Source organism: Oryzias latipes, chromosome 12 (genome assembly GCF_053564925.1).
Source record: "Oryzias latipes strain Hd-rR chromosome 12, Olatipes_Hd-rR_3.1".
NCBI classification, from domain to species: domain Eukaryota; kingdom Metazoa; phylum Chordata; class Actinopteri; order Beloniformes; family Adrianichthyidae; genus Oryzias; species Oryzias latipes.
Genome location: NC_136248.1, coordinates 22,329,837 through 22,393,549, shown reverse-complemented (window position 1 = coordinate 22,393,549; position 63,713 = coordinate 22,329,837). Strand labels below are relative to the sequence as shown.

The 63,713-nt window shown below is 38.5% G+C and overlaps 5 protein-coding genes across 16 annotated transcripts in view; 1 reads left to right on the top strand and 4 right to left on the bottom strand.

Moving 5' to 3' along the window:
- Positions 1-9,283: 9,283 nt before the first annotated feature.
- btc (betacellulin, epidermal growth factor family member) lies at positions 9,284-18,868 on the bottom strand. The gene is made up of 5 exons (XM_004074738.5): positions 18,588-18,868; positions 18,021-18,128; positions 14,665-14,782; positions 14,259-14,405; positions 9,284-11,159 (listed from the first exon to the last, which is right to left on the bottom strand). Exons 1-5 carry the CDS (start codon positions 18,625-18,627, stop codon positions 11,021-11,023), a joined length of 552 nt encoding a protein of 183 aa, XP_004074786.1. The 5' UTR covers positions 18,628-18,868; the 3' UTR covers positions 9,284-11,020.
- A 1,260-nt stretch (positions 18,869-20,128) lies between these two features.
- gng10 (guanine nucleotide binding protein (G protein), gamma 10) lies at positions 20,129-21,641 on the bottom strand. The gene is made up of 3 exons (XM_004074739.5): positions 21,267-21,641; positions 20,713-20,840; positions 20,129-20,628 (listed from the first exon to the last, which is right to left on the bottom strand). The coding sequence occupies exons 1-2, from the start codon at positions 21,345-21,347 to the stop codon at positions 20,715-20,717; spliced, it is 207 nt and encodes a 68-aa protein (XP_004074787.1). The 5' UTR covers positions 21,348-21,641; the 3' UTR covers positions 20,129-20,628; positions 20,713-20,714.
- Positions 21,642-24,766: 3,125 nt separating this feature from the next.
- On the bottom strand, positions 24,767-29,184 carry LOC101170606 (inactive phospholipid phosphatase 7). 2 transcript variants are annotated; one of them, XM_004074876.5, is made up of 3 exons: positions 28,500-29,184; positions 27,667-28,395; positions 24,767-26,065 (listed from the first exon to the last, which is right to left on the bottom strand). In XM_004074876.5, the coding sequence occupies exons 2-3, from the start codon at positions 28,142-28,144 to the stop codon at positions 25,677-25,679; spliced, it is 867 nt and encodes a 288-aa protein (XP_004074924.1). In that variant the 5' UTR covers positions 28,145-28,395; positions 28,500-29,184; the 3' UTR covers positions 24,767-25,676. The 2 variants fall into 2 exon arrangements, with proteins under 2 accessions (XP_004074924.1, XP_011480023.1); XM_011481721.4 differs by having other exon boundaries at positions 28,523-29,184.
- fam78ab (family with sequence similarity 78 member Ab) lies at positions 27,839-39,272 on the top strand. Of its 2 annotated transcripts, none has more exons than XM_078956336.1 (3): positions 27,839-27,962; positions 30,844-31,147; positions 35,556-39,272. In XM_078956336.1, the coding sequence occupies exons 2-3, from the start codon at positions 30,885-30,887 to the stop codon at positions 36,079-36,081; spliced, it is 789 nt and encodes a 262-aa protein (XP_078812462.1). In that variant the 5' UTR covers positions 27,839-27,962; positions 30,844-30,884; the 3' UTR covers positions 36,082-39,272. The 2 variants fall into 2 exon arrangements, with proteins under 2 accessions (XP_078812462.1, XP_004074788.2); XM_004074740.4 differs by lacking the exon at positions 27,839-27,962 and adding an exon at positions 29,241-30,343.
- A 15,579-nt stretch (positions 39,273-54,851) lies between these two features.
- Positions 54,852-63,713, bottom strand: part of nup214 (nucleoporin 214) — a 24,372-nt gene continuing 15,510 nt past the window's right edge. For 5 of the 10 annotated variants that reach the window (XM_078956334.1, XM_078956335.1, XM_011481723.4 and 2 more), the window contains exons 29-37: positions 63,208-63,713; positions 62,218-62,285; positions 61,956-62,133; positions 61,052-61,204; positions 59,176-59,350; positions 57,526-57,671; positions 57,265-57,298; positions 56,673-56,708; positions 54,852-55,317 (exon numbers count right to left, since the gene is read on the bottom strand). The exon at positions 63,208-63,713 is cut by the window's right edge and continues 982 nt beyond it. In XM_078956334.1, the coding sequence (XP_078812460.1) occupies positions 56,675-56,708; positions 57,265-57,298; positions 57,526-57,671; positions 59,176-59,350; positions 61,052-61,204; positions 61,956-62,133; positions 62,218-62,285; positions 63,208-63,713 (1,294 nt within the window). In that variant the 3' untranslated portion in view covers positions 54,852-55,317; positions 56,673-56,674. The remainder of the gene's footprint in view (positions 55,318-56,672; positions 56,709-57,264; positions 57,299-57,525; positions 57,672-59,175; positions 59,351-61,051; positions 61,205-61,955; positions 62,134-62,217; positions 62,286-63,207) is intronic. The other 5 variants (XM_078956333.1, XM_011481725.4, XM_011481722.4 and 2 more) reach the window with 1 other exon arrangement.

Sequence of the window (63,713 nt, the reverse complement as noted above, 5' to 3'; positions counted from 1 at the left end):
GTTGCAGCATGATGTAACTGCGCATTAGTGCAAACTGAACAACAAATATGTGTAGGTTTGATTTATCACTGTGGGCTTGAATCAATCCTCAAATGATGGGTGAAAACGTACCCGCAGAGGGAGGAAATCCTCAGTAAAGCACAGAAACACATGACAATCGAGGGCATTCTGCTGTTTGGTTAGCTCACAGTGGTTGTTTGATCTGACGTCCATGCTTGGATGCCCCTGTTGAGAAGAGCGAGATGGGGCTCCGACTGAGCTTTAACTTTGTTTCCGGCAAGTCACGGAGGACTAAAAGTAGTTTTACACCAAGTTGGAGTTAAATGTAAAAGTATTATAGTCAAATATGGAACTCCATTTAAAGTTAATCTAAATATGTAATGTTTGTAGACGCAGCACCCAATATCCATCCCAGCCTGATAAGAAATCCAGCGTCATGTATGAAGTTTAACCAGTCCCAGTAAATGAATGTAAAGGAAATTTGATTCACTATCAGTGACGTCAACAGAGACAAGATGAGCTTTTTATTTGTATAGGATCAAAGTCGAGGAAGAAAAAAAAATCACCCAGGTAATGCCTTTTTAAACTAAACATTTGCTTTTTGCTTCAGTGCTACACGTCCCCCATGAAAATCAACATTTTCAGCAGCACGGAGGGGAAAATCCCTCTGAACTTCACGTCAGGGAAAAATCTCCAGACTATCTATGAGCTGCCCCAACATCAGACACCTACCCTTCCTCTAATAGTTTCCTGATCCTCCAACATTTGAAGGTTATCTTCTGATAACAGCTGGATACATTTAAAGAAGGGGGGGTTATGGATGTCGCACCTTCCTTGAATCCTGACTTTTCTAAGGGGTGTGAGGGGCCTTTTTTGACAGACATTTTGGTCATTTTTATCAAAAATATATAGCATTTATCAGTTGTTTTTTAGAGTTCACAAATACTTAAAACTGACTTCAGCAAAAAATAATGTGATAATTAATGTGATAGGTCAAAGCTAAATATTCTTCTGACCTGAAAAAAAGAGAGTTGTGTCAAATATTTTTTCATTCAAACCAGATGAACAAATGCAGGTTTTTTATGATTGGACTTCTAAAACAATACTTGCAAATTAGTTGGCATTTAATGGGTGAAAATTATTAAGATGTCATGTCAACTGTGTGTGGCACAAGACGATAGCTGTTCTCAGTCATTCGGAAGGAAATCTGGAACAATTTCAAACAAATTAACATGCTTTGGCCGTACAAAACGAAACAATGAACTATCAACAGATTGGGATGAAAATAATTACCCGAAATTCAACTCAAGACTTTTGGTGGAATACGAAAAAGAATGTTCACAAATCTGATCAGGAAACCTGAGTAAAAGCATAAAGTTTGCCTTTTTTGTCAGTTTTTTTTTTTTTTAAATGAAGCATGAAAAATCTCAAATAAGTCATAAAGGCTGAATGAGATAAGATAATTGAATATCTTAGAGGGAACCAGAGCTGGTTGTCTTTTTTAATTTGATTTTATTAAAGTCATAGAAACTCTGAAACGTTTAAGTTTTCTGCAGAGGTTTGGTGAAAAATGAAATTACATAGGTAAAATGTTGATTTTTTTTTTTTTGTGAAAGCACAAAAAATGTTAAAGTAAAAAGAATTACAATTTTTGTTTAGGAAATCCATCAAAACAATGCAAGAGTTTAATTGTTATAAACTCTTATATTCAAAGTATGCAACAGGACTGTGAGGTAAAAAATGGAAAAAAAAGGAAAGTTGTGGTTCTACAGTCATTTTTTTATCTGTCAAGCACAAGACAAATAATACAACAGTCCTGCAAGGCTGACCTGAAATGAAATCTTGCTAAAGTCCAAGATCGTCAACATTATTTTACCTTGAGCAACAAAGTGACTGTAAAAACAAATCAACATCAAACTCATCTGAACTCATCCCCATTTGGGGGTCATATGTTTCTTCCTGAATAAACACGAAAGGTTTGGACTAATGCAATATTTTCAATTCAGGCAAACTGAGCATCGGAGTCACACCTTTGGTGAACAGCTCACCCAGACAAAAAAAAGTATTTCTCATCAGAAAATTCTCCATGCTTTTATGTATGTTTATGTATGTATCTTTTATATATGTATGTTTCTTTTTGTTCTGTCTGTCTTTTCTAAACGGGATGCTTCTTCTTTTTACGCCTTTTTGGGTGTTTTTGCATTAGCACCTCATTTTTTCCACTTTCAGTCTGTGGCTTTAGAGGTGTATCAGTAAGTAAAGCACTTTTGTCTTTTTTACCTTCTCTAAAACCAGCTTTTTGAAATAGTGGGGTATTTTTGGAGCTTTGTAAATGGTTAAGGATGTTGTTCGAACCACAGACCGCATGTTTTCTGATTGGAAAGAGCTACTAAAGGGAAGAAGAGCTGTCATGACAACCAAAACCTGAAGCAGCAAAACAACCAGCAACTTTTTCCTAAACATGGTCTGCTAGCTAAAACATAGCTTGGAAAATACAGAAGGGGAGCAAAAATCCTGAAGAGTGTTCTTTATTTTCATGACTATGAAAATTGTAGTCACACTAAAGGCATCAAAACTGTGAATTAACTCATGTGGAATTATATACATAACAAAAAAGTGTGAAACAACTGAAAATATGTCATATTGTAGGTTCTTCAAAGTAGCCACCTTTTGCTTTGATTATTGTTTTGCACACTTTTGGCATTATCTTGATGAGCTTCAAGAAGTTGTCACCTGAAATAGTCTTCCAACAGTCTTGAAGGAGTTCCCAGAGATGTTTAGCACTTGTTGGCCCTTTTGCCTTCACTCTGCGGTCCAGCTCACCCCAAACCATCTCCATTGGGTTTGTATTTGTATTTATTTATTTAAGGGACAATGCAAACAACAAACAGTGTAGAATACTCTAAAAGTAACGAGACACTGTAAGTATGCAGGATTGTAGCCTGGGCTAATTTCCATCCCATCAGGTCCGGTAAAGGCCAGGTCATGAACCCCATCACTCTCCTTCTTGGTCAAATAGCCCTTCCACAGCCTGGAGGTGTGTCTGGGGTCATTGTCCTGTTAAAAAAAAATGATGGTCCAACTAAACGCAAACATGATGGAATAGCATGCCGCTGCAAGATGCTGTGTGGCCATGCTGGTTTAGTTTGAATAAATCCCCAACAGTGTCACCAGCAAAGCACCCCCACACCATCGCACTTCCTCCTCCATGCTTCACGGTGGGAACCAGGCATGTAGAGTCCATCCATTCACCTTTTCTGCATCACACAAAGACACGGTGGTTGGAACCAAAAATCTCAAATTTGGACTCATCAGACCAAAGCCCAGATTTCCACTGGTCTAATGTCCATTCCTTGTGTTCTTTAGCCCAAACAAGTCTCTTCTGCTTTTTGCCTTTCTTTAGCAGTGGTTTCCTAGCAGATATTCTACCATGAAGGCCTGATTCATACAGTCTCCTTTTAACAGTTGTAGAAATGTGTCTGCTGCTAGAACTCTGTTTACCATTGACCTGCTCTCTAATCTGAGCTGCTGTTAATCTGCCATTTCTGAGGCTGGTGACTCGGATGAACTTATCCTCTGCAGCAGAGGTGACTCTTGGTCTTCCTTTCCTGGGGCGGTCCGCATGTGAGCCAGTTTCTTTGTAGCGCTTGATGGTTTTTGTTACTGCACTTGGGAACACTTTCAAAGTTTTCCCAATTTGAAAACTGTAAGCAAGTGAGAGTGATGCCCACTCCTTTTTCTGTACTTAGCTGCTTTTTTCTTGCCACATTACAAGTTGTAACAGTCTACTCAGTAGGACTATCAGCTGTGTATCCACCTAATTTCTGCACGATGAATCTATGTCCTTACATTTACATAAAGTTTTCTTTGTTTTTGTTTTTAATCGATGCATTTCATTATTTCTGCAATGAGTTTGATGTATCTGTGTGATTTTGTTGTGTTGTGTGCAATCAATGCTTGAAATAAACCAATAAATCAAATCAAACCTAACCAAACATAACCAAATCAATTGAACCTAATCTATTTAGATTAAATGACAGAAAATTGGACCAAATTGAATCAAATCAAGTTAAGCATACTGCACTTAAACAGACTACTTTTGCTCAGGGAAAAACCAAAGATGATATCCTTTCCAACCATTGCAGGGAAGGGCTGTTCAACTCTGATCCTTGAGATCGATCACTCTGCGCTACAGTTCTCTCTGCACTCTTTTCTGCTTATTTGCTGACTCAGGTGTCTTCTCACTCTGACTGATTGAACGCACCTGTTTCAGGTTTCAGTGAGAAGTGCTGGAAGAACTCGAAAATCCACAGAGAAGCAGATCAAGGACTAGGAATAGACTGAGGACCAGCCCTGCTCCAGAGGCTGATTTGAGCTACTGCCCTTAAATTAATAGTTATGCACAAATTTTACTCAGTTATCAGTGAAACAAATTCCTTATAGGTCAGTTTTGGGTGTTTGTGAATAATAAAATGATATCAGACAATATCTTATCTGTGAAAGACTAAGTGTCTTTAAAATTTTTCACGAAACTTTGACGAATACTCATTCGAAACCAAAACAATTGAAATGGAAAAAGGCTTTCTTGGAACTTTTTTTAGTTTAGGAAAATCTTGAATGATTAAAAGTGTCTCTTCAGGTTCACACAATGTTAATCAAGTGTCTGAAAACGCTACTTCAACTTCAAACCCTTCTACATTAGTAGTACACAACCAGGAAGTTTTAAAGGGTACTGTGTTCTGCTGACCTCCAGTGGAACTTGGACAAACTACAAACCCTGAAGGACCTGAACTGACTCGGGTTTTATTTGATGTGGTGTCACCACACAGCTGTTGGAGCCCACGGCCTGCTCAGAAGCAAGCAGTGAACAGATGTGAGCGGCCAGAGTTCAAACTGAATAAAATTACATTTCACCGATACCTTTCAGATAGAGTTTCTCTCTTTCTTATCAGTCATATTCGTGCAGTCACGCCCTTCATATAGAAACTTGCACAGTTGTCATTTTATTGAAGAGAGCTGAGAACACAGAGGCCGTCTGAAATGAGGTCAATAAGAAAGGTCTGAAGGTATAATTAAGATGAATAATTACAAAAGGGGTTTATTCGAACATATCTCTGGTGTATCAGAAGTCTCATGACCACTATTGTAAAAGTAAAATATGTCCAACACAAGAGGCCTTCAGCTCTCATCTGTTTGCTCGGCTGTTTAAAAAAAAGACGAAGAAAAAAGAATCAGAAAACAGTTGAAAAATATTTGTTGATGGGGTTAGTAAAAAAAAAATGAATAAATAAGAAATTACACTAATAACAACAATATACAAAAAAGTGTTTTGTTAGATAAAATTACTTAAATGATGAGGAATTTTTATGCACAACTTTATGATTAATTTAGATTTTTATTAAACGGATAAAAATATGTTTTTTATTCTAAAAGGGTTTGTCAGAAAAAAAGAAATTCGTAATTCTTCAAAACTCAAAGGTGTAAATTTGAAGGTAAAAACGTGTTGATGAAATATGTGAGAACTGTACTATGCAAATAAAAGATAAGATAAAGAAAATTTTCAAAAAAGGAAAAAAATAAAATAATTTAAAGAAATGTATTTTTATAATTTAAAGGTGGAAGAAATACACCTTTTTAAAGCGACTTTGCATCTTTGTGATGGAAGTTGACTTTTGAATTTTTACTTTATTTGAACAAAGATGCCAAATCAAATGTTCTTTTTAGACAGAAATAAAAGGAATAAAACTGTTTATGGAAGCTAAAGAGGACTCATTTGTGTGCATTGATTGATGTATTGTTTCCAAATGTAATATTTCTATTCCTGTTTGTAACATTTTTGGACCGGACGGAATAGAAAAGGAAAGAAGAAGAGATAGGGATGTGTGTGTGTGTGTGGGGGGGAATTATAGAACAAGTTGCTGGATGGCTATAATCATAATGGTTTGATTCAGATGTAATACAAGTGTAGAAGGGGCGGGGCCCTGTTCACACACACTCAAATTTTGCCAAAATACCTGTTGGCTCCAAAAATGTTTACATGTCAACATGTACACAATACAACAAATGTTCACACACGTTCACACAAGCATTTTCAGATTCATTACTATTAAATAGTAAATATTATCAAAATGTTTTTATATATACAGGTATTTTCCTGTATATATATATATATATACTATCACACTTTTTATTAAAACGTTTGTTTTTTTAATCACATCTTTTTTTTTTCAAATTAATTTTTTTTATCTATTTATATTCTCTTTTAAAAACCAAAGCAGTTAAAAGTTTGCAATATGCAAATCATTTATACAAAGTTAGTTGAGAGGCTCATTAACGTAGAAGAACACAAACATTTGAATTCAGTTTCAGGATCAAGACGAGACGCCGTGTTGGTATCAACAGTTCAGATGTCGGAAAAGTCTTTTGTGTCAGCAGGATCAAGTCCAGAATAATTATCTGTGATCACAGTGTCGCACTGGTGTTTGTTTCCGTACTCTACATACCGCAGCTGGTGTTGTTGTTCCGTGGAAACACAACCCTGTAAATTAAATTACCTTAATTTGAGCATGCCTGCTTGTTTGCTTTCATCATGACATTTCAGTTGTTTGGTTTCTACCCATCACAGGACACTGATCTGTGATTCTTGGAACGTTGGAATCTTATAAATACTCCGTAAAAGGCACGAGGGGTTGTCTAATATGGAAGCGATTATGTAGCATAAATAAAAAGCAAAGTCAAAACCAGAAATGCTTTTTCATTTTCAAAATGAAGCTGCATATTTTGACTCAAAAATATAATGAAAAAGCAATACTTCAAAATGCTTTTTCATTTTCTTCCTCAACACAGCTTATTCTGTCACTTAATTAAAATTAAAATGAAAATGGTATTTGACATTTCATTTTCAAGACGTCCATGGTAAATGTGTAGCATAATTCATTTAGAAATGTCTAATTTGACCATTAAAATGGATTAATAGAAATGCTTTTTAATTTTCAAAATGAAGCTGCATTTTTTGACTCAAAATTAAAAAGAAAAAGCAATATTTCAAAATGCTTTTTCATTTTATACTTCAACACAGCTTATTCTGTCACTTAATTAAAATGATAAATAAAATGGTATTTGACATTTCATTTTCAAAAAGGTCCCTGGTAAATGTGTACCAAAATTCATTTAGAAATGTCTCATTTGACAATTAAAATGGATTAACAGAAATGCTTTTTAATTTTCAAAATGTAGCTGCATTTTTTGACTCAAAATTAAAAAGAAAAAGCAATATTTCAAAATGCTTTTTCATTTTATACTTGAAACCGCTCATTCTGTGTCATAATTCAAACGAAAATGCAAAGAGGGGATTGCATTTGCATTTTAACATCCACCCCGCGCAAGTTGTCACAATATTCAATTCGAAAAAGCATTAGCAGAGGGGAGGCGGGGCGATGACGTCACTGCTCTCTCTGTGTGTCCGGCTGCTGACTGACGCACACACGCGCACCAGGAGCAGACTGTGTTAGCGGCAGAGACGAGGGTTTTGTGATGGTTGTGAACTTCTGATGAGTTTCCACAGCTTCTCAGGACTAAGTAGCTGCATGTCCGCCTTCTGCGGTCCTCCTCCTGACGCACCGCGGACAAGCTTTGTTCTTCGGACCGCCAGCTGCCTTCGCATAGCGGAGCGCGAAGCTCCCGATGATCGCTGAAGGCGGAAATGCTGCTACGATCTGAGAAACCATCATATGAATTTGTGTTTCCAGTGGTGTCCAGAACAAAATAAAGCCTGATGTAATTCACAGATATTTACACCTTGATCAGCAGCTTCGCGGTGAATTTGCTGTTTGATGACAGCTGGAGCTCCATCAACAGACAGCAGATTTCTCCATGCTAAACGTTGCCGGTTGGACCAAAAACACTCACTTAGCGCGAAGCTGCAGGAGACTATCTTCATAATGTGCTTTTATTACAGTAATGCTAATATTTTACGGCCTGCTCTGCTCGATTATATGTTTTTAAATCCGTGCGGTCAGACGACGCTAAAGTTGGCTTACGATTCACAGCTTCTGATTCGCGAGGGAGCTGAAGGAACATTCTGCTGCATTTTTCACATTAAGATCACCTAAAACCGGGTCCTGTTCAAAAACCACTGGACCTGTCCTGCTCAAACCTGGATTCCTGGATCTTAATAAATCAAACAGCAAATAGAATATCCTTGCATATTTATCATCTGCTTTACACAATTTAGCGGAGACAAATAAGAGAAAGCTGCAAAAATATAAAATATTCTCATTGATAAACATTGTGACTGCAACACTGCTCAAATAGGGGTTCTCCTCTAGGAAAATATACATCACTCTAAAGAAAAAGTACACTACAGACAGAAAGTCTGGCAACACTGCACACAGAGAGAGCAGTGACGTCATCGCCCCGCCTCCCCTCTGCTAATGCTTTTTCGAATTGAATATTGTGACAACTTGCGCGGGGTGGATGTTAAAATGCAAATGCAATCCCCTCTTTGCATTTTCATTTGAATTATGACACAGAATGAGCGGTTTCAAGTATAAAATGAAAAAGCATTTTGAAATATTGCTTTTTCTTTTCAATTTTGAGTCAAAAAATGCAGCTACATTTTGAAAATTAAAAAGCATTTCTGTTAATCCATTTTAATTGTCAAATGAGACATTTCTAAATGAATTTTGGTACACATTTACCAGGGACCTTTTTGAAAATGAAATGTCAAATACCATTGTATTTATCATTTTAATTAAGTGACAGAATAAGCTGTGTTGAAGTATAAAATGAAAAAGCATTTTGAAATATTGCTTTTTCTTTTTAATTTTGAGTCAAAAAATGCAGCTTCATTTTGAAAATTAAAAAGCATTTCTATTAATCCATTTTAATGGTCAAATTAGACATTTCTAAATGAATTATGCTACACATTTACCATGGAACGTCTTGAAAATGAAATGTCAAATACCATTTTCATTTTAATTTTAATTAAGTGACAGAATAAGCTGTGTTGAGGAAGAAAATGAAAAAGCATTTTGAAGTATTGCTTTTTCATTATATTTTTGAGTCAAAATATGCAGCTTCATTTTGAAAATGAAAAAGCATTTCTGGTTTTGACTTTGCTTTTTATTTATGCTACATAATCGCTTCCATAGTCTAACGATCTAGAGTATTTGTCTTTTACAGAAGCACGTTTATGGAACGGTAAATAAAAGTTCAGAAGTACAACAGAAGGGACCCAAACTCAACCCTGACATGAAAAGAGACTACATGATCAGACACAAGATACTTGTTAAGAAAGTTGTGAAAGTTTATTGCTCCACTTTAAAAAAAAAGTGTGTCAAAGGTTAATATTTCATCTAAAACATGTTAGCCAGTCCTAAGACTCAGCAGACCATGACAAACAAACTCTTCAGAAAGACTCAAATCAGCTTAAAGGAAATGCTCAATGTGGTAGTTTCGATGAATCGCCAAAAGATTGAAAATTGTTTTTCAAGAAAAAAGCTTATCCTTACATAAAATAAATAGGAGGCAAAAGTAGTTTTTGTTTTTACCTTAAATGCATCTAATTTAAGCTGGTGAACGCATTAAAGTGCTTCAAATTAAGAAAAAACATTTTTAAAAGTAAGCTAAATTCAATTATTTGTAATTAGGCAAACCTAATGAACAAAGTAGATGACACAGTTTAAATGGCCTATATCATGCAAAATCAACCTTTTGAGCTTTTAAGTGTATTATAATGTCCATTCCTCACAAAAGACAACCCCAAAGTGGTATTTTGCTCTATTCATGCAGCTCTGAGCATTCCTCTGAAAACCTGCGCTCTGAGCACCAACCTCTCCCAATCCACGAAAATGAGCAGGTTCTGACATTTCTATGTATGAAAGTGAGGAAGAGCCCCTTCCAGGAAATGTCTGTGCTGCCAACACCACCACCACCAGGCTACCACACACACACCGGCTAAACGCTTTCACTTTATATGCGCATTATGCACATCAGTCTTTGCGAAAGTTTGGATGTTGTTTATTTTCATAAACGAAACGCAGACTCAAGGTTGAAATGGGCGGCCCACAAGAAGCGAAAGGTGGTGCCTCAGAAATCGAGTTGTTTTATCGCCTTAAGAAAAGCAGGATATAGGCCCTTAAAATGAAAAATTAATGAATGACACAAACAGCAAGAGCAGACTGAACTGACTGAAGGTCACTGCATCTGGAAAAATTCTCACACAGTGGGCTACTTTCAGCCCTCACACACAGACTCAGCTGTCCGGACTCTGTAGTCCGGTCCTTGCTCTGCTCCAAATATACAGATCAAACCAGCCTCCAGCACAAGCTTTTCTTGTCCTTTCTTAACCCTGCAGTTCATTTTAAACGTTACGATTCGTTGGAGAACGCTTTGCACTGCTGATGAAACATTTGTAACAATAGCCTTGCCTCTGAAAGGAAGATTAAACAGTGATGTGTGTTAATTTGGATGAACTGTAACACTATGAAATGAGACCAAAGTAAAACCAGCGCTTAAAGTGAAAAAAGAAGATTACACAGATTGTGCAAACACATCTGATGGTTCATAAAAATCCTTTCCTGTGAGTAAAGATGGAGTTTAGCATTTCCAAACAGTTCCTTTGCTCATAAATGTGTCTCCCACACAACAACCAGGCTGACTGTTATCAAGAGCTGCCAGCTGGTGCCTCAGCGGTTTCCAACATAGCAACAACTTTTTTGGTGCCATCCGGCCAGAAGTGCTTAGTGACGAGCCGAGTGCATCTGTTGCCCTGCAGCATTTGCGAAGACCTTTTGCCAGCGAACAAAAAAGCTCAACAGGCTTCTCCAGTTTATCGAAAATCTTTTTTTTCTGAGAGAGTTTTGAAGACTTCAGGAGATTTATTTTTTTAGATTCAGTAGTCTCCAAGTGTTCTTTCGTTTAGGTCTACGTGTCCAAGGACGTCCTGTAACAACCTGCTGTCGTGGTGAAACAAAAGCCAGCTGCAGCTCCACTTTATACGACTGAAGTCCCACAGTCATCACACAGAGTTGATATTCGTTGTTTCTATAGAGTCTGTTGCATTGGCCGCGCTCGCTTTGATCATTTTCAGCTTTTCTGTCTCCTTCTTTGGTTCTTCTGTCCTTCTCCTTCTCCGCCACCACAATTTGAATCTGCGACTGAAACAGAAACAGACATGGCACATGTGGAGGCCTAAATTAAAAATGTTCCTTACAACATCACAGTTGATGTGCTAACTTTGTAGCAGGCCAAATCCATAAAAGTTAGAAAACATCCTTAGTCACTTGCCAAAGTTGGATGAAGTCATTCTTTATGAGGATTTTTAAAGGAACACATAACTCTCTGGATGTTAAAAAACAAATAATTTACATCCTTTGGCATTTGAAGTATTTTAACACATTTTACCTTGAATGCACTACCTTGTTATCAGTTTAAAGACCTAATCCAGTGAAAATCTTGATTTGGGTGTTTTTAACATGTTCTTGTGGCATTTTTCTGAAGACAGAGAATGAAAATCTAGCTCAAAATTACATTTCTGAGTATTTCTTTACTTAAATCATTGTGAATCAGGGGCAGACACACAAATGATATAGGAAACGTGTTTGTAGCAGTGACCTAAAATCAACAATCAGCAGGCCATGAGCTCCCTGCTCCGCTCCATTTCAATGCATCCACTAATAGACGAGTACATCCATTCATGTCTTTGGTTTTAATTGTCCGAGCTAAAATCTGGCTTAAAACTGTACGGCTGGACACCTGTAATATTTCTCAGCATTTTTGTTGCACCGGTAATCCTCACTTGGGGTTGCAAGGGGCTGTAAACTAGCGGGAGAGAGTGTACACAACGGGAACATGGGAAATGAACACATGCTTACTCCCCCCCAACAGTCTCGCCCACAACTCAGAGGAGAATTTTTCTGATGAACTCCTGCCGCTCTGGAGAAACTATGTCCTAGAAACTGACATTTTTTTTGGATTTTGCTAAAAAACAGCATGATCAAAACACCACTGGGAAAGTTTTTTAAATGGATCAAAGGATTATTGGAGTCGGACTTTAAAATCTGCAAAGGAGTCCTGATGAGTCCTGATAAACTACAGGTATTTTACTAACAAGAGAACCATAAAAGTCGCTGCACTTCCAAGCAGTGCTGTACTTAGTTTGGGGTCAACAGTTAAATATAATTTATAGACAAACAGACCATTCATTTCTTGCACAACACCTCTCCACTGTACCACTTGAAGACCTTATAAAAAAAATATGGTCCACAACCACAGAATTTCCCAAAACATTTCATTTTTATCCCCATATGTACAGTCATTTTTTTGTTGTTTGCACCGGTTAACATGTCGAGTGTCTATGACCACGTTGCACTTCCATCAAGACATTTTTACCAGGTCATTGAAGAGGTCAAATGCTGTGAACACAGTAGAAAATGTATTTTCCTCTTGTGTAAAAATGTTTTATTTGATGGCATTCACTGCCTAATTGATGAATAGCAACTTGAGTCCTAAGGCTCCCTATTACTTTACTGGGGAAAAACTAGCAAAATAAATACAGTTCTATGGAGTTACTCATATTTCAGACTAATAGAATCAATTTTAACTCATAAGAGTTGTGTTAATTGTTGCAAGAATTTTCTGGATTTCCTTAACCTTTATTTCTTGAAATTATGTAAACTATTACTTTTTGAGTTAAAGTTGTGACTTTTTAATCATCTTTTGATCTCAGTGGGCTTTTAATTATGATTATGCCATTCCGAGCCAAAATCAGAAGATCTGTGTCATTTCTGCAGAGCGGCAGTAGTTCATTAGAAATTCCTCTCTGAGTTGTGTGCGTGTGTTTTTATATATGTCCTCCATCATCGGAAAAATGCCCCAAGGACATGTTAAAAACACCAAAAGCATAATTTTCGTTGGAATGGATCCCTCTCAGATTTAGCCAGCCCCACTGTGGGTTGCAGTTAGAGTTTGGGGTATCATATGCCTCTGAGCCCCTAAAATACATATAAAACCATTCTATCATCCTATCAGCTCATCCATCCATAAATCTACCTGACACAGCCTCTCCATTTCTTAGGCTTGGACTGGAACAAACAGGACTCCGGTTTGTGCCCAGTTGAGTCTGCATTTATCTGTTTTGTTTTCTTTTTGTCTGTGTGTTTATCTGTTCTGTCTGTCCATCCATCCTTACATTTTTTTGGCCTTTATTTTATTTTTATTTTTTACATTTTGGTGTGTTTTTATTCTGGGGATTTGTTAGGTCATTTTTATTTATTTATTCACTCGTGGATTTTTTTGAGAGCCATCAAATTTGAAGGGGGACAGTAACGGCATTAAGGGGGACCTTGCCCATGCCTATGTCCAGCCTCTCCAGTAAAAATCCACAATTGCTCCTGCTTACAATTCAGAGGCAAATTTCTAATGAACTTCTGCAGCTCTGCAGAAACTATGTCCTGGAAAATGCTACTGTTTTTTCTGATTTTTGCTAAAAATGTCATAATCATAAATAAAAGACAACTGGGAACAATTTTACAATAGATCAAAAGATTGTCAGAGTGAGACCTTAACCCTTGTGCTGTCCTATGCACTTTAATATTGGGAGTTGGGTCATCTAGACCCACTAGACAGTGCGCGGAACCTTTGTTCTTCAATGATTTGTGATCTTCACTGGTGTCCATGGATTACATGAAATCTTTCCACCTTTATCCACCTTTGTCATGGCAGGGAGAACACGTCAATGTAAGGGTGGAGTCATCTAGGATAGCACAAGGGTTAAGATGACTATTTCAATGTCATTTTTTATTAAAGAACAACAGGCTTTTGTAATGCAACTAATAGTACGAAAGCATCACACCTTAAAACCTCAGCTATTTTAGGAATAAGATGCTGACCGGTTGGACACGTCCAGGCACAGCAGGCAGCACATAAGAGCCTTTTCTTTAGGAAAATCTTTCTACTGAAAAGCGTGGCGGTCCTTAGATCCATTCATCCATTGTAGCCCATCAAACAGGCTTTGTTGTTAATATTACCTGCTCGGGTCTATAAAAGACTTTCCTACAGACGGACCTTTTAATAAAAGGCCTCAAAGTCAAACGTCTGACATGTTAACAAAGGTGGAGCTCAAAGCCCGATAACAGATTCTCTTAAGACTACAGGAAACCTGTAAAACTCGCAAGAATCGAGTTTTTCTATATGCATGAGAGAAAAAAAATCAACACATTATTTTTCCAAGAGCCAAACATTTTAAAATATCTTACTTTGAACAGATGCAGATGCCTAGTATGAGAACTATAAGTAATGCAAGCAGTGCGACGATGCAGCCTATTATGAGGTGTCTCCTCTCGCCTTTGTGCAAGCCCAGGTCCACATATTCACACCTGGATCCGGTGTAACCTCTCTGACACCTGAAAAAAGAAAACAAAATCAAACTTAGCTTCTTTTTGTTTTGTTTTTGCAGTATTTTACCTGATTTTGTAAAAACTCAAAAGCAAAGTAGTTGGAGACCTTATTGTGGGTTAGAAATCTAAACAAAAGGCAAATCTGGGGATCAATGGTCTCTGATCTTCCGTAATTCTTTCTTTGGGCGACCTTTTGCTGCTAGTTTTACACTTTGAGGTATGGAGAGGAAGCATAAATGGGATGTAAATGTTGTCATTTTCTTACCTGCAGGAAGGTGTCTTCTGCTCCTCAACGTAACGACAATCTCCATGAACACAGTAAAATGTCAGCTCCTCAGGGCATCTCGAGAAGTGTCCGTTCCACTCTTCGGTATCCTCTTTGCCTGATAGACAAAAACTGTCAAGCTGCAATATATAAACCTCTTATACCAATAGAAAAAGAAACATTTCAACTCCTTACTGTTTACATTTGATTTTTTTTTTAATACTTTTCAGAAAAAATTTCCCAAGAAAAATAGGTGGGAATTTTACATCAGCTTAGTTGGTGCACAAACCTCAGGTATTTTCTGAGTGTCAACTGGATTTTCCAAAATGGTTTCGCATTTTTTTAATTCATAATCCTTAAAGTTCCACTCTGATCATCTTTTGATCTATTTTCTGTGCTCCCAGTCGTCTTTTAATTATGATTATACCGTTTTAGCCTAAATAAAAAAACTTTTTTTGGACACAGTTTTTTGCATAGCGGCAGAAGTTCATTAGAAGTTCAATGGTAAGTTGTGGATGGAGCCGTTGGTGCGGAGCAACCCCATCCCCCCTTCCCTTCCTATTGGAATTTTGAGCTTATTAGTCTTACTATATGTCCTCCATCATCATAAGAATGGTACAAGAACATGTTAAAAACACCAAAAACACAATTATCATTGGAGTGGGTGCCTCGCAGGAATGTATTCAACCTTCCCCAGTGTGGGGTGTAGACAAAATATCATGGGGGAGCGCCATAAAATACGTTATATTTTAGGACCAAACCACATTCCTGTACTTACTTTGCTCCTTCAACTTGCCAAACTCAAAAAACAAGACATTAAGGTAAAACTTAAACCTTACAAGAAGTTGAAATTCTAAACTTCCACTGCAGCAGATGTCACATCTAAATCATTGTAACAGTGCTTCACCATGGTGGAAATGGCAGAGATGTCTGTTTGTAAATAATTTATTGAGGAAATAAAGATTGAGTGAACAAAAACATCAAATTACATCATTTAGTCCCTCTAATGCACGGTTGCCCAGACTTTTTTGTCATTCAAGCTTTACTAATAATTTAAACGTTACACAGTAAAAGTACAAAAATCTTTATGCAGGACGTGTACAATTACATACTAAGGGTATTATGCACCAAAGTCACTTTATTCAACTTCAAAGTTGACAATTGTAAATCTTCAGTCAAAAATACTATGTTTATACTTATAACTGAAAAACTACATAGTCAATTAAACATCAGAGGATTGGCCAGGTTGGCCATTCTGCATGTCCATTAAACCATGCACTTCATGGTTAGGATGATTATTTGCCGACGAATTTGTTTTAAAGATGTTTTTATTTATTTATTTATTTTTTAGACTTTGATGGCCTCAATCTACCCACATCCTCAATGTGATGAGCACCACTGCTCTATTGCATTTGACATGCACTCCCACACAACAATTTCCTTTTTCTGTACTAATCACATCGTTTTCAAATGCTTCAAAAATCCAGCAATAGTTGTTTGGGGAACAAACTGTGCAAACTCCAAATTTGGGACCTGAAGAAAAAATATCTTGCTAATTTCCAAGCATAAACCAACTTTCAGTCTGTACGACAACCTTTGGTAAATAGAGTTCCATCAAGTTTGGCCATCTTTTTCACATTCGTGTCCCTCATTCCCTAACACACAATGGGGTCTTCCTGGTTTTTGACCCAACACTGCACAAGAACAGGATTCTATATTTAAACAACCTTAAAGTTATAATCTCATTTTTTTAAAGGATTTTAATTGATCCCCATGTTTTTGTATTACTTCAAAAACACTGCTACAGCGCGCTATGCTATGATTTATACATTTAATGGGGTTTTTCTTAGTGGGTGGATAGCCTCAAGTCACACATGCCATGTTGTCTAAATAAGCAAAACTCTTAACGCGGTTAAATTTTACAAATGAAAAACAGTTTTTGTAAGTGTGCCATGTTCTGTCATCAAGGCTCTTTGACACCCACACTCCAGCAAAAGACCTGATTTATAAATAGGCTGTTTGAAATACAATCCTGAGGGAAAGCCTGTGGATCGAAGGCTGAAGTCACGTCACTATTATTAACACTACATTCTCACACTTTTAATTATTTGATCAGCTGCACACGACAGGTTGGGATTTTCATTTTTCCCATCTGCATCCTCAGCATTTTTCCATTTCGGCGCAGTAAACACGCCATAAAACAGCTGTTGAACTTCTGACCACAATTTCACATAGCAGCTCTGAAAGAGCAGCCGCTATCTTTACAACACTCTCCAATGGAATTACTTTGCAGAGTGAGCTTGTAAAACAATCCTGCTGTCCAGGTGACATCAATGGAAGCAGGTCAGTTGTTAGCTGCAACATGAACCAGGCTGCCGCTCTGACCTCAGAGTTGAAAGGAAAAATCTCTGGTTACAAAGTTTAACAAGATAGTTTAAAAGGTGCGTTGTAGTTGTCTGTAAACCAAGTCTTACAAAACTTGTTTAACATTTAAGCAAAAAGCAGCAGACTTAGCTTAGTGCACAAAAACCTGAACTTTTTCAAAAATGTTACCAAACTTTAATGAAATACATTTCTAACAAATGTAGCATCCCGTAAATAAAAGTTAACAATCGTGTTAAAATACGTAGCTTTTTTTTCTCTTTTTTTTTAGATGTTTGAATTTAAAAGTTAAAGAAATTATTGGCAATTGAGCAATTTTTAATAAATTTCAAATTTGTTTTTTACTAAATACTGTGGAAAACTTTGTTTGCTTTTGACTTCATAGTAAAAATGTGACACTTCCGTAAAACAGTTTAAAAACTGTTAAAAACTGTAACTGACCAGATTGAAAAAAAACACTTATAAAGTGTTCTTTACACAGACTATAAACTTTAAAAAATGTCCAAAATAAAGGCTGCAAGGGTATTTTCATTTGGACTCAAGGTTTTCTCTGCCTGCAGAAGTATTGAAATGATCCAAAAATGACACATATTCGGTGCAAATAGGAAAGGCATTGTTGAATCTTTTAAAATGTATCTCCTGACCCCCTCTTCAACAAAGCTTTTACTATTTGTATCAAATTGGTATCTTTTTTAGAAATCAATTCTGGCATTTCAAAATACAATGAAGTAGTATTATTTTTTTCATTCAAATAAATGTTCTTATTTAAATAATTAATGATTTAAATAGCATATAGCATAGTGTGCTATATTAGCTAAGAACATTTTAATGTATTGATTTATTTAAATAAACAAAATAATTAGTTTTATTTTAAAATAATTTGATTTCCCCCCCCCCTGTTTTTAATCACATAATTGACACATCATATTCATTGTAAAATAAGCAATTACCTCCTCCCCTTGGTGTGTATCTACCTGTGCAGTTGTCCTGGTCGCCATGGAAATGACAGTGAGACACAGTTTGATTGGTCGGCTCATCTGTGGAATTCCATTCTGCCAAGGAATATTTGCATAGGGCCAAAGCTGCAACCAAAGACCCAAGCAAATACTCACAGGAGAATCCTCACATGCTGCAAATATTCCATTTGTGATAATACTATGCTTTATTTACTTTTACTTCTTTTAAACAAATTTTGTATTGATCCTCGACGTAAATCAGAACAAAAAGGTATTTACAACCATGTGGAATAACATCACAATTTAGTCAAACGTCTATAAACACTTTTGATTTTCTAATCACAGAACAGCTATTGTGCATCTGCTTTCAGTTCAATCATTAACTAGCCTTAAAACACAGTGCTTAGTGAGAAAAGCACTTCTTTTCTACATGAGGAAAAACTTTTGTACACATTTAAGTTTAATACTTAGCAAGTTATCTATTCACTTGGACAAAAACTTTATGAACTTAAATGAAAACAAGTCTCTTGCGTGTGTATTTGAGGTTATCAAACAAAAAAATCTAAAAAAGAATAAAAACATTACCTGTTATTATTCCCATGTAGAGTTTGTATACCTCGGCCATATCCTCAGTTGGTACAAACACTCCTCCAATTCGTAAAAACGTCCCGTCATTGACAAATAGGAGTTAAACCGGATTAATTGCTTTTCTGAGGTCGTTGACCTTTGAGAAAAAAAGATTCCCAGTGGTGTGTCGGTTCTTCATTGATGGTATCTACGCTCATAGTCTGCCGGGAAAGCTATGGCTTTAACCAAAGTACACACATGCAATCCACAGCGGCTCTCTGGACCGACTGCGCTGGACAACAGTGAGGCTTGGAAAGGGGGGGGTTGGTCCTGAAATCCAACTCTGCTCACAGCCTCCCGCCCACCAATCCAAAGAGAAGACCTTTCCTTTCCAGGTATTTGGGTCATTTCACCTTAAAAAAAAAAAAGACAAAGGTGCCTTCTATGTGTGACATTCACTTTCTTAAGAATGATGGGTGGGGCAACCTGTTTATCGGCCAGGTGCTTTAGACTCTATTTATACAGTCTGTGGTATTGTCTTGTGGGGCTCAGCTGGATAACAGACAAAATGAGAAGCAGGCTGTTGCAACATGCAGATCTGCTTCAGGTCTACACTGATTCCAGCAGAGTTTGTGCCAAAGTTGAATTGAAAATTAAAGGAAGTTGTCTCAATAAGGCCCTTTTTAGAGATCAATTGTAGTATTTAGAAGGAAAACATTTAAATTTAAGCGCTCCTCCATCTATTTGGTTGCATTTGCTTGCAGGTTGCTTGTAAGGGAAGTTTTTCTTAGCTTTTCGAATTTGTCTCTCCTATGGATCGCCACAAGGGGTCAGAGTGTGACACTTTCACCAAAGAGTTATAAATAGAGAGAGAGAGAGAGAGAGCCTCACTGTGGCCACGTGATCTTGTAGTTTCTATGGGAGAGCCTTCTTGCATTTTCCTGTCACTCTGTTGTATCAACAACAAACATTTCATGTTGCTGACAAGATTTAATCTCTGTGTTGTGTTAATGTGTTGCTGCAGAATGTTGTTTCTTTGGTTGACAGTTGATCCCGCTTTGTGGACATTTTTGAACCTCCGTGACATCGCAGTGTCTGATCAGAATGAAGATACGCCAATACAGTACTCTCTTTCTATTTATAACTCTATGGCTTTCACACAAATTCCATGCATGTTAACCATTGATTGAAAATGAGGAGGTGTGTGCATGCATGTGTGTGTGGCTTTTTGGTGAAACTGGAGTAAAAACAGAAAAGGTTTGTGTCTTATCAAACCTTCCATGTGTATATTATTTATTGTTACCAAGACAATAAACTGAACAGGGTTATTAGTTAATCAATTAAAGTATCACAAATCAATTATAGTAATTATGGGCTCTCCACAAAATGAGCAGCAGCTGATCTTTTCAGCACATCTGAGCAAAGGTCAATGGGAAAGAAAGCATCATAGAGATCAGCTCTGAGCTTCATCCCTGAAAGAGGAAGTCAGGAAAAGGAAATAAAACACACAATGCTTTTTTCTTGTTAAGTTGATACCTTTTGTATACTGAAAACAGAAGCACAGAAAAGTATTTTTTTTATTAAAATAAACAAAAAACTGTTCAACAGCGAAAGAAGAATCCAAAATATGAGAAAAGGTTGTTGTTTCGTGCTGTTTTGAGCTCGTCTACCAGCTCAAAAGCTAAAAGGAAACGACTCACTTCGTCTTTGCAGTTTGGGACAGGAAGACTCAGTTTCCTCTCTCTTCCTAACTTAGATTGAACATCAGGAAACTCAGACGCCATGAAATTCCACTGTGCTTTAGATCTCAGGCAAAAATAAGAAAATCACACTACAATTCTGTGCTGCATCACCACTTGATCACACATCAGCTTTAAATGATACTTTTAAAAAAAAAGCTAGAAAGTGAACACAAAATATTAAAATAAAATTACATCCATACAAAAAAAACTTAAAACATGATGTTCCGAGTGTTGTTCTCAGTACATTAAGCAAATCTTTTTTGCTTTTCTCTTTTCCTCTGAGTGAGATGCCACACTTATGTCCACGTCTTCTTCCTCTGTAAAAGGTCAAAAATCCTTTTTATTTCCTTCTTATGGTCAAGTCGCTGTTATATTTTTCCAAAAGCTTTCTGTTCTCTGACCTTCACACCACAGCACAGGATCGAGGCTCCCTGAACGGGTTGCTGCCTGTCGGGACTCCAACCAGCAAAGCATCCTTGCTGGCGTTCTGCAGACAGTATTGTTGGAGCTCTGCAGCTGCCTGGGAGATCTAGCAGCAAAAACATGTACAGTTCTGCCTAAAAATGGTTTTGTGAGACTGGCATATTTGGCAAAAATGTGTTGCATCAAAGTGCATGGAAGTGTTGCTGAACAGAGAAAGTCCTGCTTCTTGCCCTTAACGAAAGTGGCCAACAAATTCACTTAATGTAGAACATTGAGTGAACATTAATGTAGAACATTAAGTGAATGACGATGCTCCTGTACTTGTTTATTGAGTTATTTTATAATTTTTTATGTATCATTTCTGACTTCTTTTTCATGTTTTTATAAAAGAAAAAAAAAATTCTATAACAACAATGCCATATAATATCTTCCTTTTTTTTGGCTACTCTTTGTTTTGTTTTTTTCAAAAGTAAGCCTTTTTGAAGACAATAAAGTATCACATTCGTAAATAATTCAACTTTAAATCTGTTACCTTTATTCTTTCCACACTGGCCTCAAGCTTCAGCTGTTCCACCAACCGTCGCATGTTGGACAAACTGGAATTAGACGTCATGTCTCAGTTGTGAAAAATCCTTTGTTAAAAAGAAGGTGTTGAGTCTGGAGACACGAGCGACTGACTCGGCTAATGGGCAGCAAATGCTGGACGAGAAAAGAATGTCAGTGAGGGTTTTTTTTTCCCTTTTTTTTTTCAAGTGACCTCAGAGCACTCTGCTGACAAGCATGAAGAAGTGTGCTGGCCTCCACACGCACAACATGGACACTGACAAATGAGTTAAAATCTGTATTTTTCCATAGAAATTGTAAGTTTCCTCAGTTTAATGTACAAGGCAACATTCTTCAAATGACATGTAGATAAATAAAAACTATCACACTTTACGTTTTTGTAGATAAAAGTTCTTTGAAAGGTCTTAAAATGTATTGTTAATTTATTTATTTTTTAACTAAACAGGGGTTTATTTAGGATTTAATTCTGTAAAGTAAAGAAAACACTCTTCTGCACTTTAGTTTCACATGTTCAACTTGCCCCAAAACCTTTATATTATGTTGTTTAGATGTAACAAAGTCAGACTGTGGCTCCTGGATATTTGACTTCCTGAGAAGTCAATGAGGGAAACTTGGTTATCCTCTTGTCCTTTTTAATTTTTATTTACTGTACTAAAATTAAAAACCAAACACTTTTAAGCTCTAAAGTATTGAGACTCAGCTGCAGTTTCTAGTGTAAAAACTGAATAAATTCCTTTTTGAAGCAAGATTCTCAGTGAAATGAATTTATGAAGACGTGCACAAATGACACAATTGCTTCTTACAAAACTAGTCATAAACTTGGAATGCTAAACCTGTAAAAGAAGTAGAACAAATGGTGCTTTTTCTGTTTTTGTGGGTTCTTTTTTTATCCTTCATTAATAAATGATGATCATCTTTTGAAACCTCCTCGGCATAAAACCCTAGTTAAAGGACATAGTTTATTGTTTTTATGCTCTTTTAATACCACAAAGTAAAAATAAAAAAAAACACAAAATGTGTAATTTTAAACTCTATTATTTAAAATATTACTGAAGCAGCAAACAGTGTTTAAGAATTGTATTGGCTCCCTAAAGGCTTCCTGTTATAGCAAAAAAACATTATACAAAATCCACATAAAACTGGTATATATTTATAACTTTTTTGGTTTAGTTGGTGACAGTCTGATTAAAACACATATCTTCAATTATAAAATACTTTATTGTAGTTTTTCTTGTAAAGTTGTGTATTTTTGACATAAACAGATTTAATGTCTGCTCTTTTATTATTGTTGCCTTTTATATTCATCTTTAATCCATCTCTTTTAAGTGCCTTGCATCCTGTATGGTCAAAGTTTTATTATAGCAGTACTTTCTGTCTTATGTCTCACAGTCTGCTCGACCTTTTTTCGTTTTTTTGGTCTTGATTATTTGAATCCACTGCTGCATTGTTTTTTTGTTTGTTTTTTCCTTTTTTTTTACCCAACCGATGATTCTGTTATCAAGATTACAAATAACAAATACCCTGCAGAAATCATGGACACACACTCATTGTGACTTTGACTCTCAACTGGAGACAAGAAACTGCAAAAAGCTGTTTCCTGTCTTTAAGCACCTGCACTCCCACACCACCAGGGGGAGCCTTCACTTCATTTTTTATTTACTAGCCTCCATCTCTTCTTTCCAGTTGGTTTTTACTGCCACCTCCTGTCCCGCAGGAGGACAGGAGATGGCAGTGAAAATGCAGCGACTGCTAAAAAATTATTTCTAAATGGTTCCTTAGGTGTAACTTCGTGTAGTTATCAGCTTCATGTAGCCCTACAATAGACACAACCTTTGCCTGATAGTAGCAATATAGGCTCCAGTAACTCTGTGACCCTGCACAGGACTAAGCTGGTACAGAGAAGGTATATTTATGGATAAAGTGACTGTACAATGCTTTTCACACCAAAATATATGCTTCTGCACCTTTTTAATTGTCCTATTGGGTGAAGCTTTTCTATTATTCAAGATAATTTTCGGATTTTTTTATAGTAATAGCAATCAATTATTTTATGACAATAATGTCTTGAGAGTTTATGAATTCTGTAGTGTGGATCATTGTCCTACAGGGGACACAATCTCTTTTTTTTCTGTACATGACAACAGTTTTGGCCAAAAAGAACAAAACAAAAAACAAAAAAACTGTCCCATTGCAGAATATGTCAAAACTTTCATAGCTGATATCTAACCTGGCAGTGATTCAACTGCTCAGTTACCAGAGAGTGTTAATTTGAAGGCCATACCTGTAGCATATCCAGAAGTGACAGGCACCTTGCACGTTGTGTCTAGGAGCTGCCTTTATTTTGGTAATGGACAACTCAACAGCAGCCTGCAGACATAACAAACAAGTGTGTGGTCTGTTCCCTCTAAAAGCGTGGACTGAGCAGGAATAATCCACATGTTTTATCTCCCTCGGCTCTCTGACATATTTTGGGAACAAGCTATGCAGTAGTGGAAGCCTTGATTTCAGAGGAACATTCAAATCATTTGCAACAACACCAAATTTTTGTTATTTTCACCATATAAGTAAAGTTTAATTTTAAAAAATGACTAGTAGGAATGTAGACTTTTTTCACCTTTAGGATTTTGACCATAAGGATTGTTTTAGTGACCCAATTTACTAAAGTAAAGTCAATTTACGGCTGCAGGTCCACTTAAAATGTCCTTCTTGAACTTTTTTTTAAATATGAAATTACTTCTTGTGTAGAGTTCTTTAGTTAACCAAATATGTGTGACAAAATGAGAAACCACAAAGCAGCTGGCCATGTAATCATCCGAGCATTGCTTGAATTATACATCCTAAAGTGCTGCAGCTTTTTTAATCTTTATGGCAGTGAGGAAAAAAAAAGATCTTCCTGTTACACAATTTTGTCATGGGACTGCATCTGACTTCAAATATTATTTTTAATCCAGACTCGTCAGTTTTATATGCTTTTTTTGGAACATGTTTTGATTTCTGAAAAAAACACACAATAAAAGAAAATATGGTTGGTAAAGGAAATTTATGAAAGATGTTTCAGTTTCTCCAACGTGATGCATCAGTGGTGGGTTTTCAGTCAGAACTTTCTGAAAAGTGAAAAAAATGAATGCTGCAAATTTCAAAATGAAGTGACTTCATGTAACTGCTTGAGTATCATTTTGGAGAAAAAGTAAATTTTGAACCAAAGTGTTTTACTGTAAAAACACACAAAAATTGTTCCTGTTTTTTTTAAAGAATGTAATAAAATTAAATCAAGCATTCTTAGGGTGCATCATCCTTCTGCAGCTTTAACAAGCCACACTTTTTTTGACTTTTTTTCAATACTACTGTATTTACTTTTTTCACAAAAACAGAGACCAGCTGTCTTGAAGTAAAACAATATATAAAATTTTACTGGATTTTTTAAAAATAATCTATTGACAGTACAAATACAATAAAAAAAGTAAAAAATTATTTTCTACTTGTCCAACAGATTTTTTTTATTGACATAAAGCAAGACAATGACAACACATTTTATACATACAACTTATAGTATAGAAAATAAAGACCCATAAACATCATATAAACAATATTTAACTATTCCAAAATAGCCTTAAAGTTTTGTTTTTTCAATAAAAGGAAAGTTTCTTTACTGATTTTAAACAGAATATAAAATTGATGCATGTTTATGTCAAACTGATGGCCAAATCAGATTATTTGGTGTCACAAAATCTATTACGCACTTTAGGTGTTTAGCAAGGGTTTGTTGAAGCTTTTTTAATTGATGAGATTAGCAATTTTTGATAGTTCTGCCAAAAAAGTAATGTATTCTAGCATTACTAAAGCAGAATCGATGAACCAACTAATGCATTGAGTTTTAGTTGCCCATTAATTTTTTGAAAATGTCCAGCGATTCTATGTTTGAGGCCATACATAAATCAATTGGGAAAAATAGGAAGAAAATTGGCATGCAAGTTGGAAAGATTTAGACTATCAACACAACTGTCTACACTTGAAAACACCATCCATTTTTTTAGTACAACACCAAACTGTGTTTTAAGCTCTCCCTTGGTCTCAGTATTATGCAAAGTAAAAGAGAAGGAAAATAGAAAGAAAGATGCTACAGAGTTTGATTCAACCACATTTCAATGATTCTACACTTTTCAAAAACGACACCTTCCAAACTTCCTATTTAAGTGAGACTAAGCAGCAGATGATGGGTGTCTCAAAGCTGTCTTTCAGGGACATAGCATGCAGGTCAAACGTTAGTATTTGTTCACACCCTGCAGTAAAATCTTCTGCCTCTTGTGAAAATAACTTCACAAGACCAACTACAAGGCCAAAGTATCAAATAAGCAGGGCAAAGCCTTGCATCAAAAGCTCAAAAAAAAGGGCTCCAGCTCAGTGTGCTGATGGAAATAATAGTCTGACAGGTGTTTGACGAGAGCCACACTGTCTCCATCAGGCTGAAGTGCAGCATTCCCAATGCAAAGCCGCACACCATATCTGTCAGGTGGTGTTTTCCCAGCAGCACCCGAGACATGCCCACCAGGAAGGCCCACAGCACCAGCAGGATTCGTAGAGGCACAGCCAGAACCAGGTGGGACAACAGGAACTTGGAGACCATGGCTGCCCGACTGGCATGGGCAGCAGGGAATGAGTACTTGTCCATGGCAACACAGTCCAGGAAGCCCGGCGACATCTCCCAGGGTCCTCTTCGCTTCACGAGACTTTGGACTCCAGCCACCGTCATGACGTCAAGGATCAGGGCTATCACACAAATGAAGTAGAGAAGGGTTCAAAAGAGTGCAAGCAATTCAGGATCATCTATAAGTCAAAGGCTAACCTTACATCTCAAATAAAAATGTGTTATTAGCTTAAATCTTCTTTTTTTTGATAATGTGAAAACTTTTATCATCAGAGCTCATTGTATTACTTGTCGTAGACAAAAACGTTCACCCACTTATTATAATCATAGACATGTTCTGAATTTTATGCAAGCGTTATGGCAGTGTTGTTTGTTGCAAGTACTAAAAGAAAATCTGTTAATGCGTGCATTTTATAGACTCTTTTTTTATTTGATGTTTACTTGCTGCCTTGTTTTGCACCTTTTATGGAGTCACGTGCAAAGTAATATATATAAGCTTTGCACTTTGTCATTATGCATTGATTATTAATAGCATGTTTTCACTTAATTACTTGATCGTGTTTAACACTTTTAATTGTAGCATTTATGTTCATTGGTTTTGCTGTAGATGGGTGCATTTTATTGAAATTAGTCTAAATTTGTTTTTGGGTTTTTTTACTTGCACATCTATGAACGTCTACAATTTATTAATTTTACAGTTCTGCTGCATGTTTGTTTTACAAATCAATCTGTTTGAAAACCAGTTTACAATAATTTAAAGTTCCACTCCAATCATCTTCTGATTTATTTTCAGTGTTCTTTTAAAAGTGGTCTTCTACTTATGATTATGCCATATTTATGACATAAAAACTGTGTTGTTTTCTAGGACATCGCTTCTGCAGAGCGCCAGTGGGAGGAGCTATTGGCGCAGAGCATTTCCATCCCTCTTACTGAGAGCTCTCTGTCCACACTCCCCTGTTAAGACTACAGCCTCTCACAATGCCAAACAAACATTAGCGGGGAAACAACAAGGCGGAGCAATATTGGAACTATCCAGTTGTACAGTTTTGATCCAGATGCCAGCTCGGATGAGGAAAAACGATAACATATATGGATCTAGTCATCTACAAGTTGATGCATCAGAATGGAGCGGAGCAGGGAGCTCGTGGCGTATTTTCAACATAATAAATACAATCACTTTCAAACTACATTTTATCGTCTGCTCCTGATTTACAATTATTTGAATACTCATAAATACAAGGTTAAGCTCAATTTTCTTTAAACATGTCTTCCATCATCAGAAAAATGACACAAGAACATGTTAAAAAGCACAGCTTTCATTGTCTTTAAGCTTTTATTTCTCTGCTTTCTATCAGATGTGGAGCCAACATAATGTTCAACTTGCATTTTGTTTCATTTAAAGATTCCAAATTGTGGTGAGATGGCGTTTTCTTGAAATGTCTTTATCAAAAACTGTTATTTCCTGGTTTTAAATGTACTTCAAACAAATCATTGAGTTTGAGAATTAGTATTGATTTAAACTTTGCAATGATCTGAATGTGATGGTCTTTTAGCTTCATGGGATATTAATGCTTTTAAGACAGCAGTATTATTCAGACCCCCTTCTCCTTTTCAAAACTTATTTTTAAAGGTGTTCATTTGTCAGCACCTACTATTTTTAAGTGTCTGATTTTAGAAGTGATGCATTGTGCGGTTTGGTGCACAGGTCAGTGGTTGCATTTACCCAGCAGCAGGTTCACCAGGACCTCTTGTCCAGCCAGAGTGTTGCTCCGTGTGAGACACACGATAGTGCCAATGATCCACGTGATTCCGTGCCCCGTAAGAGCCAGCAGAGCGACCATGGAGCGACAGCCTCCCCAGGAGGACGACGTGTAGGCGCACACCCCCATGCGCTTGGACAGGCAGATGTCAATGGCGAGGAGGGAGTTCATGGCTATTCCCTTGAAGGAAGGGTTGAGCAGCATGCAGTCTTCCTCCGGCAGTTTGGTGGACTCCCTCCGATCCCTGCTGCCGCTGTCGGTAGGTTCTTCGCTCTGTTGGCTGCTTTGGGGCTTCATGATGATGGTGGGAGCGGAGCGTCTGGAGCCGCGGCGGCTCTCGGTGGAGCCGCTTGGTTGCTGGTTGAGGGATATGAACTCGGGTCGATTCAGGACACCGTTTCTCTCCCGGACTCTGGATCTCACATTGAAAGGCGATGGCATTTCTTTCTTACTGTTTTTTTTTTTTAAAAAAAAGCTCTCCAATTTTAATCGCAATCTCTGAGATAATTCAAGTGGCGCGTCCTGACAGTGAAATGTCCCAGAATAAACCAGAACCCCCCCTCATGTGTCTCCTGGCCTTAATATTAGATATATTTAGAGGCTCCGGAATGCGCAGTGTCCATGCTGTTTAGACCTCGCGCACACGCTGGATTGGGTTGCATTTGCGTCCAGCCAATGATGAGGAGCCCGATCTGCAACATGAGCATAAAACAACACCTCTGTGACTCACAGTGCGAGCGCAGCAACAACACAGATGCTCGACTGCATGTGGTAAACAATCCATGGATCTCCTCACCTATGGAGTAACAATGCGCATACCTCATCCTATACCCGCAAGCGTATCGCTTACAAAGAAAACAAAAAACAAGAAAATTGGCTTAAGGGTAAACAAAAACCAGGAGAGGCTAATTCCATTAACAAAAGATGAGACAAAAACAGCTCCGTAACAACAGGAGAGCAGGTTGCTTCCGGCCGAATTTGACGTATCTTGCGCGCAAGTGCGATTCAGATTCCAGAGGCGCGCCCTGCTGTGGAGCGGAGTTCTCCAAGGTCCTTAAACAGACAGACCACACTCCTGCATCCCTATTGAAAAAACAAAAACAAAAAATAAGAAAGATTTTCGAACAGTAACACATGCAGTTGTGCAAACATTTACGATTTACAACAAAAATCAACAGCTTAGATTTAAAAAAAAAAAGACTCAAATCCTAAGAAAATCAAATAATTGAATATGTAAACTATCAGATTTTGTCGTCTGTGGCGTTTTTTTTATGAATGCTCTCATTTGGCCTGCTTTACCTGCTGAATACATATGCACATTAGGCTATAAGTCCCAAATGATTTATTAAAAACGCGTGACAAAAGACAAAAGCTATAAACATAACAGATGTAAGCTATCACAAATTCGCGTTTGGTTGGCAAAAGTCTGCACACATTGTGATCATGACATTCAAAGACAGAAATTAATAAATTGTTCCCTCAAAGTAATAATTCGCAGTAACTAATTTGTATTTTGTGACCACAAATTGGCATTTATCAGCATTATGTGGACATAAATTAAACATTTGTGCACCCAAATTTGCATTTTGAGGGCATAAATTAGGCCTATTTTGTGTTCACAAATTAGCATCTTATGTTTGAAATTAGCACTTTTTAGTAATTTGGTCTCCCAAATTAGAACTTTGTGGACACAAAGTAGTATTTTGAGTATGTTTTGAGGTCATAAATTGTTTTTTTTGCACACAAATTAGTATTTTTGTGCAAAGAAAATGCGAAGAAAGCGCTACCTTATGGCCACAAAATACAAGTTCCTGTACAGAAAGTTCAAAACAATTGCTAATGTGTTTCCACAAAACACTAATTGTGCGCACATAGAGCTCATTTTTGCCCACAAAATAGTACTAACTCATGCAAACACAATGGTGAGCACAAAATGCTAATCTGTGAGCACAAAATACTCATTTGTGCCCACAAGATACAAAAGAATTTCTGATTTCTGAAATTCTGAAGTAGTAAATTGAAGGAACTATTACTTTTTTCAATTCATGCCCAGGGCTTCTTAGTTTTCCAGTCATAAAGAGAAAAAAATATTCACAGCGACTACATTTCCCACTATGCATGTAGGCTAGAGTGGAAGTGACGTCACGAGGGACTGTATAAGACATTGCAGGCAGCTCAAATAGACCAATGCGGAGCGGGGTGAACCTGCCACTGCTGCGATGGGACGAGAACGGAGGACCGACAGCCTGTGCAGGAATTCAGGCTGAGCTGCATCTCAGAGAGAGGGCTGTCGACATGTGACTGCCTACCCCTCCAAAAAAGAGGCGTTTTACTTTTATTTATTTGTTTATTTTTTGGTTTGTTTTCTTTTTAACTCTCGGATTATGTTTTAGTTCTTAAGCATGGGTCCGCTGAAATGGGCGCAGAAGTTGACCCGACCGTGTCCTTTAGATGTTGCGGTGCTCCGTCTGGACCACCTCTGACCTCTCTGGATGGGACACTGCCCTGCGCTGCAGCCACGCGGGGAGAATAACGGAATCATCTCATTTATCTCAGAGTCATCGCAGAATTATCGCCGGCTCTGGGGTTTCACCATCATTTCCACGCAAACATTGGAAACGACCCACCTAATCATCATAGGTATAGACTTCTTCTTTTGCACGTTATTTTTAAATTATCCCAAAATAGGGACGCGCTCATGTAACTGCGCAGCACGAGCCGTTTAATCCGCAGTTGTTGGCCGTATGTCACGCATTATCATAGTAAATACATAAATATATTCATCACAGGATATGAGCTGCCATGGGTCTAATACACGTGTCTGTGGAGACTGTTAAATAGACAGAGAAGGGAATTTGACCCTTTGTAACATTATCTGCATTCTTAATTATTTAGTTCATTAACTTTCTTTCTAAATGGGTGCCAGATGTTAGGATGTAACTATTTTTATCCAAAATGCGCACTGAGCAGTTTTAAACTGAACTTGTGCCTTTTTACGCACCGGAAGTCTTGTCCTCACCACACCAAATATGAACATCTTTCAGACAGAGTTCCTCTTTTTTGACAAAGAGATACATATATGTTTGTTTTTGAGACTTAATTCCGACGTTTTTCCATGCGTCTTCCCTCTCCTCCTCCAGACCTCTGGACGCTGTTGTGGATTGGGTTGCAGTTCAATGCAATGGGCTGCATCCAGAGTATCAGGTGTAAGCCCAAGAGTTTCCGAGAGAGTATCATCGTCCTGGAGCTGAACGCGTCCATCGACTCTAACCCCACCAGCATTGACGAGGGGTCCGGCGTGGTTTTGCGCTACAGGACCCCGCACTTCCGGGCCACCGCGCGCGTTCTGGTGCCGCCTGTGCCGGCAAAGGAGACATGGACAATTGGCTGGATTCAGGCGTGTAACCACATGGAGTTCTTCAACACTTACGGGGACAAAGGGATGTAAGTATGCAGGCTTCTTCTTCTCAATGAGCTTTAAACTAATAAGACATTTTTAGATCTGCACCAGTGACCATCACTCTTAGTCTGAAATAACCATGGCTGTCAAAAGTGCATTCAGCAGTAAGCTGTGATAATGTTTTAGAAATTCTGAATGAAGGATCGAGTTTACTGAACTACTGTCTATAAAATGTTATAATAAGAATGAAGAAATTTTGATTTTGTTTTGTATAATTCATTAAAAAATGTGTCAAAATGTGTTATTTGTTCGACTGAGCTTTTGTTTCAGACACTTTAAAAGATAAAACCTTAATCAAAACATGTGAAGTTACAAGCAAAATGGGAAGTAAAACGCATGAATAAGAAACACAAGACATCAAAAGAAATTGTTTTCTCACAAGACTTCACAGAATCGATTGCAAGAGTTTCTTGTTCCTGTTTTTGTGCTACCAATCATACCAAAGTTACTTATAGGGAAATACTACTACGTGGTGATACTAGGCTGGGTTACACAGTTGTTCTGCAAACAGCTTTGAAAAAGATTTTTTTTTAAAGTTAAATAAAGAAAATGAAGGGAAATAAAGTACACATCCAGAGTGCAGCCTTGCGTGTGTCAGCAAAACCTGGGTGATGTGAGGCTACAACACAGATGGAAAATATAGGCCTGATCCATCCGCTTGTCAATACGGCTATTTTAGTCCAGCGGTTCCTCGCTCAGACAGGACCAGTTTCAGTTTTGAAATCCGGAATGAGCGGCAGCTAACGGCCCTCTGAGCATGTCGGGCAATCTTTTCCTTTCTCGTGTTTGCTCAACTTCTCGTCTACTGTAAGCAGTGGACAAACACACGCTGATCTTAACTGCATGTTATCTGTAGACGCCGCAGGAGAGGATGCTCCAGAGCTGCCTGACTTAGATTAAATACTGAACTTTCCCTGACACCTCCACCCCAGCACAACCCCATTAGCAAATCTGTAAATGCAGCCTTTAAAAGGTTCGTGGAAAAATCTATAATCTCAATTTAATTCTGTAACTTACTGTTTCTGATGCATTTTCGTATTTTGTATTATGTCTTAGGGTTCACACTTTTATCCCGTTTTAAGGCTACAGTCAATCAGGCTGTTCAGGGACTTTTCAGCTGAGCGATTTCTGTGCTGCTCAGCATGCTGCATGTGGACAGAACAGCTGAGGATGGTGTTATGGAGGATTTTTTTCTCCTTTAGTTGCACTTTCAGGCTCCACTCCAGTATAGGTAATTAGAAATGGAATTGTTTTGAAATGCTGTCTGCTGTATGTGCAAAAACACAATACTACACGCACACAAAATGAACTGAATGCTTTAAATATTGTTTAATTATTATGATGATGCTTTTTTATGGAGTCCTGGACATGACATTAAAAAAAATGTTCCTTCAAATTAGCATTCTATGGCCACAAATTGCTATTATATTTCCAGTTTGTGAGCACAAAATACCAATTTGAAGAAATTGCTAATTTGAGGGAACAATTGTTTTCCACAATGTCATGTCCAGGACTCCGTAGCTGAGGGTTCTTTCTCTAACTTGTGCACACAAAATGCTAACCTATGCACACAAAATACTGACCTATGCACACAAAATACTCACTTGTGAATACAAAATGCAAACCTCTGTGCCCAAATTAGTGTTCTTTGTGCACAAAATGCAAAGAAAATGTTAATTTGTGGATATTATAGCTATTTTAGAGATTTCTTTTTTCATGGCATGTCCAGGGCTCTGCACTTTTTAACCTCTTCAGTTCTGAAACAAACATGCTGATGAGTTGTGGTTGCACTTTTTTTAACCCTTGTGCTATCTTAGATGACCCCACCCTTACATTGACGTGTTATCCCTACCATGACAAAGGTGGATAAAGGTGAAGAGGATTTCATGTGATCCATGGACACCAGTGAAGATCACAAATCGTTGAAGAAAAAAGGTTCAGCGCACTGTCTAGTGGGGTCAAGATGACCCAACTCCCAATGTTAACGTGCCTAGGATAACACAAGGGTTAAAAGATTTTTCTCTGAAGTAGAGCGGGTGTCACTACCTGTAAAATCAGAGAAAAAACCCCTTAGAAGTCTTCAGCATGTCGTGTGTCTTTGTCTCTCAAGTCACCCACAATATGGAAACCCACCTGGCAGCAAAGTTGTAAAAACCAGAAATAAGCCTTGCAGCCTCTGAACTGTGATGAACCATTTCCAGTACAACACCGAAGCTTTAATCTGGCCCAGATCTCTGACATTTCATCTGTCACAGATTTCTGCTGGGGCTTAAGTCAATTTTGTCTTAGATGAAAACCTGCTTCAGAGCTTTTAGCTTTGATCCGTGCTGCTAGATCAGCTAGTGATCAGTGTGCATAGGTGACAGGAAATTGCAACTAAGCACTTGTGGACTCCAGATCTTCCTGAGAAACCGAAAGCTGCTCATCACCATACTTTGCATCTAAGAGCATTCCGTCAAGTTAAAAAGACCACAATATCAGGGCAGAAGTAAACTTTCTACAAATCATTTTGCAGTTAAATTAGATTATCTTTCTGAAAACAAATGTGCACATGCTGCTAAAAAAAGAGTCTGTCATGCCCACCTCCCAGTGAATTTAGAATCCCCAGTGTGAGTCCATGTGGGGCTAGAGATCCTGCTGTTATCTCCACTGTCCTGCTGATCTTCAATTTCAGGGAATGAAAGGTAATCCCCTGTCCGCTGGAGAGAGAAAATCAATGAAACTGAAGGTTGCTGAAGTTGTTCCGTGACACCAGCTGTGATTGTCTCTGTATTTTATCGTTATGGTGTATTTCATCTCAGCGGGACAAACATTTTAACAATTTCAGATGTTTTATTTGCTCCTGTCCTGTGTTATTAAATCAAAAATAATATAATGCTCACAAATAAAAGATTTAGAAATAAAAAATGGAAGTTTGTTTGGTCAAAAATAAATAGATTCTAATAATTTATTTAAAAAATATCCAATGGTAAATGGCATATGGCATTATCCAGTGCTCCTCTACATAACTTTAAGGCCCAGAGTGCTTTAAAGTACTTTTGCACAGTCCCATTCACTGATGCACACACACACATTCACACACTGATGACAACTCCGCCGCCGAGCAATGGCATTAACCTATAACCACCAGGAGGAATGTGGGGTTCAGTGTCAGGACACTTTGACTCATGGGTAGCCAAGGCAGGAACTGAACCTGCAATCTTCCCATCAGAGGTCAACCAATAAATGCATAATTGACATCAAACATTCAGTGGTTTTGCAGCTGTACATTGAACATCTGAACAACGTTTGGCTTATAGTACCGAATAATACAGTTTTCCTGTCTGATATTGCATCACTTTCTTTCATTAAGTAAGTAAAATCTTGTGTTACTCTTGTAGCCAATATCTTATTTCCTATTAGTGACAAACTAAGACAAATATTGTTCAAAAACAGAACTGTAGTAAATTTAAAATTTATGATTTTCTTCATAGTACTCTTCCTATCAAAGATGCTCCTTTCCTCATAAAAGTAACATAATCTGTTGCCTAGACAACGTAAAGTGTTCACTTCTAACTGTAACGCTACATACACACTGTACAAGTGATGCACGGTCAAGAACGTACTAAACCTGATCGACATTTAGCCCATGGTGTTCACACTGGACGAGCAGGGAGGGGCTTCTTCCTCTTTTTCTTTTGCTACTGTTTACTAGTGCATGTTCGTCACCTACAGTTAGAAATGCCTTGGTGCGAAGTTTCTAGTCGATGTAAATCTCGCAATCCTTGCTCCAGGCCTTTTCTTTTACAGCTCTTTTCCGATGTATGAAAGACTTGGTGTCATATTATTCCAGCCAAACACAAACTGCAAATATTAATTTTTCCGTTATGATCAATTTTCAAACGGTTGGTACTTTGAAAGTCCAGATTGTGAGTTTACATAGACTTTTCATTGGAAGATGCTGCTTGACTGTAGGTTGCAGAGGGCGGTGTAAACTGACTTCAGGGTTATCAATAGAAAGTTAAATTGGACCTGTGTGTAACCTGGATCTCAAAGATCAGGAGTTGTTTTGGAGGTCCACTACATGAAGAATCAATCTGTCTGTTCCAAGTGCGTTTGTAAAGTCTTGGGATGTCCAAGCATTTGGTGAAAAATAAGTCTGAGGCCCAATCTGCCCCCGTTGCTGCAAACTTTTATCACTCCCCACTGGCCCTTCGTGTCACGTTTGGTCTCCTGCATCCTGTTCCTCCCTCATGAAACTGATGCAGAAAGGTCATCCACAGCTGCAGGATTGGCAGCTGTGGAGTCAAGACTTATGACATAATAGCAACCATTCTCATCTCAATCTCCTAGGCTTTCTTCAAACTTTTAAGCTTCACTCTGATTAAATCCTCCTCATCTTTTCTTTTTCAGGTCAAGTTGGGAGCTTCCTGACCTTCGAGATGGCAAGATCCAGGCCATCAGCGACTCGGATGGAGTCAACTACCCGTGGTACGGCAACACGACAGAGACCTGCATTGTAGTGGGCCCCACCAAGAAGGACAGCAAGTTTACTGTTAGTATGAATGACAATTTCTACCCCAGCGTGACCTGGGGAGTTCCGGTCAGTGACAGCAACGTGCCTCAGCTTAGCAGTATCCACCGTGACCAGAGCTTTACCACCTGGCTGGTGGCCATCAATCAAGCCACCTCAGAGACACTAGTCTTGCAGACCATCCGCTGGAGAATGCGTCTTCACATTCACGTGGATCCAGAGAAGCCCCTGGGCCTCAGGGCTAACCTGAAGGAACCTGTGGCCCAGGAGCAGCCTCAGATATTAGGCAAGAATGAGCCCATCCCCCCGAACGCCATGGTCAAGCCCAATGCCAACGATGCACAGGTGCTGATGTGGCGGCCAAAGAATGGTGACCCTGTTGTGGTCATCCCACCCAAATACTGACTTGCTCCTCTGACCAGACTGGCCTTGGATACCTGAACAATATCACCTTTTCCCCCAATTCCTTGCATATTACCAGCTCTCTCTCTTTTTCAAATATTTACTCCTTTTTTTTATATATCTCAAGTTTTATAATGAAACCAGCATTGAAAAAAAGACCAGTTGTTGTGGGGGAAGGGGGGCTCAAAGAAAAACCTGGAGGGAATCAGCTGTAACCGTTCTTCCTTCATAGGTCGGGTCTCACTGTGCTAAACTGCATTTTGAACTCTTCATTTAGGCTTTTTTGAACCAAGTGATTGTGAGCGTGGTAGGGTTTAGCCTTTGCCAAGATCTCGATCAAAACTTCAAAAACTAAAGCAGCTTTTATTTTTGGGCTTGAAGAGTTGCGGAACATGTTTTCATACTTTTTTTTTTAAAAGCATAAGACATTCGATCCACGCTGCCTTAGGTTTAAACGGCTTTCCACTCCAGATGTTTTAGCCTTAAAAACCAAAAACTGTGCAACGCAGTATCTGGTCATTTGTTCCTGACTGTTGGTGCTGATGTGTGGGTTTAGGACATGGAACGCTTGCAATGAGAAGTCTCACAGATAGTATTTTAACTTAAAAAGCTGCCGTGTACGGAAACAGTGAATTATGCAACAGATGATAGGCTCTTTTTGCAGAAAAAGTCGTCCCACCGTCCATCAGTAGTGCTAAGCACAACAAACTAAAAATGCAGTAAGAAGATCAACTAAAGAGCACTCTTATATGTTAAATAGCTATTAAAAATTGCATGCACCAATCCATCTCAGGGCGTCATTTGACTTCCTTCCCCTCCTTTTTTATCCTTTGTGTTTAAAGAGAATTAAATAGTAAAGGTAGGGATCTTTGTCCACAACTATGTTGAAATAACAACATTCGCTTTTGTTAGATTTCAATCGCTTCCAATCTTCATGTACAACTCTTGTCCTCCATCTTTTCACTTTCTGTCTTCTGCCTTCGCCTCTCCTTGCTTCCTCTTTCCGTCAGTTGTCGAGGCTGTCAGGCAGAGCAGGAAGCATGTGAGGTTTCGTTGTGCCGACTGCTCACTTGGCATATAGATGACCCACTTCTATTCGCTTGGAGTTGTAGCTCGTGCTGCACGTTGGGAAAGGAGGAGGAGGGGGAGGTGTCCTTTGTATATTTTACCTCCAGCAACTAAAGTTCAGGCACACACAAATGGGTAAACAGCTATGTTCACTCAAATCTCAATGGCTCTTCCCAAAAACCTGATTAAATCTCTTTTTTTTCTTAGGAGCGTACAGAGAAAATTTTTTTTTGACGGGCTCAAAAAAAAGTTTTTTTTTTTTTTCCTCTCTCCATTTTCACTTCCTGTCTCACTTTAGCCAAAGAAGTCGTTTGCATGTGTTTCAGTGATTTCTGTGCTCCCGTCTTTAAAACATATACCCATATTTCATTCTTTTCTCATTTTTTTTTTGCTGTCAATTGAAAACACAAGTTTTTTTTGTAATTTTGGTGCACTTTAGCTGCAAAATGCAAACAAGTTTAAGGCTAAAACTCCAGAGATAAGCGGTTTGATCTGGCTGTCAAATAGCCAAGTGCATGTAGACATCATGTCTGCAAAGTAACACACTGGAAGTCAGACAATAATAGGCTCCCAGATCAAGTCCATCCTTGTTGTAGGATGAAATGCATTCTGAGCTCACACAACCTGACACTTGAGAGCAAAATGATAAGTCGGAGGACTTTGTTGAAGGGTGAAGAAAGAAAGTAAGAGGCTGCTTGAGGACTGCTGTCATAAATAGATCTGCAGTCACACACTGTCTGAAGCCCTAAATGGACTGAACTGTGGTCAGCTGAGCCAGATAGAGTCACGGTCCAGGCTGGAGTGAGGTCAAATGGCAAAATGAGGAGCTATCCTGCAACAATGGAATCCATTTAGACAATGGTGTTGGCTTATATATATATTTTTTGCCAAGAGTGGCTTCAGTCACAAGTCATCCCAATTTATTTTTTGTTTTGACAGCTCGAGATAGCTGCGGTTCTGAACTCAGAGACCTCTCACCCAGCAGTACATCATAGCTCGGGGCTCACAACTGAAGCGTGTTTCATGTAACGTCGGGAAATGCCTGCGCTTTGGCTTCTCAAATCTCACCGCTGGGGGTTTAGGGGAATCTTGGCGATGTTGTCAAGTCACGTTTGTTTCACAAACAGCGCAGGAAAGGATGTGTCCTTGTCATAAAACACACTCGGGGAGGTTCAGAGGGGGAGGCCTGGCGTGATATCTGATTGCCACAGCAGTGTCACATTGGCAGAGGGAGCTCATTTATCAGGCCTGCACATGGACTGGCTTAGAGGCCATAAACGTAGCTTTTTTACAAGTAAGCAGGAAGTGTCACAAGCAGGCATCTTTAGCTGATTTCATTTTGGGAGCATTTCTGGATGGGAGAGTGTCTCTTTGTCCCACCCTGTCATGGGTGATAAAGGCGAGTGTTTTCTGTTCACGCCACTGAAAACCTTTAGTGTTCCTTAAAGAGACCAGTAAAAACAGCACTTGTTTTTTATTGATGGCAAAAAGTGCCAATGTAGGTTGAAGCCAAAACTATGCAGTGAGATTTAGAGTTGTGAACTCAAAAAGCTCTTGGCACTGAACTATTGTTTGGTAAAAGGTGTGTTTGCATTTGCAGAGAAACGTTACAGATGTAGCCACACTGAAAGGGCTGTGCCAAGTGAACAGACACCTCCTCTCCTTAACCCAGATCCTCCTAGTTCTTCAGAGGGCTGCTACCTTTTGCTTTGTTTTTGTTTTTTAACTTAATCTCCATGAGGCATCAGAAGCATCTTACAACTCGCTTCATGACTTTGTTTTGACCTTTTTTTTTATCCAAGGGGGAAAAGAGAACATTATTCTTAATGTTGCTTCATCTCTTTCTTTTAAATGAGAAATTGTGATTCTTTTTTATTTTATTTTATTTTTAATAACTCAAAATGTAGTAAACAGGATGACAGACTGGGTATTTTTGTCATTTTGTTTTCTGGCTTTTCAGCACTGGAGAAGTAAAACAAAATGTGTTGTTTTGTTCAGCTTAGACTATTACAACAATACTTGAAAGTTGCCCATTCTGGCAAATATTTAAAACTGTGAAAATGCACAAACTGGGAAAACGTATCCCTGAATGTTTTTACATGAATAAATAAAATGTACATACAAGATCTTTTATTTTGCCTTTTTCTTTCCTATAATGTGATAAAAGTAAAATTGAAAACTCCAGTGTGAAAGCAGATGATTGTCTCTTTAAAAAAGAAAAATCAGACTTCAAATGTCTATGTTGTCATCCATTGCTTTTCTAAAAATACTAGTTGCCCCACTAAAGGGATAAAAAAAAGCAAAACATTTTATTTGTTGTATTTATGGTATATGATGCATGTCATAAACATGCATCTTAAACAGGAATTATTTATTCCTAGTTATCAAAAACAACATTTAATTTCGAATTAATCTCTCGGACTTCTTTGCTGACTAAACTCCATGTGTTACAGTAACCACTGTCATTAGGCAGAATCATTCACTGTATATGAGAACTGGACCGAGCGAGTGGGACGTCACCCATTAAACATGGCTTACTTTCAGATCTCATGAAGTAAAGTCAGCTTAGTCGCCATTTTTACACAACACAGATGTCGCCATGTCGAAGCCAGACGACGTCTATAAGCAAGTCAGTCTGGGTCAACATTTCAATGGCAACCACTCTCACCAATCAGGAGTGAGCTTGCTGGAAGGCCACACCCTTACTAGTTGAGAGCGGCTCAGGAGAATCTGTCAATCAAATGCTGTAAACATTCAGTGAGACACCACTTAATTTTATTTAGGCCTCTGATTGGCCAAATTATATCTTAAATAACTTACACTGCAGAAAAAATAGTGGGGGAAAAAAGGTATCACAGTAACAACGGTTATTCTGACAACTATACTGACAGAGTTGTAGTTCAAAAAAAGTTTTTTGTATTTAAATGTCAAGGAGAAATGTTAAGCCTTGAATTTCTTTCACACAATCTTTCACATGATCCATGCAGACTGTGATCAGAATCACAAATGGTTTAATTTGTAAGAAGTTTGAAACTCCTTGAGGTCATTTAGCACCTCCTCTGTTTTTTGCCTTGCTATTTATGACCTCTATAATGTCACACAAAAATACGTCCCACATTGGTTTGGTTTCTATCTGGTCAAATTTATTTAGAATCGCTGTGACAGGCAGAGTTACAACATATGTGTGAAAAGTTTGGTTCAGTTGACTCAGTTCAAAAGGTGTAAGCTCTGCACTCTTCTGCCCCAGCCACATTCCTGAACTACACATTCATTGCTATATTTACATGGTTGGAGAATCCACCAACAAACAGCCACCTGTCTCTTTTCGGTTGGTGAACTAATAAGAAATAAGCGAAACATTTAGAGTTCATCTCTTGAAAAGAGTTATGGAAAAATGTGTGGCTAATTCCGTCTGATCCACATAAACCCTCATATTTGGCTCATAAGACTTCTATTTTTACCACCTGGATATGACTCTGATCACCCCCCTCCCCCCTGTAAAGTGAAAACGTTGGTAGATCTCAATGTCACACGACAAACAACAAATATGATTTATATGTTCTGATTCCTTTCGTCCATCATTTATACCCTTTTTGTGTTGATAAGATGAGTTGCTGGAGCCTATCCCAGCTGCTTCTTTAAGTAGGTCACATACCCAAAATGATTTAACTTGAACACAATGCGCCTGGATGAATGAGAACCTTCATTGACATAGCGTTAGAAATAATCCAACAAAAAGTGACCCAGATGCTGTCACTTCTGCTAAAAGCAACAACAACCTGCTTTTACTTTCACTTCCAGTTCATGTTCAAGTGAAAACCCTACTTCAGACTTCTGCAAACCAAGTGCAAAACTTCTTAAAACCCTCACAGGCTTTGAGTTTTTCTACACCTGCAGGTGGAACCCAGAAAGTGTTAGATATCTTTTATAGAAATGACCCGCAGCATCAAGGCAAATAAATCATGCTTAAGCTGGCGCTTGGAACTCTCCCTGCAAATCCAGCTGTTATATAAGAGGACCATGGCGAACCAACACGCACATCTGGATTGTCACGTCGAGCTTTGAATAAGGACAAATGCTGATTAACGTACAGAGGAACGCGGCTTTCCATTTACGTGTCGGGAATTAAAAGCGCCGAGCATCTGTCAAGAGAGGCTCTGCGGTGCTCAAAGGCAACCTCCAACCGCTGTCAGTGGAATTCCAGCTTGTGAAGGAGTTGGAGCGTATTCTTCCCACTTTCTGCCAAGGCTTTGGTGATAAACTCAAACATCACACGAAGAAGGAAACGTTTCTACATCCTTTATGCAATTATTATCTTAAAAATGTACATTTCAAAGAGCTCCAGGCTACTGTTAACTTCTTCAATCCTCACAATATAGACAAAAATTACACTCGTTGTGCTTTTTTTGCCAAACTTAGCAGATCCAGACTGCTGTAGTCTTATAGTTTAACCAACTAGAAACTGATTGTTAATAGTTTGCATGTGCAGATTATAGTGTGTATTTTAGTGCATATCTTTATGTATTGAATATTTATTCGAAATTTGGATTCAATATAATTTTATTTTCAAATGCAATTAAAATAGTTGGACCTAAAGTGCTCAAAAAATTGAATTCAATTCAATTCCATTTTATTTATAGAGCCCAATATTACAACAAGAGTCATCTCAACGGGCTTCATACCGATAATTGTACAAAAACATGAAATCAATAGTAAAGTTCAATAGGTTATGGCTAAACTAAAGTAAACAGACTAACCTAAACTGGGCAACCGTGCCTTTAGACCCTCCTTCTCGGTAAGGAAAAACCATAAAATAAAAAAAACAAAAAACAGTTTCAGGTAAAACAAAACGGAGAAAAAAACCTCAGGGGTGTCCGCATGAAGGAGGGATATTCTCCCAAGACGGACAGGCAATGTACCAGGACTCTTAGAGAAGAATGATCTTAAATAACTGAATAGTGTAGCAGATGGGCTTCATCCAGATGGAATTGGGGGGCCACAACGTATGAGTTGCTCTGTACCAAACAGAGGCATGGAGAACTAACTGATAAATAAATGATTAAGAATAGAGAAGAGGAGGAGAGAAGTAGATGAGAATAGAAGACAGAACCCCAGTGCACCATACTTTCCCCAGCTTCTAACTCCTAGCAACCTACTAACAACTAATTACTACTCAAATTTGATTCAAACATGGTAATAGTAATTTGCATGCACTATGGCACTTATAGCGGATGGCAATAATGATGTATTAATAGAAAATCAGCTCAACATTTTTAGCATATCAGTATTAATAGTATTAATCTAAGCAGAAGAAATGGGCCGTCCTGGTCCGGGTTAGGAAACCATCTTCCCTCTGCGGAGAGATATGGCAAATGGATGTATAATGTATAATGGATGGAATGAAAATTGTAATTATTCCCCCAAACTTTATTACAGTTGGTGAGGTAGGGGAATCAATAAGTAAAATATTCTCTGATTACTAGCTAGCCTGGCAACAAGCCTGTTCAAAGAGGAATGTTTTTAGCCTAACTTTGAATCTAGAAATTGTGTCGGCCTCTCTTACATGAGCTGGGAGCTTTTTCCATAAGACAGGGGCTTGGTGGCTAAAGGCTCTACCTCCAACTCTACTTTTATTAACTCTAGGAACCACAAGCAGTCCTGCATTTTGTGAGCGAAGTGTTCTGTTTGGTTGGTAAGGCACCATGAGATCTTTAATGTAGGATATTCTCGTCCCATTTAAGGCCTTATAGGTTAGCAGGAGGATTTGTAACTTTATTCTAGATTCAACCGGGAGCCAGTGAAGGAAAGTTAACACAGGAGTGATGTGTTCTCTTCTGCTAGTTCCTGCTAGTTGAATTGGCTTATAGGTTTGAGTTGACTTGACTTGGTTGCTTCTTTTGAGTTCTATGATTATAAAACTTTTGAGCTCATTGTACTGTCCGGGTTTACAGTGCATGTGAAAAAATGGAGTTTTACACTAATGTGATATGTAAACCTTAAATGATAAATCCTGGTCAAATAAAACCCCAAGGTTTCTAACAGAGGAAATGGGGCTATACTTACACCATCCAGGGAGACTATCTGATCAGACAGAGCATCACTGAGGTTTTTAGAACCTAGTATAATGACCTCAGCTTTTTCAGGGTTCAGGAGGAGGTAATTATTTGTCATCCAGGTCTTGATGTCTCTGATGCAGGCTTTAAGTTTCTCTATAGGGTCATTGTGGTCAGGTTTAATGGATAAATACAACTGCGTATCATCTGCATAACAGTGAAAATTAATGCTGTGTTTTTTGATTATATTTCCTAAGGGCAGCATGTAAAGCATAAACAGGATGGCTTCTAGGAGGAGTGGGAAAAATCAGGGGGTAGAAGAAAACTTATTAATTCCCACCTCCATTCTTGACAAATTTTAAGCATAAATTTAAAGAAAATTATAGACTTAAAGGCTGGCGTGCTCTTTATAACTCACTTTATGAAATTGTTTTTTTTTTGTGCGTAATGGCTGTATAGTGCTTTTGAAGGTGGTTCCCCATACCTCAATTCCATAGTTGAAGCAAGGCAGTCAAAATACACAATATAGTATGTACGTAGTATTATTATTCAGAACATTTTTAACATTGTTTAGGATCCCTATACTCCTTGATATTGCTCTAGTAAAATTTTGCAATCTGGGCTATCCATCTTAATTAGTGGTCAATCACAATACCAAGAAATGTAAACACTTGTACCCTTTTAATCGGTGTATCCTTAATCATCAGTTTCACCGTTGTGCTGGTTTTCTATTACCAAACACTATACACTTTGTTTCATCTGTCTTTTATTTTTTTTGTTCTATCTACAAAACACAATATTAATTTAGTGAAATAGAGCTGCTCCTATTTATAACTACCGGTAGTCACCAAAGGGGTTTTGCTGACAGTTAAGCAGTTAACTGTAAAGTATTACTGCATACGATTCATCACTAAATATTTTACTGTTCATAAAAACAGGTTTATATCGAACAAAAAAGAAAACGCAGGGTTTTATAAAGGTTAGAGTTCTGGCAATGTCTAAATTTTCTTAATAATTTCGCAATAATTTGAACAAAAAAAAAGTTAATTTTGGTCACTTTAATGTCCCAAAACATTTAAACCGTACATGGATTTGAGCAGAGAAAGACAGTAAAAGCACCATCTGTTCTGCTTTTATTCGCTGAATTTAAACTCTTCACAGTCAGGAGTTCGAACTCTGTGAATACTGAAGAAACTAGAAGCTGCAGTCCACTAGAGATAATTCTGAACACCACTTCAAAGCCTCTATAATCACATTATGTTTAACTGTAAATTGCAGAGCAGACTGGGATTAACAGTATCAAACACATACAGTTGGGACTACAGTTCTGCCACGCAAGTGTCTTGCATTCTGATCGCTCAACTGACGGCCCATTTCTACAAAACATTTGGTGACATCAAGATTGTCTCAGCTGACATCTATTTCTATTAGATTAGACTTTAAACCCATTCCCACTAATGCATTCAAATGCAAAATGAGCAAATAAGAGTTTGTTTTTTTACAAGCACATTGTTTCATCTACAGACGTGAGCGCTTTTAAAATACACTTTCTTTTGAAAACTAAATGGCATCTGACTATGTTTTAAATACCCAGAGTAAAGTTCTTTTGAAGTATTCGGATAAGTGAGTGGCATAATCCCAGAGTGAGTTAAAGACAGAGGGATAATGAGAGAAGAAGAGGAGCTGAGGAAGGTAATTAAAAGTTGTCAGCTTGAGGTGCTCTGCATGGCTCAGATATCATTCTCTTTGTTTATAGCAGGAAGCTGTTCTTGCCATTTATTGGCAGAAGAAAGAAAAAGACAACCTTTATATTCTACGGTTGAACAGGAGAGGTTAAGTGTGTGACAGCAGTTCTGTATTACTGAAATGGGTAAAGCCAGTCCAAACTCTGCTCTTTATTAGAGACTGTAAGCCATAATAGCATTTAGAAAAGGGCTAAAACAATTACACCAACAGTCAAACACGGTGGTGGCAGTGTGGTAGTCTGGGCACTGCAAACATGAATTGTTTGCCAGAAGCTTAAATTGTGAGCTCTACTGGAACATTTTAAATGAGAATGTTCTATGGGCTTAAGCTCAAATTCTCCTGAGTTCTGAAGCAGAACATTGATCTAAACTAGGGGTGTCAGAATCCAGGGCTTGGGGGCCGGTGTCCAACATGTTTTCCAAACAACCTGCCATTGAATCTCCTTAAACACATCTGATCCAGATAATAAGCAGGAAATAAGGCAGGATTTCTGGAAAACCAGCAGGCCCTTGAGGCCTGGAGTCTGACACCCCTGATCTAAACCATTTACTATATAGCAGAACTGGGCTGACCGAGTGTGACATCACACAATGAAAATGTCTTGCTTGTGGCACCAGCGGAATGAAGCCAATCATTCATCATTTTTCTGCGATACGGAAATCACCATGTTGGAGCATTTCGATGGCAACAACTGTCACCAATCAGGAGTAAGCTTGTTGGAAGTCAACGCGCCTGCCACTCAAAGCGGGATCGGCAGAATCTGTCAATAAAACAATTCAAACGCTAGAGGTGGGGGCCAGCGGGCACCACATGCTTTTACTGAGGCATTCGATTGGTAAGTTTATAACCTGAATAACTTGCGATAAAGTAAAAATATTTAAAAAAAATGTTGATCAGCAAGAATATGTTAAGACAAAGTATCAGAGCAAGAATGGTTATTCTGATGGCTAAGTAATAGCTGTTTATTTCTCAAAATAAGTCTTTGGGATTTTGGCTTCTTGGAGCCCATTTGGAATGTCGGGGGGTAGGGGTCTCTCAGTCCAGTTCTCTTATGCAGCCAATGATCTGAGCACACCAGCAAAGTCACTTGGTGGCCTGGTCAACGTTTGGTCTTAAATTTGATCACGTAATGCAGTTTTACAATCTTAAACCAGCTGTTCATGATGGAAGACTTCTCAAAAGAAAAAGCAAACAGTCAGTAAAGATTCTTCTTCATCAGGTGTGGATCTTGAAGTTGAGTTATAGCAACTGGACTTAAAATCTTCTTCTCTAAAAGGTTTTGCTGCTCATTCAAGTGGCTTCATCCGTCTGAGTGGTGCACATTTGTATCTTTGTAACATTTGCATCCTCTAGGTGAGATACTCACATTCCTGCAAATGGATGGCAAGATGAGAAACCAGAGCATTCGCCTCTCCTCTGGTAATGCCCCTTGCCCAGGGGTGTACAGTCCAGGGGCCATGTGTGGCCGTTCAAACTATTTAATCTAGCCCGCCAAACTGGAATAATTGACATTAATAATCCTTGTTAATGTTTTACATTCCCTGTAATTTTAGTGTCTCAATATAGATGGTGCACTAAAAACAAATATATCTTTGCTCAGGTGCAGAAAGTGATCCTTCATTCATGTGGTGTTGGAAGATTTGTTGTTTTTCTGACATTCATGTGTGTTTTCCGTATCGAACATTCATTTTTCCGATCATTCCTACATCACATGTATGGAGCATTTTTCTAATTTGCATTTTTTCCCCCTGAGGGACATCAGTCAATCAGTGCAATTGAGACTAAAATGAGATCAAAATACATAAACTTCAAATCAATATTGACATATTTTTGTCCAGATTCCAGGGTACCAAAACACTCCACATTTCTGTCCCTGGTCTGGCCGTTCTTTCAGATTTTATAACTCATCTTAGCCCCTTCACATGGTCATTGGGTGTGGGGTTTGCTGGAATGTGGGTTTCCCACCTGTAGGACACGAATATAGACTGAATCCTGCACCACTCAGATTGATGAAATTACTTGGATGAGTGGCAAAACGTCCATTTGAGATGGGTTTTTTTTTTTCAAATGAAAACATTTAATCTTTAGTATAAAATTTAATGTTGTACATAAGAAAGGAATTTTCCTCTTAAACCTAATCAAATGAAGTTCAATGAAAGCTGCACTTATTCCAGCAGATTATTGGATTTGGATTATCTGCAGAAGCAGAATTACCCATTAGAGTGAAATGATCATTCTGCTCCAGAGGCCCTGCTGTTCACCAACATCCAGAACAGCAGGCCCGGCGTGTAGTGTGGGAGACGCTCCAGTGTCTCCGCCAGAGGAGCATGCAGTCAAACAGAAAAGACCTGAACGATGCTCATGCTGTGCAGCGAAGCGCTACATGGAGAAGTGATAAATATGCTAGTCAAGCGAGATGAAAGAGCTGCTAATCATCCCTCGTTGGGGGTAAATAGAGAATGGGGGGTGCAGCTGGGGGCAGGGCTGGTTGGATGAGGGTTTGGTTTGCACTAAGCTATTTTTAATTGGATTCCATGAAGACAGCTGCCAACCTTTAGAGTAGTGCAGATACTTTTCTTGCACTATTTAATCCAAAGGAAAAAAATACATGAGAAACATTTTAAGAACCCCTAAAAAAAAAGAAGTTTAAAAAAAGATTGAAGAAAAAAATGTTTGCATTGATGTGAAGTAAGTGAAGAAAACATATTTGGTGAAAGCACGACAGATTTTGGTCTGTGTCAGCGTGCTTGTGTGTCTGTAATCTGTCCAGCTGTAATAAGTTTTCAACATCAAGCAAACGTGAGGTGAGTGCACAGCCAGCGCTGAGGCCAATGATGCTGCCAACATGTCTCCATTAAAATTATAATACTAACATTTTTTTGACAGTTGGATTAGAAATTATTTTTTATCAGTTTGAATATCTACTAAAAGCAAAACATGTATAAACTGTTGTTTTTCTCCATTTCTGATACTACTAATAATAATAACAGTAATAATATACCGTTATATAAAAGAAGAGTTATAAAAATCTTTTTAATTAATTTGGCCTTTTTTTCTAATTTTTTCAGCTTTTTGAGGTTTGTGCTCATTCCTTTAAATAAGTTTTCATAGTTCCATTTTTATGGAAATATTTATCTATCTTTTATTAAAACATTACTTTAAATATTTTTGTTTTTCTCTCGAAAAAATCATTGGGGGCTATCAAAATATTCACGCTCGGAAGATTAAGAGACTGTGTTTTGTCTCAGATGCTTGGCCTGTCACTGACCCAATTTCTACCTTAAGCTTTAGGTTTTCAACAGATGGCAATTTAGAACAATAATACGTGTTTGGTTGCCTTGATGAAAACAAGAAATGGAGAAACATTTTCGGACACTACTGCCATGCCAACAGAGGTCAGTGGTTTGTTCACATATCAGTTCGGTGAATGGGAGGTGACTCAGTATTACCATAAAAGCAACAAACATTATTCCATTTCATAGTGATTCAAATATTTCCAATGTTTATTTCAAAACCAAATTTGTTAAATTGAAAAAAAATCATCTGATTTAAACCATGTTTATGGATCTTGCTAGTAAGAAATCAAAGTTGCATTGTCAACTTATGGAAAAAGCACTGAAAGGGCATCCCTAACTGGGGTTATACATCTTGGAAAAACTTGTATGTTACATGAAACCAATTGTAAGACAAAGTAAAATAAAAATGAAAATATATGTATATATATATTCAATTCAATTCAATTCAATTTTATTTGTATAGCCCAAAATCACAACAACAGTCGTCTCGATGGGCTTCGAAGTAAAACATGAAATCAAAAGGATCACGAATACAAAGAGTTCAATAGAAAAATACTAAAATGAACTAACAAACTGACTAAGCTATACTGGCATCCCTGCCCTTAGACCCCCCTTCGCGGTAAGGAAAAACTCCCAAAAAAACCGGATTCCGGAAAAAACGAAGAAACCTCAGGGGTGCCCACATGAAGGAGGGATCCTCCCCCAGGACGGACAGGCGATTTACCAGAAATCTTAGAGAAGAATTAACTTATCTAAATCTACAACTACATATATAAAAGTCCAGCAGACGAGCTTCATCCAGCCGTGGTTATCGGGACAGTCAAAGGCGCGAGTCGAGCCGGAGACAGGAACCACAGCCAGGTGTAGGAGCAGGAGCAGAGACGAGGTACTCGGTCAGGTACAAAGCAGAGACGAGCCAGAGATGAGCCAGAGGCAGGATCCACAGCCAGGTGTAGGAGCGGGAGCAAAGGCGAGGTAAACGGTCAGGAACTGGAGCACGGATGAGCCAACTGGAGTCTGGAAGCACTCCCACTCCCCAGGAGGGGAGAGGAAAAGAGGGACAATACATGAATCGCACTGCACCAAACAGAGGCATGGAGAACTAAATAATAAATTATGATCAAGAATAGAGGAGAGGAAGGGTAGAAGTAAAAAAGGAAAGAGGACAGAACCCCAGTGTACCATAGTTACCCCAGCTTCAACTTCTAGCAGCCTTTTAAAAGAAATAGTTATTATTAAGTTTAATTTAAACAAACTAACATTAAGTTAAATAATCTCTGAATACTAACTAGTCTGACAATAAGCCTGTCCAAAGAGGAATGTTTTCAGTCTAGCTTTGAATGTAGAAACTGAGTCGGCCTCTCTTATATGAGCTGGGAGTTTATTCCATAAGACAGGGGCTTGGTGGCTAAACGCTCTACCTCCAACCGTACTTTTACCAATTCTAGGAACCACAAGCAGTCCTGCATTTTGCGAGCGAAGTGTTCTGATTGGTTGGTAAGGGACTATGAGGTCCTTAATATAGGACGGGGCCATTCCATGTAAGGCCTTATAGGTTAACAGGAGGATCTTGAACTTAATTCTAGAATCAACTGGGAGCCAATGGAGCGAAACTAACACAGGAGTGATGTGATCTCTTCTGCTGGTTCCAGCTAACAATCTAGCAGCTGCGTTCTGAACAAGCTGGAGACTTCTTAAGGAACTCTTAGGACACGCTGCTAACAAGGAGTTACAGTAATCCAGCCTCGACGTAACAAATGCATGGATGAGTTTTTCAGCATCACTCTTAGAAAGTATATTTCTGATCTTAGCAATATTCCGCAGGTGAAAAAAGGCAGATCTACACGCCTGAGATATATGAGCCTTAAATGATAAATCCTGGTCAAGTAAAACCCCAAGGTTTCTAACTGTGGAATTGGGGGCTATACTTATACCATCCAGGGAGACTATCTGAGCAGACAGAGCATCTCTGAGGTTTTTAGGACCTAGTATAATGACCTCAGTTTTTTCTGGGTTCAAGAGGAGGTAATTAATTGTCATCCAGGTCTTGATGTCACTGATGCAGGCGTTCAGTTTCTCTATCTGGTCATTCTGGTCAGGCTTCATGGATAAATACAACTGCGTATCGTCGGCATAACAATGAAAATTAATGCTGTGTTTCCTGATTATGTTTCCTAGGGGTAACATATAAAGCGTAAACAGGATCGGTCCCAAGACTGAGCCCTGTGGGACTCCATAGTTGACTCGAGTGCACTGAGAGGAATGGCCATTTACATTAACGAACTGATACCTATCAGACAGATAGGATTTAAACCACTGGAGAGCAGATCCTCTGATCCCTATGTCCTGCTCTAATCTATGGAGTAAAATACCGTGGTCGATAGTGTCAAAGGCAGCACTGAGGTCCAACAGGACCAGAATAGAAAGTAGTCCCTTTTCTGAGGCCAATAACAAGTCATTAGAGACTCTAACTAGTGCAGTTTGCGTACTGTGGTGAGGTCTAAACCCCGACTGAAAGTCTTCAAAGTGGCTGTTGTCCTGTAGGTGGCAGTAAAGCTGCTTAACTACAACTCTTTCTAGGATTTTAGAAATAAAGGGCAGGTTTGATATCGGTCTATAGTTGGCCAAGATGCTAGGATCCAAACTGGGCTTTTTCAGAAGAGGTTTAACAACTGCATATTTAAAAGACTGTGGCACGTAACCCGTTTCCAGAGAGGCATTTATCATTGTTAATATGGGATCATTAATTAGGGGAAAAGTTTCTTTAAAAAGTCTAGTGGGAATTGGGTCTAACAGACACGTTGAGGATTTGGAGGATGTAATAATTGATGTTATTTCCGCTTGATCCACAGCAGTGAAGCAGTCTAATGTTACAGAGGTTTCTATGGATGCCTCCATTTCTACCGCTTCAGCCTGTTCTGGGCTGATAGTAGGAATAACTTGATTTAACTTATGTCTAATATTTGAGATTTTACTATCGAAAAATGTAAGAAAATCATCAGAGCTGAGAGAAACAGGAACATGTGGTTCTACTGAGCTCTGACTGCGAGTTAATTTAGCTATAGTGCTAAAAAGAAATCTTGGATTGTTTCCATTCTCTGATATTAAGGTTGAATAGTACTGGCTTCTAGCTCTACGCAGAGCTTTTTTATAATTTAATAGGCTATGTTTCCAGATATCCAGAGACTGCTCTGAACCGGAGCGGCGCCATTCTCTTTCCAACTTACGGGTTTCTCGTTTAAGAGAACGAGTTTCAGCGTTAAACCACGGTGCTACTCGGTTTTGTCTGACGAACTTAGGTTTCAAGGGGGCAACAACATCGAGTGTACTCCTGAGGGCTTGTAAGGCATCATTAACAAAGTGGTCATTTATACTAGGACTGATACTATGGGAGCTGGTCTCAGAGTATTTTCTCAGAATATCACTAAGTACTGGCTGAACTGTGTGTTTAAACTCAGACACAGAACGGTCAGTTAAGATTCTTCTAAGCTGTTTCTTATTCACTGGGGCAGAAGGATGTTCCAGTGTAAGCTGGAAGGTAATCAGAAAGTGATCAGAAATGATGGGGTTAAGAGGAAGGACACTCAGCTGGCTGATCTCTATCCCATGGGTTAGAACAAGGTCCAGGGTGTGCTTATGACAGTGAGTGGGTTCATTCACACTTTGGGTGAAACCAACATCATCTAATAAAGCTGCAAAAGCCTTTCCTAGGCAGTCACTGGGGTCATCAACATGAATATTAAAATCCCCTAATATTATAATTTGATCAGAATCTAAGACAATAGTCGATAGGAAGTCGGAAAACTCAGTTAAAAATTCTGAATATGGGCCGGGGGGGCGATAAATAATTATGAGTAAAACAGGTTTTCGAGTTTTCCTGTTTGGGTGACTTAAAGACAATATGATGCTTTCAAATGAATTATAAGCATTTTTAACTTTAGGGCTGAGAAGTAAGCTAGACTGTGATATTACTGCCAAACCACCTCCTTTCCCTGAAATCCTGGATTTCTGATAGTTAGCATAAGTGGGGGGGGGTTGCTTCATTCAATCTAACATAGTCATCCTGATGGAGCCAAGTTTCTGTTAAGGCTAAAAGACTAAGATTGTTATCAGTAATTAACTCGTTGACTAAGAGGGACTTGGAGGAAATGGATCGAATGTTTAATAAACCGCATTTAATGACATCATAATTCTGCTTGTGAGAACTGCTGTCTGTCACTTGAAGGTTTCTATGACGCGCTCCTTTCATTTGTCTTTCAGCACATAAACTAAAGCTAGGACCTGCTTGACTTTCCCTGCATGGGTTTTGCACCGGCACTAACCCTAAGGGAGGCTCAGAGGAGCGTTTTACACTGCTGCTCTGCGCCCGGGTCTCGTCTCTGGATTGTCAGGTTAAACAGACTAAGGCTAGCAGAAATGTTTCTAGAAAGAAGAGGGGCACCGTCCCGGGTGGGATGGACGCCGTCTCTCCGCATGAGACCGGGCTTCCCCCAAAACGCGCTCCAGTTATCCACAAAACCAACGCCGTTTTCTGGGCACCATCTAGAAAGCCAGCGGTTAAATGATGAAAAGCGGCTGTACATTTCATCATTGACTAAGTTCGGCAGGGGACCAGAGAAAATTACAGTGTCGGACATCGTCTTAGCCAGTTTACACACCGAAGTTACGTTTAACTTAACCACCTCTGACTGTCTCCGTCGGGCATCATTACCGCCTGCGTGAATCACGACTCGACGGAACCTGGACTTACTCTGAGCTAACATCCTAAGGTTCCCCTCGATGTCACCAACTCTGGCCCCCGGATAACACCTGACAGCCGCTGGGAGCTCCACGTTTCTAACTTCAGAAGAGCCTATAACCAGAGTTGAGTGTTCAGCGGGTGTGTCGCTGAGGGGGGAGAACCTATTACTAACGTGGAGTCTCGGGTGCTCTAAGTTTTTGCGTTTAGCACCATGTTTCCTCCCAACCGGTACAAACCCCTGACTGTCTCCCGGCTGTTGGGAGGGCGCTGGGGTGCTAGCTAAGTTAGCCCTGGTAGCGCGGCCCGCGCTACGAGTAACGACCTGGCTAGCCGGCTTAGCTTCCACTGTGCGGAGCCGCGCTTCTAACTGCTCCAGCCTGGCCTCCAAGTCTAACACAAGACTACACTTAACACACCTACCCCTATCTTCACTAAAGGAGGCAGGATCATCACTAAACATATGGCACATGGGGCAGGAGAGAGGAGGAGAGGCGGAAGGAGTGGTGGTGGCCATACTAGGTTCTAAGCTAAGGCTAGCGGTGTTTAAGTAAAGAGAAGTGGTTTATTTAGCAAAATGAGAAAAGTGAACAGCAAGCGGTTTAACAGTGGTGAATTCGCTAATAAAAGGTACTAGATGTGAATATTAACCCAGATAACCCTTAGAGTAAGCAATAGTAGTAAGGCTAATGCCAAACAAGAGGACAGCAGTCACACAGCTAGCACTGGGAATAGCTCACCCGGAAATGACGTCACCTCGCAGAAACAGGTTTATATATATATATATATATATATATATATATATATATATATATATATATATATATATATATATATATATATATATATATATATATATATATATATATATATATATATATATATATATATATAAATAAAGGTGTGGGATATTGCTTATAAAATCAATAAAATACTATTGTGTTTACTGCACATACGAGGCATTCATATTGTGAATAAAGCCGTATTTAAGGAACATACAAATACAGTATGCCTTAAGTCAGACTTTTTGAAATGTATAGATTTAATAAAACTGCAAAACTAAATTGAAGTCATAAAACTGCAATGTGCAGCTAATTGTGTTAATTACAAACTGAATTAAGTTTGATCTTTTTAAGCTTTGAATTGAAATAAAGTTCATTTTCATAACTAAACATAGTGAGCCTGACGTGTTATTTCTAAGAAACACAGAGCCGTCTCTTCATGGATGTGGCAGGAGACACAAGATAAGGGCTGACAGAGTGACAGTGACGCTCTGCACTCCCATAATCTGACAGAGGAATTTTGTCACCGCTGGTCTTGTGCGTGAACGTTGAGCTTGGAACTCAAAACCATGTTAAGCAACATTTTCCCAGACTAAGAGTTCTCTCTAACAGGGCCGAGCGTCATGTTGGAGGAATTATTAAAACACAAACACTGTTGTGTACCAAAAACAAGATTTGAGGGATCATGTTATTTCACATTCTATGTCAAACTGAAAGAAAGACTAATAACCTTTATGAGACTAGTTTAATTCATAAATTGTTTCAAATTTGAGTCTTTTTTTTTAAATCCAAAGTTAAATCATTTGTTTTTTTACTAAAGACGTTATGCAATTCCTATTAACATTCTTCTAGTGATTCCAACTAATTAATGATTAAAAAAAACAAACTATTTCTGTCATAACCAAGTAAAATTACTAGAGCAGTTAATATTTCAACGTTATTTTTTTATATCTTTTCATGTTAATTCTAGTTATTTTACCCTCAGATCAATCTTGGCTCGGTTTTAAATAACCAGACAAGTTTTTATTTTTAATATTATGTTTCAAATTTGTTTTTAAATTGTATGAAACTGAATACAAAAACACCAAAATGTTTGAAAATTACAATTTATTTCTGGATTTCAATGTAAAAAAAATACATCCAGGGGAAGCTTGCTGCCAAAATCTGTTAAAAGTCAAACTTTAACACATTCTTTACATTTTACAAAGAATGTGTGAAGTGTGTAAAGAAAACCACTCTGATGAAGCCGTTAAGACTTTAGCTGCTCAGTTTCCATCAGCCGATGCAATCAGTGAAAAAGTTTGAATCAAACTTTATAAGTCTTGGGGCGAAACAAACATTGCATGACAAAGCCTTGAATGGATGATATAAACTGAGCTTTCAGTTCCTCTGAATGTGACTTTTTCTGTTATTTTGAATCTTCAACCCATAATGCAACTGTCCAGCCTTTATCTTCAGTCACCGACATCTCGACTTAAGGGGAAGCTGTTAGTGAAGTTTGAGGAGATCCTGGAGGAACTCAGCTTCTCCAGCTGCCAAACGACGGAGCACCCGGTCTGGAAAAAGAAAGGAAAAAACAAAAAAAATGTTGAGAACGAGTAGGACTTGCTGCGGTATATTAAATTATATCTTTACTTGTTTACCATTTCTAAACCTGATTCTGAACATTTCTGCTATTAGGATCATTTTTTGGTCTAAAAATTCAGAATAATTCAGGTTATTCTGTAAAGACAGATGAGATTGCAGCATGGTCATGCTTACAGAGAACTAAAAGACATCTGCATTTCATTTTTGTCCCCCAGTTCATTCTCGCAGCTCCTTCTTTATATTTTAGTTCAGTCAAAACTAATCTCTGCTGCTGCTGTTCGATAATAAATGTGATAAGTGAAGCATTTGAAGAAGGTGTGATTAGTGCAGAATGTGTGTGTTTTTTTGTCAGGGGTGATGGGAGGGAACACAACAGAGAGGCTGAATGCCATCGTCTGACAGAAATTTACTTTGACTTTCTAATTGCCTTTATCAACAACAATGACTTGTGTCGTAGCTTCCACTCTGCCATATCCAATCGGTTTTCTGTTGATTTATTCTTACTATAGTTTGGCGTGCCAGATGAGCGCTGGCTCATGACATTTAGAGCCATTTCATACCATTTCATACTTTCCATGCAAGACAACAACAACAAAAAAAACTTTGTGCTCTCTGCTGCTGCACAACAAACAGAAATAGTCGTGTTTATCAAAATCTCAGTTTTCTTTTCTTTTTTAAAGACCCACTCCGATAAAAATTGTGTTTTGGGTGTTTTTATCATATTCTTGTGGCCTTTTTCTCACGGTGAAGGTCATATATCAAGAAAATAAAAACATACAATTGCATTTCTGAGTATTTGACTTTATTTAAATCGCTGTGGATCAGGAGCAGATGAAAAAATTCCGTTGTAGGTGTGACATAGAAGCTATAACAGGCGGGCTACAAGCTCCCAGCTCCGCTCCATTCTGATGCCTTTACTTGTAGGCGACTAGATCCATGTACGTCTTTGTTTTCCTCGCCTGATCTGGCATCTGGCTCAAAACTGTACTGCTGGATAACTCCAATATTGGATTTATGTTGCACTGGTAATGTTAGGTTGGGGGAGTGATGGGTTGTAACCGCTAGCTCTGTTATGGATGATGGGAAGGGGTGGCGGGGTTGCTCCACATCGATGGTCTCGACTGCAACTCAGAGACTAATGTCGAATAAACTCTTATCGCTCTGCAGAAAGTATGTCCTAGAAAACGCTGTTTTTGAATTTGTGGTTTAATAGCATAATCATAATTTAAAGAGATCAATAGATGATCAGAGTGGGACTTTAGAAATAGAACAAATAATCAGAGATGGCCAATACTCAATTATTGAATTCTTAAAACAGACTTACTTTTAGAGATTGTTAATCCAACTTTGTTGTAATGGTCTATGATGAGAATTATAACAACTTGTTAGTACTACACAAAGCATAATAGTTACTAAATATAAATTTGTAACATTTCTAATGTGCGAATGAAAATTTGTAACATTTCAAATTTTTTATATAAACACATTAATAGACGGCAGTTTTTGACATAGCAAAGAACAGCCGGTAATAATGATGAGCTGCACAAATGGTGATGGATTGTTAACAACACTTGAACGCTTCATCTGCACAGCCCCCTGCACAATTTAAAGTTCATTCTTCTAGAAGAAGGCCAGAGGGATGTGAACTGCAATGAGACACCACAGCGGATGAAGAGGAACGGAGGAAAGAAAAAAAGAACAAAAAGGAAGGAGAAGAGCAGATCTGAGAGATGAGGAGGGAAAAGATAAGATTAGAGAGCTAAGCTAATTACTTTAGGGGGAAAGATCTAACATTACTAAGCAGCCTGTAGGACAAGATCTTTTCAAATATGTTTCAACAAACTTATAGCAGACATTCAGTCATTTTTATGTCTGCTAATTAGTATAAAGTGAAAGAAATCAATAAACACACTCACGGATTTGGAGATCCAAATGCGTTTCCTGAAAATCCTGCAATACAAAAAAAAAATACAACTATTAAAATCATAGAAGGAAAAAATAAATCATCATGGACAACCTATTTCCCACTGATTTGCTTCAAAGAGTTCACAAAATCAATAACTGAAGGCTGCAGAGCTTTACTAAGCGAGCACACAACATCAAATTATCCCAGAAGTCCCTCCACACAACCCAAGTCGAGTGGAGCGGAGGAATGAATGCAAGTGTTGGAGTCGCACCTCCCGTCTGTGGCTGCTGGCCAAAGCCTGAGAAGCTGCTGGGCTGGCTTCCAAATCCAGGGCCCTGCTGGGCCAAGCTCCCGAATGACGGCGCAGTCTGAGTGGCGAGAGTCCCAAAGGAGGGGGCACTGGGGGGTGAGGAGAAACTGAAAACAGGAACAAATGTCAAATGGAAGGTTTGACTGGAAAATGGGTGATTATGGGACAATTTGAATGAACACATTCATAAACACAGAATAAAATGGTCCTTGATGGGTTTTGACCAATGCGAGCCAAGATAGACACTTTTCCCCCCTTTCTTTCTTTATCTGTATGTGGGATTGAGAAACAGGGATTTAAACAGGATTTAATCTCTTCTACAGGACTCGCTCCCTCCCCAAGAGAGAGAGAAAGAGAATAAGCAAAACACTGGGGGAGAACAGAGGGAGCTGGCCAGTTTAATCTGCAGCCAGAATGACCCCAGAGTGAGATTATCTGGGGGGAATAATCTACTCGCCCATAGAGATCCATAGTTTTAAGGCTTGTGGTCACGCTTACTGCAGCGAAAACACTTGCAAAGGCTGAAGAAAAAGGAAGATGAAACACAAACAAACAAGATAAACCTGAATGTATAGGGGAGTTTTGAGCTGTAAACTATATTTTCTAGGTAAATGTAATTCTTTTAAAATGTTCAAACATAACCTTACTGGGATTTTGTACCATTTTTTGGATATTCTACTTTTCTGTTACACTAATTTCAATAAAAAAAAGAGAGATTATATTTTTAACAGAACATGTAAACAAGTATACTACTCAATGCAAAATTCAGGGAGAAAAACTAAAACTGTGTGAGGTCAGAAAAAAGCACCAAATGAATCATAATCTCCTCATTTTGTGATTTAAATATAAAAGAAATACATGATAAAAAAATGTAAAATATTTTTTGGTTTTAAAGGGCTTAGGTCTATAAAAGGGTGTTTAAGTAAGAGAAAAAACACTCAAGGTGTAAGATAAAAAAAAAGCGACATCTTAAAGGACCACTTTGATGAAATGGTGTTTTCTTCTGATGATGGAGGACATGTATGAAGAAAATTAGGCCTAACATTGCATTTCTGAGTATTTCTTTTTTCAAATCGTTGCGAATCAGGAGCAGACATAAAAATGCAGTCTGAAAAAGAACTTATTGGTGACGTAGAAAATATGATGGTCTAACAGTCAACGAACAGTCCCGCCTACAACTCAGAGGCGAACTTTCACAAACTCCTGTCACTCTGCAGAAACTATGTCTTAGAAAACAACACAGCTTTCGGATGTTGCCTAAAATAGCATAGCTACAATTAAAAGGACCACTGGGAACGCTTTTACAAGAAATCCAGTTTATAAAGTAGACATCTTTGCTCTATTTGCGAAAACAAACATGTTTGGATTTCCATGTTGCTTCACACTGTGAGTCAAAACCTGCTGTTCCTCACTCTGCTGCATAAACAACCGAATGACACATAGTTCCAAACCAAAACATTGACTGTAGGTGCAGAACATAAATACTACTACACTAAGCCACACAACACCAAATGTATTCATGTTGTTACAAAAGCAGCAAACTTAACAAATAAAATGGGCCACATATTGAAATCAATAACTGCTTGAAATACTTTTTTTTTTAATAATTACCCAAATCCTCCCATGCTGGCGGCTGCTGTTCCCTCGCCAAACACTTTACTGGACTGGGAAGCTAAAGGGTTGCTGAAAGACGGACTTGAACTGAATGAAGCGCCGCCACCGAATGCAGGAGAACCGCCAAAAGAAGGGGGGCTTCCGAACACGGGGGCGCTGCCAAAGCCGCTCGCTGTAGAGAGAGAGAGAAACAAGGTGAAGGCTTGAAAAGGAGGGCAGTGGACGGGTGCCGGCTTGGTCGAAAACTGCTTAGTGAGAAGCTCGGAGGGTTTTGAAGCAATTTTCAGAGCATTTCTCAGTGTGTTCGCTTAATTTTCTTGAAGAAACCAAATGTTTGTCATGTTTGGAATAAGGACACAAAAACAGAGATTAGGTTGATTAACTATCTTTCATAGCTGTACATACAATAACTAAAACTATTCTAGTAGGTAAGAAAAGCGTCAAGAGGCTTTCAACTCTTTTTGTCTGGGTTTTTTCCCCACTTCTTGGGGATTTTACACCCATGATTTTCCTGTTTTTGTAGCACAAAGTCCTTCTGAGTTGAGTAGGTTGAGTTCTATGGTGTTGCAGCACACTAGGACACGAAAACATCACAGTAATTTAAAGCCTCAGAGCAAGGCGAGCTGAAATTACAGCCAGCATGCCCCAGTAAATCATTGATTGACTTAATGTCACAAGCTTAGATTCCAACAGCACAAACCATTGAAAGGCCTTTAATAGGGACTTCAGTAAAAGAAAATGTCTCAGTGGATATGAGTGATGGTCAAGTTGAGGAAAAAAAAAAAGTCAAACATTTCATCATTATGACACCAAATAATTCATAGATTTGATGTATTTCTTGAATTTCACATTTTCAACATGAATGCAAAATCGAAATTGTAACTAAATCAGGTTATTTAGACATTATCTTTACACTGCTGAAAATTTTTTTATGAGATAAAGAGTGGGCTGTAACAAGTATCCGAATCCTCGGATACTTGTTATCCGTTCCCAAAAATCTCTTATTTGCGACACTTATGAATCAAGTACAGTGTGGTAAAAATACACTTCAAAAAATGTAACTATTGCTCTAAACTGCAGTAAATGTGCAGTGTGTGCTACGGTCAGAGGAAGTAAATCATTCTTCAAAGTAAAGTGTTGGTGACACTTCTCATTTTGAAAGTAAAGCTTTTGAGTGTTTTTTGCACTGACTTAGATCAAAAACAAGAGACTGAAATTTAGTTTACAGATAGAAATTCTGGAGGGAAAAAATAATTTGTTCGATATACCGGTATTTAAAAAATAGATTAGACTAAAAAAAATACCGAATATGAATTTAAGATCATCTAAAATAAATCGTGTGATCAATTTCCTCTAAAGATGAAAAGAGTGAGTCTGTAAAACCTGTCTGTTGTCAGTTTAGATGAAAGGACTTTGAGTGTTTTCTACTCATTACAGAGATTTTTTACTGAGGTGTTTCTGTGTCTTCATTTACTGTCTTCTTGCCATCTATCTACTATGACTGCAGTCAGCATTGCTTTGAGGATGGAAAAACTGTGAACATTTTCAGCTTTTGCTTAAACGGATCCACAACTACAGGGACACTTATGTTTTGTTCACTGCTGAAGTTAACCAGGAAGTTTTTTTAAAGTTTGACATTGTTTAAAGTGATAAATATTATTTTTTCTAATAAAAACCTTGTGTTTTTATCTGTTCTGTATAAATGATGATTATATATATATATATATTTCAATTTTCACATACATACAGCACCAATTCAGACATATTTTGACTGAAGAATCGTGTTTCACAATCTTGATTTGTGAGTCAAATTGGATCGCCACGTAATGAAGGATTCACAGCTCAAAAAAAAGGATAATAAAGCAGGACCTACTTGATTTAGATGGTGTGGAGAAGGAACCAAAGCCCTGACATGCAACACTGCCTCCACCAGTACTGAAGGTCCCACTGGGCTTCTGCTCCCCGAAGGAGGGCTGACCAAATCCAAAGGTCTTGGCGCTACTGCTCCCAAAGAGGCTGTTGGGCCCTAGAAGAGAAAGAAACAATAACATGTAAGCTTTGACAGCAGATTTATTTACAGTCCATCAGACTTTTCGGTGCAATACACAAATAATGCCTGAAGTTCAGACATTTCCTTTTACATGTTTATTTAAGAAAGGAGAGTCCAATGTGTCAAAAGGAAGTTTGTGTAGATTGCAGACAACCAAAAATACACAAAAAATGTTGCTGTCAGACAATCATCATTCTTGCAGAGTGTGGTACGTCACTTGATTGACAGGTAGAAAGAATGACAAATCAACATACGTCAATGGACATGCGAGTTCAACTACACCGAGCTCTCTGCTCGCTCATATGGAGTTTTTCTTCCTCTTTGACTTCAGAAAGTTGTGAGCGTTTAGCGTCAGGAGCATTGTAACAGTCGATGTGCCATATTTTTTCCTGACTGGCCTGAGGCCGGTCAAGAAAGCAGAACCTTAAACAAAACGTACACGGATCATTTCTGTCGTCGGCACACTGTGCGCTGTGGCGCCACTGACATGACAACACACAATTCAAAGAGCTGTCAGTTTGATGGAAGAATGATTATCACGTAAAAATCTCACATCTAAGTTTAGCAATTTGATTCTGAATAATTGTCTGATTCATTTAAAAATCTGCTTCTCAAAACAAGTCTGTATTTTAGTAAATAAATATAAAAAAATTAAATTTGGAGCTGGTTGTTTCAAAAGTAGCTCGCATCCCGGCAAAAAATGTGGGCATCCCTACTGTAAACGTACCAGACTGCGTGCTCTGGCCAAACACGCCAGTGGAGGCGGTGGTACCAAATGGGTTCTTGTTGGCAGCGTCTTCACTGGGTTTGCCTCCCAACCCGCTGAAGAATCCGCCAGAGGACGAGGTTGCAGCGCCGGTCGAACTTTGACCGAACAAACCTCCACCAGTTGAAGGTTGCTGTTGCTGGTGGCAATTAACCAGCAAAGACGTGTATTCATGAAAATTGGTTCAAAAGGCATTGAATCATTGTGAATTCGAGGACCATACCTGTCCAAATATGCTCCCAGTGGTGGATTGTTGGCCAAACACAGGTGTGGCCGCCGAACAGCCAAAACCTTTAGTAGAAAACAAAACAAAACAAAAGAATGTAGGACAGAAAAAGTCATGTTCCACACTCTGCATCAGCAGAAAAACTTTCACAATATCTTGAAGTCCACCATGTGTGTCTAAACAGGAAGCAGGAATGACAAGCTGTGTCTAACTGTAGCATCAGCTGTCCACATGGACGCGGCGGTTCTCAGAATGTGCTCGGAATTCAAAAAATGTCTGGGAACGAGACAACACCCTTCGACCTACTTAAGCTAACGGGGCATTATTTTTATAAAACAGGTGTCGTGCAAGATAATACCGCTGGAAACAGACGCGCCTGCTGTCAATTTATGCAAACACAGACGGGTACCTTCCCTGGCCCCAACGGACATTTTTTATTAAGTCAAAGGTTGTCAAGTTGTGTTGACTTCAAAAATGTAAGATGAGGTTTGACTGTTTAAAGCCCTATAGCTCTAATCGGAGACGGTCGCATCATGCCCAGCGACAACCGTTTTTATTTTATTTTGAAGAGCCTGTAAGGTCTTAGTTTTCACATTACATGAGGATTTATCCTGAAATTAATAATCATCTTCATTAGTGCACAAATGTATGACATTTTGATTATGTTTTTAAATGTATTTTGGAAAACACTTAAAGTAATTAAACCGACATAACTAACCATGACTCAACGTGGTTTGATTAAATGCTGAATGTATTAATTAAATATCACAGCAAAACTAATTTTTTATGGCTATAACAACTGTTTTCACAAAATCAGTGATTTGAACTGAATGAAAAAAAGTGAATTCCTATATTAGGAACTAGCAAAAAAATGTTTACCCTGAAAAATAGGCAAGGAAAATTCATTCGTGAATTTGTTGAATGGATTATTTCGAGCCCAGAGAGCAGACGCCACGAAGATGAACTGATTTCATTCAACTTGCTTACCTGAGGGCTGTCCAAAGCTGAAGCCTGACGCAGATGATGTGGTGGTGTTATTTCTGAACATAGATCCTTGCCCAAATCCAGAGCTCTGGCCGAATACTGACGGGGTGCTTTGGCTAAACAGCCCGGTGCTGCTGGGTGTGCTGGAACTGCTGGTGCCGAAGGAGAAGGAGCTTGCATTGGTAACAGTGGGAGCACCGAAAAGACCACCTCCTCCAGTGGTCGCACTGCTTGAACTTGCTCCGAATGCTGACTGGGTGAATGAAAAGCCACTCGAAGTTCCTCCTATGCTAGCAGGCTGTCCAAACCCACCCACGCCAAATACAGATTTGCCGAAACCGGTTTCTGTTGGTGCGCCAAATCCAGATGAGCCGAATCCGGTAGTTGCAGGGGCAGAAGAGGCAGGAGGAGCGGCAGGCTGCCCAAACACATTAGCAGCTGTCGTTGCTGCACTGGTGATAACTGCAGCGGTAGTGGTTGTGGGAGCAGCTGTGTTAATGGCTGGTATG

Coding starts and splice junctions, on each gene's coding strand:
- btc (XM_004074738.5), bottom strand. CDS start 18,627: ATGGCCGAGGTATACAAACTCTACATGGGAATAATAACAG. Junction 18,129..18,587: donor CTACATGGGAATAATAACAG/GTAATGTTTTTA, acceptor CTTTGGTTGCAG/CTTTGGCCCTATGCAAATAT. Junction 14,783..18,020: donor CGACCAGGACAACTGCACAG/GTAGATACACAC, acceptor TTTGTCTATCAG/GCAAAGAGGATACCGAAGAG.
- gng10 (XM_004074739.5), bottom strand. CDS start 21,347: ATGACGTCTAATTCCAGTTTGTCCAACATGCGACGGTTGGTGGAACAG. Junction 20,841..21,266: donor CCAGTGTGGAAAGAATAAAG/GTAACAGATTTA, acceptor TTTTGCTGCTAG/ATCTCCCAGGCAGCTGCAGA.
- LOC101170606 (XM_004074876.5), bottom strand. CDS start 28,144: ATGCCATCGCCTTTCAATGTGAGATCCAGAGTCCGGGAGAGAAACGGT. Junction 26,066..27,666: donor CCTGGTGAACCTGCTGCTGG/GTAAATGCAACC, acceptor TTTGTGTGATAG/CCCTGATCCTTGACGTCATG.
- fam78ab (XM_004074740.4), top strand. CDS start 30,196: ATGGGACACTGCCCTGCGCTGCAGCCACGCGGGGAGAATAACGGAATC. Junction 30,344..30,843: donor GACCCACCTAATCATCATAG/GTATAGACTTCT, acceptor CTCCTCCTCCAG/ACCTCTGGACGCTGTTGTGG. Junction 31,148..35,555: donor ACTTACGGGGACAAAGGGAT/GTAAGTATGCAG, acceptor TTTCTTTTTCAG/GTCAAGTTGGGAGCTTCCTG.